The sequence below is a fragment of the Eriocheir sinensis genome, chromosome 14 (assembly GCF_024679095.1).
Source record: "Eriocheir sinensis breed Jianghai 21 chromosome 14, ASM2467909v1, whole genome shotgun sequence".
Taxonomy (NCBI): Eukaryota; Metazoa; Arthropoda; class Malacostraca; order Decapoda; family Varunidae; genus Eriocheir; species Eriocheir sinensis.
The window spans coordinates 14,182,753-14,247,752 of record NC_066522.1 but is presented as its reverse complement, the minus strand read 5'-3'; the positions used below and the strand labels follow the sequence as shown (position 1 = coordinate 14,247,752).

At 43.7% G+C, this 65,000-nt stretch overlaps 1 protein-coding gene and 2 long non-coding RNA genes across 7 annotated transcripts in view; 2 read left to right on the top strand and 1 right to left on the bottom strand.

Annotated features, from left to right (window-relative positions):
• Positions 1–24,055: 24,055 nt before the first annotated feature.
• LOC126998523 (uncharacterized) lies at positions 24,056–27,506 on the bottom strand. The gene is made up of 3 exons (XR_007752914.1): positions 26,152–27,506; positions 25,631–25,710; positions 24,056–24,159 (listed from the first exon to the last, which is right to left on the bottom strand). It is a non-coding gene; the product is annotated as an uncharacterized LOC126998523 (long non-coding RNA).
• Positions 27,507–29,703: 2,197 nt separating this feature from the next.
• Positions 29,704–34,239, top strand: LOC126998522 (uncharacterized). 5 transcript variants are annotated; one of them, XR_007752912.1, is made up of 3 exons: positions 29,704–29,862; positions 30,824–33,663; positions 33,909–34,045. XR_007752912.1 is itself a non-coding variant. In XM_050860271.1 (3 exons), exons 2-3 carry the CDS (start codon positions 30,878–30,880, stop codon positions 33,947–33,949), a joined length of 2,823 nt encoding a protein of 940 aa, XP_050716228.1. In that variant the 5' UTR covers positions 29,704–29,862; positions 30,824–30,877; the 3' UTR covers positions 33,950–34,239. The 5 variants fall into 5 exon arrangements, 3 of the variants coding, with proteins under 3 accessions (XP_050716228.1, XP_050716226.1, XP_050716227.1); XR_007752913.1 differs by having other exon boundaries at positions 33,850–33,970; XM_050860271.1 differs by having other exon boundaries at positions 30,824–33,600; positions 33,850–34,239.
• A 1,769-nt stretch (positions 34,240–36,008) lies between these two features.
• LOC126998521 (uncharacterized) overlaps positions 36,009–65,000 on the top strand; it is a 100,957-nt gene continuing 71,965 nt past the window's right edge. The window contains exons 1-3 of the long non-coding RNA XR_007752911.1: positions 36,009–36,073; positions 39,456–39,543; positions 63,785–63,925. This is a non-coding gene — a long non-coding RNA (uncharacterized LOC126998521). The remainder of the gene's footprint in view (positions 36,074–39,455; positions 39,544–63,784; positions 63,926–65,000) is intronic.

Below are 65,000 nucleotides of genomic sequence, written 5' to 3'. Positions count from 1 at the left end.
CGATGATGATTGGGAGGAGGAGGAGGAGGAAGAGGAGGAGAAGGAGGAGAAGGAGGAAGTGGAGGAGGTGGAGGAGAAGGAGGAGGAGGAGGAGGAAGAGGAGGAGGGAAGATAAGAATGAATTGGAGTTAGGGAGGGAAAGGAAGGGGTAGAACAGGACATTTTAAGGAGGAGGAGGAGGAGGAAGAGGAGGAGGAGGAGGAGGAGGAGGAGGAGGAGGGAAGGGTCAGCCACAACAACCCCCATCATCATCATCATCTGCTGACCTTTGACCCCGCCCACCTGCCGCCTCTCTCTCTCTCTCTCTCTCTCTCTCTCTCTCTCTCTCTCTCTCTCTCTCTCTCTCTCTCTCTCTCTCTCTCTCTCTCATTCAAGCTTTCCCTTACTCTTTCTCCTCCTCCCCCTCCACTTCTTTTCTTCCCGTTCTCCAGTCCGCCAAAATCTTCCTCCCCGACACCCCCCGACACTTCTTCCTTCACCTTGTCATATCCTTTTCTTCTCTTTCAAGCTTCCTCCACTTCCCCGGTTCCTCCTCCTCCTCCTACTACCACTACACTTCTACATGCTATTCACTTCTCTCATTCCCTTCTTCATTCATACCCGAAACTCCTTCCAAACTCCTCCTCCTCCCCCCCTCCACTTCTCCACTTCTCATCGTCCTTCTTCTTCTCTTCCTCCTACACTCGTCACGTCCTACACTCCTCTTCCTCTCTCTTTCCCTCCTTCCTTCCCCACTATATCCTGCACTCCCCAACTCTTCCACTTCTCCAATCCTCCTCCTTCTCCTCCTCCTGCTCCTGCTCCTCCGCGCCGTGGCCCCGGGCAGGCACACAGCAGGTGAGGGTTCCGGAGTGACGCTCGTTTTTGCGCCAAGACTTCCGGTCATTAGCGGGGGATTCCTTGGGCAGGTGACCCTCGCCTCGGGGCACGCGAGGGAGGGGGGAAGGGGGGAAGGGGAGGAACGAGAGATAGGGGAAAAGAGAGAGAGAGAGAGAGAGAGAGAGAGAGAGAGAGAGAGAGAGAGAGAGAGAGAGAGAGAGAGAGAGAGAGAGAGAGAGAGAGAGAGAGAGAGAGAGAGAGAGAGAGAGAGAGAGAGAGAGAATGTTTTACTTTATTATGTCAATTCTCATTTCTGTCCATTCTCTCTATCTCTCTTCTCTTGCGCCTCTTTTCTCCTCCTCCTCCTCCTCCTCCTCCTCCTTAGGCCTACCGAGCGCTACATAATCACGGTAATTGGTGTTAAATGATGAACGGCCTACTCAAAGGGGGGGAGGAGGGGAGGGAGGGAGAAGGAGGGAGGGAAGGAGGGTGGGAGGGTAGGAAATAAAGAGGGAAGGGAGGGAGAGATGGAATTGTAAACTTAAAAGAGGCTGCGGCGGTATAAGGGAAGAGGAGAGGGAGGAAGAAATGGTGGAGAGAGAGAGAGAGAGAGAGAGAGAGAGAGAGAGAGAGAGAGAGAGAGAGAGAGAGAGAGAGAGAGAGAGAGAGAGAGAGAGAGAGAGAGAGAGAGAGAGAGAGAGAGAGAGAGAGAGAGAGAGAGAGAGAGAGAGAAAAGGTAGGTTAGGGACAAGAAGGGAAGGGATAGAGGAGAGAGCAAGACGAAATGGGAAATAAGGAGAGTAGAGGTGAAGAAAGGGACGAGGGAAAGAAGGAGGAGATAAAGATAGATAGTGGAGGGAGAAAGAGAGAGAAGAGAGAGGGGTAGATTAGAGACTAGAAGGGAAGGGATAGAGAGAGTTAGATAATGGAAAGACGAATGGGGAATCAAGGAGAGTAGAAGTGAAGAAAGGGACGTGGGAAAGAAGAAGGAGGAGATAAAGATTATTTTGCGCAAGATAAAGATTGAGGGAAAGAGAAGAAGAAAGGCTGGATGGAGAAGACGAATGGGTGAGAGAATTGCTGGATGGAGAAATAGAAAGAAAAAAAGGAGATAATTCAAATATGGAAAGATGAAGAAAAGGAAGAGGATAGAAAAAAAGGAAAATTAAGGAAAAGAAACAGCGGGAAGGGACAGGTAAGAAATGACTCAAGGGAATACAGAAAAAGAACGTACTAGGGAAGGAATAGGAATGGAGGAAAAGTGAGAGAGAAAGAATAGAGGGGAAGAAAGAATTGTGGGGTGGAGGGATGGAGGAAAAAATAAGAGAAACAAAAAGAGAACTGTAGAAAAGAGAGCCGGAGGAAAAAGAGGGAAGGCAGAAAAGGGAGGAGGGAAAGAGGAAAGAGAAAAACGGAACGAAAGAAGGGGAGAGGGAGAGGAAATAGAAAGGAGGTGAAAAATGAGGAAAAACAAGGTTGAAGTAAAAACAAAGTGAAAAGGAGATAAGGAAAGAGGAAACTTCAGTAGAGGGAATGAGGGAAAAAAGGTGAAACAGAGGAGAAAGGGCAAAGGATGTGGTTGTTAGATGGAAAGGTAAAATCAATTATCTACCTACCTATTAGAAGTTGTAGTTATTTATAGTCAGTAAGTGATGGCAGTAATTAATTTATGATGAGGAAGGAAACAATGTCGGATAATATGTTTTGTGAAATGAGGATGGAAGGAAGAGAGATGAGAAGGAAGGTGAAAATGAGGTGAAGAGATGAATTTCAGATACGGGCAAGTGAAAGTGACGAAACATGAGCAGAGCGAGGGACGAAGAAGAAAAAAGAAAGAAGTGAGGACGAAGGGCAGATAAATAAAGAGATAAACAGAAAGTGAGATAAAGAGACATATGATGAAAATGAAGTGATGGGAAATTATTGGTGATTGAAGTAAATAAAAAAAGTAAAAAGTAAAAATGAGTTAAAGGTTAAGAAAAGGAAAAGATACAGGAAGATAAAATAGAGGAAGATAAATGCGATGGACGAAGGGCAGATAAATAAAGAGAAAAAACAGAAAGTGAGATAAAGAGACAAATGATGAAAATGAAGTGATGGGAAATTATTGGTGATTGAAGTGAATAAAAAGTAAAAAGTAAAAATGAGTTAAAGGTTAAGAAAATGAAAAGATACAGGAAGATAAAATAGAGGAAAATAAATGCGATGCGGACCAAGTAATGAAAAATGAGAAGACATAAAGAAAAGAGGTTGAGATAAAGAGATGAAAGATAAGAAACTAATAAAAGGGAAATTATTAGATGTAAGAAAATATTAAGATAGAGAAAGATATATAAAATAAAAAATGAGGCAAAAAATCTACAACAAGAGATGAAAGCGAAGGAATGAAAAATAATGACCAAAAGATGAGATATATAGAAGATATGATAATTAAGAAGAAACTGAAGTAAAGGTAAGCGGAGAGATATAGGGTGATTAGAGGAATTAGAAAAATGAAGAATAAAGCAACAAAATAGAAAGTGAGGAGACGGAGGCATAAAAAATAGGATTGAGGGAAGAGAAAGAGTAGAGAGAAGGAGATAATAGGAGAATAAGGTCAAGAGATAATTATATGAAGACAAAGGAAAGATGAATGAGAGTATAGAAAAAAAGGGATGGGGGTGAGGAGTGGTAGTAGTAGTAGTAGTAATAGTAGTAGTAGTAGTAGTAGTAGTAGTAGTAGCGGTTGTGGTGGAGATAGTATAGTGGTGATTGCCGCGGGTGGAGGAAGTTGGACCATGTGGTGATGGTAAGGGTGGTGGTGGTGGTGGTGGCTGTGGTGGTGGGGTGACTGTGGTGGTGGTGGTGGTGGTGGTGCCCCAGGCGACTAATTGTTTCCCCCCTTTATGCCCTCCCTCCCCCCCTCCCTCGACATGGTGCCCGGGGTCATGTGGCGCCCGGAGGCTTGCCCCGCCCCGCCCCGCCTCGCCCCACCCCGCCTCCTGGAGAACCTCACCCTTTCTCCATTCATTGAGAGAGAGAGAGAGAGAGAGAGAGAGAGAGAGAGAGAGAGAGAGAGAGAGAGAGAGAGAGAGAGAGAGAGAGAGAGAGAGAGAGAGAGAGAGAGAGAGAGAGAGAGAGAGTGTTTGTGCTTCGTTAAAATGACTGGTTGACTGATTGAGTTAATTAAGTAATGATGAATGATTAGATAAATAATAAAATTCAAAAGTATGTATATAGGCGGATAAATATTTTGGTGAATCAAAGATGAATGCTCGTATGAATGAATGAATGAATGATTGAATGAATGAATGAAAAATTAGAGAATAGATGAATGAATGATTGAATGAATGAATGAAAAATGAGATAATGGATAAATGAATGAATGAGTGAACGAATGAATGAATGAATAAACGAATGAATGGATGAATGAATGAGTGAATGATTAATGAATGAATGGATGAATGGGTGAATGAATGAATGAATGAATGAGTGAATGAATGAATGAATGAATGAATGAATGGATGAATGAATGAATGATTAAATGAATGAATGAATGAATGAATGAATGAGCGAATGAATGAATGATTAAATGAATGAATTTATGAATGAATGAATGAATGAATGAACGAATGAATGGGTGAATGAATGAATGAACGAATGAATGAATGAATGAACGAATGAATGAATGAATGACCGAACGAGTGAAAGAAAGAGCTACTACTACTACTACTACCACCTTGATATTGTGTGCAAACTTTTCCATCTGTTTGCCTCTATGTATGTTAATTCCATCCATCTCCTTCACCGCCATTTTACACTCTAAACGAGTCTGGCCTAAGTGGATGCTGTTTTCTCTCATCCATCCTCACAGGAGAGACTCACGTGTACTAGGGCGGAACATACACAACTAATTAAGACTATCTGTTTTGTCTCCTGTGTTTACGTATCATCTGCTGGGTAGTCTTTGTGTCCCCAGAGTGTGCTGTCGCTATATGTAGACAGATAAAACATACCCACACTCCCTGGCAACACTATCCCCGAAATATCTACGCCCGAACCAACGTTTTCCAAGTCTCATCACATACAATAATTATTTTTTTATATGTGCACCTCTTTCTTACCCTCAATCACTTGAACCTTACTCCAACATGTGTGTCTTTCCTGTTCAGGTATATTTCCCTTAACACCTCAGTCTGAACCAATACAAGTTCATCTCTTCCCTGTAGGTCTACATATACACACTGCCCATTAGCAGTGTTTAGTCTAATGTGCCTGTGTTTATACCCATCTTTCTTTCCCTTATTAAATCTTGAACCCAACACAGGAAAGCTACCCTCTCAACCGCATACTTGATGACATACTCATCCGTAGTGGCCTAGTGCCCGAGGATGCGCCTTCACCCAAGGATAACCAGCCAAAGGAAAGATATTATTTGTTATATCCTTTTCACCATCTCATTGCATTTAATTTTCTATCAACAACACTATCACCTCCATATAGGCCTTCCATCACATTTTAAACCTTGTTATAGTTTGTCGGTACCCTGTTATAGCTAGGCCACCATTGGTAAAGGCCCTTGCTCCCCCCTTAGAGGGAGGGAGCAATCTTTGAACAACCTTCCACGTACAACTCCTTCACCTCCCTCCACTTGCACAGAGCCATTTGTATCCTCGTAAAAGGTCTGGAGTCCTTCAAGTATATATGCTCTCCCACACCATAATGTATTCTCAGGACATTCTATAGATACTTTTACTATTATTATTGTTATACACAGTGCAATTGATAGAGTCAGAGGAATACGCTACAATTGCAATAAAATCTATAAAAATCATAATAGTCTGTAGCCCTGACGCACCTCAGGCACAAAGAATTAAGGGTGATGGGAATGAAACAGAAGATAGATAACTAAAATGAATAAGTTCTGGCCAACCCACAGGATCAAGCAATGAAAAAAATAGTTAAGAAGTTTTTTTTGACATATTTAACCGACATCATACAGCGCAGGAACTTCAAACTATCAAGAAAACACTAATGCAGCACGGCGTCACAATTTAGTATCCAATTCCGACAGACATGAAACAGGATCTCGTACTAACAGAAGTGTCCATAATCTGGCTGAACCAAATTCCTGAAATCTACGTAATCGCTCCTCAGTATATTTTATGGCAGTATGAGAGAGAGAGAGAGAGAGAGAGAGAGAGAGAGAGAGAGAGAGAGAGAGAGAGAGAGAGAGAGAGAGAGAGAGAGAGAGAGAGAGAGAGAGAGAGAGATTGTTTACACTCGCAGTATCCGGCCAAGACCTTCACACACGTTCTATACTTTCCCATCTGGGCCAACTTGTGCGTCTGACTGATCGGAAGAAAATACTAAGTGGTGAAGGGTCCGCAGCTGAACATTAATCATTATTTTACTTTTATTCTTGAGTTTTTGCCAACTACGAAAAAAAAAATCCCATGTGTAGGTCCCGAATTTAATCACAGTAGATAATGAAAAACACACACACACACACACACACACACACACACACACACACATACAAGGCAGCCTAGGTTCATGTAGTATTTATTTTTCTAGTATATCTATCTTTATCTCTATCTGTCTATATGTCTATCTATCTATCTATCAGTCTATCTGTCTACCAACCCACCTACCCACCTACCTTTTTATCTAGCTATCAATAAATGGACAGATAGATATAGATATAGATATTGCAGCACAGGAGGCATGCTGGCCATGGAAAACCAAACCAAAAAAAAAAAAAAAAAAAAGCAGCAACTCCCAAACACTACGTTGCATAACATGAAGACCCCAATATATATTAGTTTTCCCTCTTGAAAAAAAAAGTCGTACCCTCAACAAGTGTTAGGCCAGTGGTTCCCAAACTTTCCCAGGCTGGCGCCCCCTTGGCTGCCAGGAGAGTTCCTAGCGTCTCCTCCACCGCACGCTCCGACTTCGAACTACGTAATAAAATAAAGCCAAGCTCTCGTTTAAATCTCTTATTTTAACTTTATTATCTGTAAGGCATACGAGTTCCTTTACCTTAGCCTTAGTGTTTGTGACATAGATTTTGCCATTCGGATTTTGTAACATACAAAAAGTTATTAATTACTCCTAATGCCACCCTGCAGCCCCCTTTTTTCTTACCGCCCACCCAGACCTATCCACCGCCCTTTTTGGAAACCACTGTGTTAGATGACGCCTTTGTAGCGTACTTGAAAAAATACGAACACAAGTATCCGTTCATTAGAAATTACAGTCATCAATTTGTTCTTAAAATACGCAGATAAAGTTAGTCAATGAATCCTTGCCAAGTAACAGCGCATGGAGTGTTTGTGCTCTTCTCCCAACAAATTTTTTTTTTAACCTGTGTTTTGAGTGCCTTCATACGTCTTGCCCGCTGCCCCGCCCCGTGCCCCCCGCCCCTCGCTCCGTCATAACGCGGCCTCCGTCACCCATAATGCCAGTCAGGGCCAGCTGGTGCTCAGTCTGGGCTGTGACGTATTGGCGGAAACATCACTCTCGATCCCTCTCCTGCAGGTGTGTGTGTGTGTGTGTGTGTGTGAGAGAGAGAGAGAGAGAGAGAGAGAGAGAGAGAGAGAGAGAGAGAGAGAGAGAGAGAGAGAGAGAGAGAGAGAGAGAGAGAGAGAGAGAGAGAGAGAGAGAGAGAGAGAGAGAGAGCGGAAGTCTTGAAAATTTTGCAGCACTAAGATAAAATGATGTGCAAGAAAGTATATTGAAACTAGGATGAATACAATGCAAAAAAAAAAAAAGTGCAGTATATTGAGGAGATAAGTGAAGACGCGTGTTGATATGAGGTAAAATGTGATGTGCGACGCGGGTTCCTTAGAGCTTCCGTGTACGAGACGTGAAACTGGTGCGAGTAGGGAAATGATAGAGATGAAGCAGTTGAGTGTTGTTATTCATTAGAGTTACGTATACACCACAAGGGAAAAGGGTGTATACTTAATCAAACTTCTCTCCTGGGTGATAGATGGTGAAGAAGACATCAAACCCTGTATCTAAAGTCAGAATTACAAAACGTATACCTGCTTAGACTTCTCTCCTGGCTAAAAGGTAGTAACGAAGACATTAAACCTTGTATCTGAAGCCTGAGTTACAGAATTTAAACTTGATCAGGCTTCTCTCCTGACAAAAAGTAGTAAAGAAGACATCGAATCTCGTACCTAAAGTTAAAGTTACAGAAGATATACCCGATCAAACTTCTCTCCTGACTATAAAAGGCAGTAGTAAAGACAACAAACTCTGTACCTTCAGTCAAGAGTTCACAAAAGAGTTAAACATTTCCACCAATAGTAGGTACCCTGAGGAAAGCCGGTCTATCAACTCTATCAATACATCCCTGGAGCGAGAAGTTGGTGGCGAGGAGAAACAAGAGGGAAGGATGTGGTAATGTGTCCCTTGACTTTAATTGAGAATGAACGCACTGGGATGAAGGACGGATGTTAAGAGACTCATTCTATTGCATGAGTGAAGAATATGCAGCGGGGAATGAATATTGCGAGAAGTGGAAAAGATGTGTTGTATAAATTTAGTAGAGTTGAGGTGGAGACAAACTGAGACTATTTCCTTTTCTGCACAGATGTTGCTTTGATTGCTGAATATTGATACTGATGGAAGGGACAGGGAAGGTGAGCATGATAAAGATGGATGCTGATGAGAAAGACAATGGGAAAGGATAGGGAGGGGAGAAGAAGGAGGATGAAGATGTGTTTGTGGGATTTAAGGGGAAATAGATGAAGTAATAAAAATAGGGAGGGCAACTGATGAAAAGAATGACGCGCAGTAGTAAGTTCCTCATAAAGTTAATTGTTTCCTTAATCATACTCTCTCTCTCTCTCTCTCTCTCTCTCTCTCTCTCTCTCTCTCTCTCTCAGGAATGTAAAGAGTGTCCTGCCGCCACTTCTCAAGACTCCTCCCTCCTCCCCGCCTCGCCTGACACGAGCCAGAGCCGCCTGCAGACACCTTATCCCCAGACGCGGCGCCGAGCAGAAAGTTTTTGCGATAAACCTTTCCTCTTTCCGCCCCCGTCGAAGATTAGACACATATACATTCGTCAAGGTAAACCAGTACCCGCACATGACACAAATAAACAAGAAAGGTAAACAATAAACTTAAACGTCAAGCCGAGATGATGGGTAGTAGATAACGCTCTATAAGTAATGAAATAAATAATAGATTTGACAAGGCAGTGACATTGTTTAGAACTGAAGTCATTCACCCCCTTCACACACACACACACACACACGCACACATACACACACACACACACAAGACGGAAGACGAAGACAAAAATAATCTCATCGCCAGAGCAGGGGCGATAAAAGGGAATAGCAGAGGAAAGATAAGGAGCGCCTTCCTTGAGGGGGAGACCAGTCCACGGCCCGCCGACCTCTCCGCGCCTACATCATGGAGGTCGGGACGCCAGACTTGTTCTCCGTCACCACCATGTTCTCCGAGGCCGATGAGGAAATGTGAGTATGCGAAGGTGATGGTGATGATAATGATGTAGGTGAGTAGGTAGAAAGAAAAGTGGGAAAGTAGGAAGAAAAGAGGGTGGCTAGGAAAAATTAATTAATTAGATTAAATTAAACGTCATTTCATTAAACCATTTACTAAATTTCATATCGTTTATATTAACACACACACACACACACACACACACACACACACACACACACACACACACACACACACACACTTGCCTCTGTATCTGTCCACTTATCCAGTCATAACCACTTCATGAAAAAAAAGTGTAAAGGAATGTCAAACTATATTATCACACAGTCGTTTAGTTAAAAAGTTTCTCGGTCTCGACGCGCTGAACACTTTTACTTTATGGTGCCTCTCAGCCGGTGACTCTCAACGTTAAAATTGTGTAGTCAACATGAATGCCAAACTAACTATTTACACGTCTTAAATTCAGATCGCTTTTTAATTTAATTGTTTTTAATCGATTGTTTAAATATTATTTTAATTTCATTTATGTGTTTGCAAACCAACTCTTAAAATGTGTTGCAGGTGGGGCAGTTTATGAACCTAAACAGTAGGGCGAAGGTTCTAAATTTCGTGCTGGTGAAGCATATATAAATAGCACGGGCTGACCTTGAAGCAATATGGAAGGTGCACATTGTTTTTACGTTATGAATGGCCTGTCAACAGGCATGAAGTGCATTGCATTTCTAGGATTAGTTCAATAACGTCAGACCTCATTACTTAAGTAACAACAGAAAGAGGACGGACATGTCGACGAGGGAGAACCTAGGTTATGCTTAATTAATGCAGAATAGATGTAAAGTTATAAGACAAACTGGTAAGAGAAAAGGAAAAAAAAACTACCCCCTAAGTGGCCAAGTAGTTCATGGAAATATGTTAACCCTCCCCAACGTCAATTGTATACACTACCCCAAATATTTGATTTGAGCAGAACGCGCGACCCGGATGTTTGCACGCTTGCCGCGGCCCACGCCACGCACAGCCCCGCCAGCACTGAGTGACGCCTCAGATCTCCCCTCATGCTAGTGATCTATTAAATATTTTACTATCGATGTCTATTGTGTTATGAATGGATGTTTTTTTCATATATCTCCCCAAGTCAGGTGCACATGCTTGAAAATACACGTGCGTGCGTGCTATGACACATACGGTCATTCTTTACCGTGTTATTCTGAGTATTCAAGGTGGCAGTTCGAGGGCCTTGCCAACGAGCCGTAAAAAGATTCTCTCTCTCTCTCTCTCTCTCTCTCTCTCTCTCTCTCTCAGCTGATAACAATTTTATTCCCATCGTCTATGAGCGTCTCGTGTCCAGCCTTACGACTCATGAGTGACTGGGTATTAAATTTTCTGAGAACGAAGCTGAGATTTTGCTGCACTTCAAACACTGAATAGAACAGAATCATTCAAATGAGTAAGACGTGTAATTAATGCAAAGATGAGACATGTAGCTATGCAAGGATAAAATTATAATAATATATATTGTTACGCCAAGGCTTAGCTTAGTTTAAATTGTAATTGGCGCCACGTGACGTAATGAGGGTTCCCTGCGGCCCCGTTGAGGGGGCGGGCTGGAGAGGGACGCCATGCGGCGAGGAAGAGTGGAGACGGAGAGAAGACAAAGGACGCGCTCGCCTGTGCTCTGTGCCTTAGGACTTAATCGCCTGTGATTTGTGCCTTGACTGCCTCCCCCTTGGACTTATAAGGATTGTACAACGTTCTATTGCTTAGTAAACCCCAAGAAAGTCCGCCCTGTATTTAATTGTGCCTCGCTGTGTGCTCTGTGGGTGTGTGCGAGTGTGTCCGCCGGAGTGTCTTTGTGTCTGCTGTCCGCCTCGTGGGAGCACTGTGTTTTCCATAGCGAGCCCAGTTTAAGTAATTGGGAGAGCACCTGTCTGCCTGTGTGAGGGGTAGACAAGTGGAGCACAACAGTGGTGTCAGGAGTGGGATGGAAATTGTGCTGTGAGTGGACGGGCAGACAAAGAGTGACGCCTCGGGCACAATGGAGCTCGGCGAGCACGGTGCGGCTGGCGGAGCGAGTGGTGGGGGTAGTGGTGACCTTGAGGCTGATGAAGACGCTAAGCCTGGCCAGCTGGAGTTAATTGCCTCAATGTTGGCTGGCTTGAGGCAAGAAATAACGCTTCAAGGTCAAAAGCAGGCACAGCAGGCCGCACGCACAGACCAGCTGGCCCGTGAGCAGGCTGGCCAGGCACAGGCCAGCAGGCTTGAGGAGCAGGCCCGTGAGCAGGCCGAGCGCTCCGAGGCACAGGCCAGCAGGCTTGAGGAGCAGGCCCGTGAGCAGGCCGAGCGCTCCGAGGCACAGGCCAGCAGGCTTGAGGAGCAGGCCCGTGAGCAGGCCGAGCGCTCCGAGGCACAGGCCAGCAGGCTTGAGGAGCAGGCCCGTGAGCAGGCCGAGCGCTCCGAGGCACAGGCCAGCAGGCTTGAGGAGGCACTACAAGCAAGTTTGGCTTCTGTGCGGCAGGAGGCACGGCAGTATACCGATCAGGCCTGCGAGGAGGTCCGGGGTGAGCTACAGAGGGGCCTAGAGGCACTGAGAGGTGAGGTGCGGGAGGTAAGGTTTGAGGCGAGGCAGGCTGCCGTGTGTGCTGCCCCAGAGGAAGTGCAGAGTGAGCCTTTGTGTGATTGGGGGCAGTGTCAAGCCTCGCTGAGGCCACGCAGTGCATTCTCTGAGCCTCCGGGCCTGGCGTGTCCGGCCAGGGTCACAGTCGGGGTTCAGCGGCTGGCGTGGGCTGCGGCAGGGCGAGCGGCGGCCCCGCCACTGTTGCCAAACAGCCCGCCACCCTCGCCTCCTCACCTAAACCCTACCCTGCCTCCTTTCTTGCCCCGAGTGCCTGCCTTCTACCCTGCTCGTTCGTTTCCTTCCCACGACCACCGCAGGCGTAAGCCGGCTGAGTATGACGGCAAGGTAGCTTGGGAGGCCTACGTTGCTCAGTTCGTCATGCTCGCAACAGCTCAAGGGTGGACTGAGGAAGAAAAGGCGCTGCAGCTGGCAACGGCGCTGCGGGGCCCGGCACTCGAGATTCTCAGCCACCTTCCAGCCACCAAGCAAGCTTCCTTTACCAGCCTGTCGGAAGCCTTGCAGCGCCGCTTTGGGCACAGTCACCAGGCTGAGGTGTACAGGGCTCAGCTGAAGAAGAGGGCGAGGCAGAAGGGCGAAACGCTGTCACAACTGGCGCAAGATGTGGAGGCCCTTGTGAGGCGGGCTTATCCGGCTGCTGGTGAAGACATGACGACCGTCCTCGCCCGTGACGCCTTCGTAGATGCTCTGCAGGACCACCAGCTGCAGATCTACGTAAAGCAAGCCCACCCTGGTGACCTGCAGGTGGCTTTGGCGAGGGCCATGGAGTTCGAGGCGTTTCTCAAGACGTCAAGCCGCCTCGCTGACTACGCCAAGCCTCGGAACGACGTGCGAGGCCGGAAGGCGAAGTTCGAGCGTAAGGCGGCGTCGAGGGAGACGAGCCCCGAGTTTGGTGGCCGTTGGGGCTGCGGTGAGAAGGGCCACAGACGCGACCGGTGTCCGAGGGAGCGAAAGACGCGTTCCTCGACCGGCCGAAGTCTGGGGCTTCCAGACTTGCTGCAAGGACTGCGGCAAGTCTGATCCGCTCCAGCGCCTGCCCCAAGCCGAAGCAAGTGGCGCAGGCGGGAAACAGCAGCGGGATGGACAAGGGGCGACTACCCAGCCTGCCAAGGTCGACACGCCCCACTTGTGTAAGATGCCGCCATACCACTAGTTCGGTGCAGGTGGAGGCAACGTAGACGGTAAGTCTTGCCGCCTGACAGTCGACACCGGGGCTGAAAAGACCCTGGTGCGCCCCGAGTTGCTGGACGCTGAGCGGCTCCCAGACGCCCCGCAGAGATTGTGCGGCGTGACGGGGCATTGCGTGGCACTCCAGGGGCCTGTAGTGGCTCGTGTCGGCGTGGGCGGCGCAGAAGAGCGGCTGCCAGTGTACGCCGCCGACCTGGATGAAGAGGGCTTGCTCGGTTTTGACTACCTGGTGCAGACTGGCGCATGTATCGACTTTGGACGGAAGCGGATGAGGGTGCACGGACAAGAGGTGCCCTGGCTTCCGGAAGTCGGTTGTGCCGAGGTAGTGACGGCCGAGCGACTGCACCTTGCCCCCAGGACGGAGCGACGAGTCCAGTGTCGACTGTCGAGGGTGATGCACGACGCGGAAGGCATAGTAGAACCCTCAGAAAACCTGCACCTGACTGACGGTGTGGCAGTCGGGAGGAGCCTCGTGGAGCGGGGAGGAGTTAGTGACAGTACTCGTTGCTAACTTCTCTGACGAGGCTCGGCGACCCGCTGGTGCCAGACTAGGCACATGTGAAGAGGTGGAGCGAACTGAACAGCCGTCGAAGAGTGCGTCTACGCCTGCGGAGGGAGTGCTGCCTGACTTCCTTGAAGACCTGGCGCTCAGGGGCTCCGCTAACCTGACGCAGGCGGAGAGGGTGCGCCACACCTTGACGCAGTACTCAGACGTGTTCAGCCGGGGCGACTTGGACTTGGGCCGCACGTCGCTGGTGAAACACAGCATCAACACTGGAACCAGCGCGCCCATCAAGTGTCCCCCTCGACGTATCGCACCTGCCCGACGAGAGGAGATGCAGCGCACCGTCAACGACCTGGCAAATCAGGGGGTGATCGAGAAGTCCGACAGTCCGTGGTCTTCAGCGGTAGTCCTGGTTAAAAAGAAGGACGGCACACAACGCTTCTGTGTGGACTACCGGGCACTGAATGACGTGACTGTGAAGGATTCCTACCCCCTGCCGAGGATCGACGACACCTTGGACGCGCTGGTAGGGGCGAGGTGGTTCTCCACGCTCGACCTGAAGTCGGGCTACCACCAGGTGGAGATGGCCGAAGAGGACAAGCCGAAGACAGCCTTTTCCTTCGGGCAGGGCTTGTGGCAGTTTAATGTCATGCCCTTCGGCCTCTGCAACGCCCCTGGCTGTTTTGAACGTCTGATGGAGCGGGTGCTGGACGGCCTGCAGTGGAGGACGGCCCTCATCTACCTCGACGACGTCATCGTCTACGGAGGCACCTTCGAGGAGGAGCTGGGGAGGCTGGAGGAGGTCCTGCAACGCCTGAGGAAGGCTAACCTCAAGCTCAGCCCCAAGAAGTGCTCCCTCTTCCAGTACGAGGTGCCGTTCCTGGGGCATGTCGTCAGCAAGGACGGCGTGCGCACAGACCCGCAGAAAGTGGCAGCAGTAGCAGACTGGCCTCGGCCCACTAACGTAGCTGAGGTCAGGAGCTACTTGGGTCTGTGCACCTACTACCGTCGCTTCGTGCAGGACTTCGCCACCATCGCGGCGCTACACCGCCTCACTCGTAAAGGAGTGCCTTTCGAGTGGGACGAGGCGTGCCAGGCTGCGTTCGACGGCCTGAAGAGGGCCCTAGTGGAGGCGCCGGTCCTGCCGTACCCCAACCCGAAGCTCCCTTACCTGCTTGACACCGACGCCAGTGCGGAGGGCATCGGGCTGTCTTGTCGCAGGTGAAGGATGGAAGGGAGCACGTGGTGGCCTACTACAGCGCCAAGTTCAGTAGGCCTGAACGCAACTACTGCGTGACCAGGAAGGAGCTGCTGGCAGTAGTAAAAAGTCTCGAGCACTTCCAGCCGTACCTCTACGGCGCTGAGTTCACCGTCCGGACCGACCACGCTGCCCTGCAGTGGTTGAAAACACTGAAGGCGCCGGAGGGTCAGCTGGCGAGGTGGTTGGGAAGGCTCGAGCAGTTCAACTACCGGATTGTTCACCGCCCGGGTCGTGTGCACAGCAACGCCGATAGTTTGAGCCGGCGCCCGTGTGAGGCAGGTTGCTCTCACTGTGCTAGCAAGGACCCCGACCCTGTGACTCGACGCCCGTGTGAGGCAGGTAGCTCACATTCCGTCCCTGAAGGACCTGACGCCGTGAGTCAGAGCCCGTGTGAGGCAAGCTACTCACACCAGGCGCGTCGGGACCCTGACCCTGTTTGCCGACGCTTAACAGTGCCTGCCAACGCCACTGAAGGCAACGACCGGTGGCGTGAGGCACAGAGCGCAGACCCCGCTCTTGCTCCTGTAGTGCGTTGGCTCAGGGCCAGCGGGGAGCGACCCCGGTGGGAGGAAGTGTCGGCGGAGAGTCCTGCCACTAAATGCCTCGTCGACCAGTGGGAGACGCTGCGGTTGGACCGGTGGGGAGTGCTAGTAAAGCGCTGGGAGGTGTTAGGCGGAGTGGGCAGAGACGCCTGGGTAGTGGTGGTACCCGTGCAAAGCGTGCTGAGGTGTTACGGGAGTTGCACGCCGGTGTTACTAGTGGCCACTTGGGCGAGAAAAGACCTTAAACGTCTCCGCCAGCGCTTCTACTGGGTCGGTATGCGGAACGACGTTTCCGAGTGGTGTCGGGCCTGTGACGTTTGTAGTGCGAAAAAGGGCCCCACACGCCGGAATCGGGCTCCGCTTCAGTTGTACAGCGTGGGGGCGCCAATGGAGCGGGTTGCTGTAGATATTGCTGGCCCGCTGCCCATGACGCCCCGGGGCAATCGTTTCGTATGCGTCATGATGGACTACTTCACGAAGTGGCCTGAGGCGTATGCGCTCCCGAACCACGAGGCTGAAACAGTGGCGAGTGTCCTAGTAAACGAGTGCTTCACCCGGTTCGGTGTGCCGTCAGAACTGCACTCAGACCAGGGCCGTGAGTTCGAGTCCCGTGTGTTCCGTGAGTGCTGCGACTTGCTGGGAGTGCGGAAGACCCGAACGACGCCACTCCACCCGCAGTCGGACGGGATGGTGGAGCGGTTCAACCGGACACTCGCACAGCAGTTGGCCAAGTATTGCGGGGCAAACCAGGAGGACTGGGACGTCAAGTTGCCCGCAATGCTGATGGCGTACCGGTCCGCTGTGCACGAGGCCACTGACTATACACCCGCACGTCTTATGTTTGGCCGCGAGCTCAGACTCCCCGTGGATCTGGCGACGGGCGGCCGCCGGACGTGGGCCTGCCGACTGTCACCTCTGGCTTCGCTGCCGCGCTGCAGGAGAACCTGGTCGAGGTCCATCACCAGGTGCGCGGCAAGCTCAGAGTGGCAGGCCAGGCGATGAAGGACTACTACGATCGCCGCATGCGGGACGTGAAGTATGCGGTGGGTGACAGAGTGTGGCTGCATAACCCTCGCCGGAAGAAAGGGTTATCACCGAAGCTGCAGAGTCCTGGGAGGGGCCCTACACGGTGATTGCAGTCCTGTCCGCTGTCACCTACCGCATCAGGAGGGGCCGCAAACGCTCCTCTGTCGTCCACGTTGACCGGCTCTGGCGCTACCATGGGCCGGGCCGTTACTCCTGGGGTACTGGCGCTGAGGAGGACCCTGACTACCCCAGTAGTGACGAGGAGGACCGGGCAGAACTTGACCCGGTGGACGTCGAGGTCGCGGATGATGTGGAGGAGGAGGCAGGTGGAGACGCCGACCTGGAGGCCGGCTCTGCTGGTGACCTGGACCAGCCCGCTGCCTCTCCCTCGCCCTCACCTCCACCGCGACGACCAAGACGTGAGAGGAGGAGGCCAGGATGGCTTACAGATTTTGATACAGAATGATTTGTTTAGTTCCCCAGTTATGTTTTATTTGTTTTGTTAAGTTGGCGAGGCGGGTCGCCTGCGCTTAAGGGGGGGGTAGTGTTACGCCAAGGCTTAGCTTAGTTTAAATTGTAATTGGCGCCACGTGACGTAATGAGGGTTCCCTGCGGCCCCGTTGAGGGGGCGGGCTGGAGAGGGACGCCATGCGGCGAGGAAGAGTGGAGACGGAGAGAAGACAAAGGACGCGCTCGCCTGTGCTCTGTGCCTTAGGACTTAATCGCCTGTGATTTGTGCCTTGACTGCCTCCCCCTTGGACTTATAAGGATTGTACAACGTTCTATTGCTTAGTAAACCCCAAGAAAGTCCGCCCTGTATTTAATTGTGCCTCGCTGTGTGCTCTGTGGGTGTGTGCGAGTGTGTCCGCCGGAGTGTCTTTGTGTCTGCTGTCCGCCTCGTGGGAGCACTGTGTTTTCCATAGCGAGCCCAGTTTAAGTAATTGGGAGAGCACCTGTCTGCCTGTGTGAGGGGTAGACAAGTGGAGCACAACAATATTTAGGCTACATCTTTCTCCTAGGGGCATTACAGTATTTCAAGATACCCATATTTTATGCTTGGTGTTGTGTTTGTTATATATTTGAATCTTCGGTGAAATGACACTGTTTTTCTTTCCTGATATGAATGTGGATTTTCCTCATACAAAGCTAATTTCTTGTAAAATCTAAACAATCAGTGGAGCTCAAATTCCTAGTTAGTGCTATATGTTGCATCAGTGGTTTATCCATTGAAACATATCATAAATTTCATAATTCAGAAAAGCTGAAATCCACTACACAATAACAACATTTTGACCTGACACAACCACCACACTAAATAATCTTTTAATAATGCACCAGCTTCATTTCCCTCTGCCAGAGACCAGTGGAGGGCCAGCAACCAAAGTCTGCAGAAGGAAATAGAGGAGCTCCAGAGGATGGTGCGCTCTCTAACTAGAAATGCCAACGAAATTCAGCAAGAGTGCAACAAACCTCGCCTGGCGTCCCTCAGGGTGGACCCCTCTGTGGTGAGCCTCAAGCTACTATGGCTATGTAAATGTCCATCACAAAAGCAGCTCTATTTCAATCTCACAGGCATATTAACGTCATCACTACTATCGAATATGGGTACAAGAATCACTCTAGAATTACTGATAGTCTAGGTTACCAGAAAGGCAATACCGGTCTAAATAACTAAGAAAGCATTTACAGGGTAACATAAGGCCTAGTAATCAACAGACCATGAATAAACAAACAGAAAGTGATCATGACTGGTGAATGAATTTGAAGGAGACATAAGAATGGCAAAAACATTACAACTTAGAAAATAAAGCAAAATACATTAACTGAGCCACCAATGGGTTGCAAAATAAAACTGTTAGTCAAATTACACGCATAGAATTTAAGCTTCTTAAGAACTTAAGACAGCACATTTCTTAAAAAAATAGTATAATTTAACATTAAGAAAATATTCACATCATGATTCAAATAAAGCAGAGTATGAACACGCTTCATATGTACAGTAATGGGTACCTAATATAATCATACCAAACATTACTACACTTACTGTATGAAAGAATCATGCAACCAGATTAGTCCTCTAACTGTGGTGAGAGAAGACTCAAATATGGAAAAAAAAGTTTTGAATGAATGGGGAAAGAATTTTACGAAAGGGCGGACAGAAGAGCGACTAAGAAGTGCTGTGATACCCAATTAATAAAAAAATAATGAAGGAACATACTTTGAAGGTAAAACTAAAATACTTCTCTCGGCACTACTTTACAAGTTACATACAAATCATTCACGTGTCAAAAAAACAAAACAGGTGATGCCTCAGTGAGTAAACATGCTGGCAGCTGAGATCGCAGCACACCCAGTAACCCAATAGCCATGTGGTCCTCCTGTCAACATGCCAGTGCCTGTTGTTCTAGCACCCCCACAGAGCGCACTGCAGCCAAATGACCCATCCAAAAATAGCTCTCCACCATGCCTCAGCGTTGAAACCATGTGCAAGTGTTGCTGACAAAAGAGGCCAAAACATTGTGTGTATTCAGAAGCCATTGGAATGGTGTTTCTTTCAGAAACTGCTTTTTCTTGAATGGTAACCTAAAGTAGTATGATGTCATGGAAGACACTGACCTGTGTGTGTCAATCCTAAATTAATTATGTACAAGAATATCCAGTCAGTTACTGTCATCTTTATTTGCAGTGGGGTGTCAAGAAATTCTGACTTACATAACTAATAAAGGGCACAGTATGTCAATATGGCTATGCAGGCCAAACTGAAATCTTTCAGAGAATGAATCTACCAGTTATGTACCCTGGAGGTTAACACTGTGTATCAAATTTACCTGTAAGCAACTGTAACTGTCCATCAAAATTTTAGAATGGATAATGTTTATAAGTGGAGTGACAACTGACATTTAAGTGTGTTTTGCAGCAGGATGTGACATGTCAGCACAACAGTCAGTTGGAGAAAATGGAGCTAAGCTGTACCATTTCTCAATCTAACTGCTGGGTGTCAGTACACTGAAGTGATGAATGCAAGGTCTTGGTTTTATACTGTGCCATTTTTATTGACTGCAAAGGTGATTACTTACCCTATAATGAACACCACTGAGTGCTGGGGATCAAACCCAGGCCATCTGACTAAAGGTCAGGGCAGGATTTTTTTATTGCGTTATTGCACTTTTCCAAAAGTTATCACTTACATCGTAAGCGATCGATGAACAGCATGTACATAAAGCCTTACATGCTGTGCACCACCCTTGCTTCAATTGCAATTTCAGTAAAGTTTTACACTGGATGAGGGGAGGGATGGTAATATGGTCAATGCAAGCATGGAAAAAGGGAACTCAGCCACCACAGTTTAAAACAGATTTACATATCCGACAGATTTGTCAGCAGCATCATGGGTCTTGCACATATGAACAAATGAAAAAATACACAAATAGGTTTCAGATTTTCTCTGGGAAAGAGGAAGGACAGATTTTGTCACTGGCATCATGTAGTATTGGTATACAACTTAAGGATGGTCTTAAGTGACCACAGAATAAAAACCAACATATTCCAGGAGTGAACTAAAAGCAAGGAAACAAGTTTCCATCCTTTTGAGCTTTTACGCTGTCTGAAAACTGAAAACTGAGACTTTCCTTTCCAAATTTCAGTGACATTTGATTATGTGGATTAAAACTTAGTGGCTACTTCATTTCACATGCTTACTTAGTGGATAGTACATATAGTTTTCCCTTGAAAATAAGTTTCCTAATTATCAATGTACTGATAATAATTATCAAGAAATATTATATGATAAGTGTTTTCCTTACTGGAATCACTGTTCACTTTTGTTGTTGCTTTACAGAAGCTTCGTGTAGGGAACACCCGGGACAAGGCATCTCTATGGGAAGAGAAGAAAAAAGCCCAGCTCTAAGTGGACATGAATGGTACTTGTGCTACACTTAAGGATGTGAGAATATTAGACTAAGTTTTTCCTTACTGAAATTAATAAACTATTTTTACAACAATAAATTTTGGGATATGCCTCCCCACCCAACCATATGTTTAACCTTTCCTGTTAACCTATAGTTCATTGCAAATAAGAATTACAATGGGCCATCACTACACTTTTTCCTCAATATAGACTGGCTGAAGTGGCAGCCAGTCATGGCACTGGAATATTTCATTCTACTCTGTCACACAGACATCAGGGGCACATTTGGTTGACTTGTTGGCCATGCAACTCCATGCAGGTGGGGGGGTTAGCCAAACTGAACGGTGAATCAACTGAGTGCAACAAAAATGGCTACTAACAACAACAGGTCCCTCACAATATTCCCTCGGCAGCTCTTACTGGTGATCACTTACCAGAAACAGCAATCACATTTGAACGGAACATTCGTAGAAGGTAAAAAGATACAACAGAAATGACTGACAACACTTAGATAAGTACAATGACTCCCTTGTTCATTAACACTGTTGCCCCACCTGAACAACACCTCTGCACAACAACTAGGGCTGTTTGGCTAAGGCCGCAATCTTGACGCAACTCGTTAGCTCCATTGTGTAACGTTGCACAATGTTACATGGCTAATGGATCAATGGAATGCAGGGGAGTATCACTTGCAGGTTCTCTGACATGTCTTGAGATGTTTATATTCATTACACCAATGTCATCTTGGTACCAAAGCATTTTCTCTCATTTATGCTTTCAATGGCTGCATTGTCAATATTTCTCAACAGTTTCCATCTGTGTGGTTGGCTGGAGATCAACAAGGGCCACTCAAGGAGGTGAATATTAGGAGGTAACCATTTCTGTGTATCATTTGAGGTGGAGAAGCCAATAATGGGCTAAGCAGGCAAGAAGCAGAAATAGAGCAAGGAATAATGATATAATGTACTGATTAACATAATACAGTTAAATCCCCTGTAACTGCCAAGCGTGGGGATTCACAGGGGCCGGAAAAGCCGAAATTCTGGATATTTGGTGTAGGTATATTCCAAAAGTTCATCATGAACATTCATTCAACCAAACATGCATGCACAGGTATTATACAATCAGAAATGTATCTCCTGACTACAAGTATGTATGTATATACCTACTGTGATTGTATGCGTCAGTGGTGGTATGATACGTTTGCTATTTCTGGCTGTGTGTGTTGTGAATACGTGGATTGTTTGTACATTGTGAGTACATATGAGCATCAGTGTAATGCAAGTGGTGGACTTAGGACTATAACTTGATAAGATAATAAATTAACCATGTTAGTTGAAAAATGTTTTGTTTACCACAATAAATACTTAGCAGTGATATATAGTTAAACATAGTCTAATCCCCTTCTTTTAGAAAACTGCAGGGAAGATTTTTTTAATGTTACCACAAGAAATCAAGCAGAGAGTAAGAACTTGAGCAGGTCATTAAGTTGCTTATGGGTAATTATAGGCTTCAATAAATAAAATTACAAAAATAATCAAATGAATATCATGATGTATTTTGTCACATGTCATGAGGATACACTAGAATTTAAAAAATCTGAGTAAATTTATATTACTTATTGTTACTCTCCTCCTATTACTACATAGATAAATACAAAAATACTTCTAATACTACATGCTGCACCTCTATAATAAATTTACACAGTTTAACTGTGAATCAAATACATTTCCTTTAAACAACTGTGCGGGATATAGTAAGCAATGATTTATTTTCTTATAAAAAAGAACAAGGTTCTTTTCATTATATACAATGCACTCACTATGTGTGTGCAAGTCATCAAAACCCACTGCCTCTTACTCTATGATGTCAATGAGTTTAACAAAGGTAATGCAAGAGATTAATTTAAATTTTCTCTATTATGAATATACTGAAATTAGAATAATGCTGGAAGATATTTTTTCATGATTTTCATTATAACAAATAATTTCATAACTGACCACTACAAACTTCTTTCCTTCAATCAATCAATTACATACATCGAGATGAGGGATATATGTCATTATTGACAGACAAACAAAAACAAGTATGTGCTCCAAAGGAATGACTTGTGAATGACCCCCCTGAAAGGACAGATAACAATGACAACATCAGTCAGAACAAAATCACTCAGTCCATGAAGACTTGGCCAGCACTTTTCAGTCAAGTCACTACCTACCCATCCATTTTTTTCTTTAACTTTAATTTCATCAATCTTCATCCTCTCAACCATATAGGTGTGGCAACAGTTGAGAAATACAACTGGCAGTCAGATAATAATGGTGTACAAACAATCTCCAATAAGCTTGTCTTTGAAAGATATCTCAGTTCCTCAACTGTACTGAGTAAGAAAAAATGTATTAGTTCATAAAGAAAAGAAGACATTAAATAATGGAGTGGAAGACATTGAAAATCACATTGAAAAGGAGCATACATTATACAAAGATTCATTACACTACTTTTTCATTACTATAAGATAGGTAATCAAAATCAAAATGAAGGAGATTGTGGCACACCAGCGGAGCTCTAGTCTCCTTGGATATAAATTTAATAACTTTCTATAATACAGGATTTTTGTATGTGCTTCTCCTTAGGTGAAAACTTTCATGCTGAAATCCCACATCAATATAAATGTTGTGTGATTCTGGACCACACCAAGTGCTACCATAAAACACAATACGTTTGTATACCAATAAAGTTTGTGTAAAATTTGAATAACTGAAAATCATAAGTTACATAAAACTTTTCAGTTGAGCAAAATTTAAGAGTAGGTACAATGAATGAGTACTCATGGGTAAGAAAATAATCCTTTCCTACTTTTGACATAAGCACCATCATTAAGAGCAAATACCTACACTTATGGATAGTATAAATCTTTAAATATGACAATGCTATGAACATGTTAATGCCTTTCATTAAGTTTTCATCCTGAAGTGCAGTGAACTGATGTTATTTTTTGTGCACTTCAAACAGGACACTTTTATTAACCCGCCCACTTTGGCTAACTTGACCAAGAGTCGTTGAGAAACAGCTAAATATGGAATGAATATGAGGGTAGCAAAATAGCATGGGGTGAGCATTAACATGTTCTTGTCATACCCATGCAACTGCTAGTATTTTTGGGGCACTCAAAAATCATATGGGTATTTTTGGTTACTAAATGCCCATTTTTGACAGCTGGCATCCAGGCCTGATGCCCCTGCTGTCTACTGGTCATGGAGTGACCATCCGATTGCCATATGTCACCATGGTCTCCAATTTACTCAAATTTGGGGTCATGCACGTTGGACAATACTGGCCGTACTGACCCAGTGACATTAAACACGTTTGGACAGAAATGGCCATACAAAAGCGCACTGGTTAAAACTTTCAGTGGAAGAAATATTCATTCCAGATATTTATTGAAAAGCCAACCTGCATTTGAACTGTTTAACTAGTAACTTACTGGAAAAATGAATGTCATAAAATCTCTGCTTTGATTTTAATAGTCAAATGCAGATCACAAAGATACATTTCACATTTCACAACACAGTTAGTCTATACTTAAAACTATGTACTAGATAATGCTTTTGAAATAAGGTACCAAAATAGAATAAGAAACAACACAACAAAACCAGCTGTGTAACACATAACCTTGCGGTTTTGGCGACCAGATGAAAGGAGATTCTTGACCCTATTGATGCTGCCTGACAGCAGCCCGTCACTACTGGAGAAGTCATTGCCGATCCCATCAAGAAGTCTGTTGTGTTCATAAGCTTCATTCTCAATGTCAAGAGCGAGCTGATGGAAATATGAATGGAAAATATTATACCAGATTCTTAAACATGATAGTCATACTCAATCAACAATGTTAATAAGAATATAAGAAACATAGCACAATAGCTGATATATGTAATAGTTAGAATATGAAAACAAAATGTAATGACCTTAATCAACAATGTTAATAAGAGCATAAGAAACATAGCACAACAACTATAAATGCAATAGTTAGAATATGAGAACAAAATGTAGTAAGTGACCTTAATTTGTAATCATCTCATATACATTGTTGTGTATATGATAATCAAGGAAAGAATGTGGGAGGCGGTGGCTGAGTGGTTAGCGTGCTGGCGCCGCGTCTGGGAGATCCAGGAATGACGCGGGTTCAAATCCTGGCCGCCACACAACTGGGATTTTTCAGTCACCGCCGAGTGGCCTAAGGCTATCCACATGCTGCCCTGAAGACCACCTATCAACCTGGACTCAAGATTACCTCTCCAAAGAGAGGCTCAAAGATGAGCTCCGGGGGGCAGTATGAGCCAAAACAAGATGGCGCCACTATAAACACTTGCCTGCGCCACAACAGGCTGGGCCGACCATCAGGCCCCCACCAGTGAAAAAGCCTAACAGCGCAATAGGCTGCGACGTAAAAAAAATAAATAAATAAATAAAAATAATAATAATAATCAAAAGAAATAAGTAATTTAGTGACACAGTTCAGGAAGCTTACTTATTTCTGTCATGTTTAAGATGCAGTTTACCTCGTATATCTGGTAAGGAAATGCTGGCCACAGTACCTACATAAGAACAATGAATATGATGGCCAATTTGTTTTGTGGGAATATTAGCCTCCAATCAGACAGCTACTTAGTAAAGAGATAAAGTAATGGAACACATGGAGAAACAAAAGTACTGTGGGCACTGACAATGACAAGAGGCCTCTTTTGCTTTTGAATCAATAGGATGTCTTGGTAGAGAATTTCTAATGACATGTCTCACATAACAACATACTGTACTGACTGGTGTGCAAGGCAAGCAGTGTATCATATGACCCCAAAATTTCCATTTCTAATGAGGGCTTAGAAGTACACATATGTATTTTCAATATGTAAACCCCAAATCTGGAGTTATTGGGAGCTTGCTGCCCAAGTAACCCCAGTGCTTTATTGCCACTGAAAAGTGAACTGATACTATTAACAACTTGCTAAACAACTCAGCCCTTGGTTTAATTTTACCTTCAAGCAGCTTGCTTTGTGGTTTTCCTGGGCAGTAATTGTGCAATTACCACTTCTGTCCTTTATCTTATAATGATATTTACCTTGTTAAGTTTACTTTACTGTCTTGGCTGGGATCAAATCTTGGCCAACAGATTCATAAGCTAGGCATGCTAACCCCTATACCAGAGCACATATTAAATAGTCTAATAATTTCAGCAGTTACATAATCTCAAGAAACAATAATCTACATATTACAAAATTTTTCATGAACTTACTCCTCGAAGAGCTGAAACTTTGCCTGCAAGTGCATAGGCTCGCTGTTGATTACGAGAGTCAAGCTCCTGCTCTTCCGCACCTGAAAACCATGACAACATCAATTATAAACTACTGAAATACAATAAAAGTAAACATGCTCAACTTCACTGCTCACTAATGGTGTACTTGAGGTACATATGTTTAATGAGAATAATGACCTCACCAGATCAAACAATACAAAACATCTTTGTTTGATTGAACTCACCTTCCACCACACTCTCCTCTATAAGGGATACTGATGACCTTTACAGCACAGTCTACCCTACTTACAAACACGTTCAGTTCTGAGCGGTTCTCCGTAAGTCCTTTTGTTCATAAGTAAAGTAGTAATGTAGCATATTTATGTGTCAACATCGAGTAACATGTAAGTGTACACAGTGTAAATATATATGCGAAAACAGGAAAAATACATACTGTGCACTGGCAAACATGTGGAATAAATGAAGTATTATAATAACTTGAATAAGATCAATAATCTTACCTTGAAAAATTGTCAAAGCTGGTGTACATAGGCTGACTTTAAGTGGCGAAGCGAAACTAATCGATGACACTCACCACTTTTCATCTCACTCTACTTTCTTTATTATGTCCATTTTTGTTTCCATTGTGATGGCCTGGCACTTCTTAACACTACCACTTGCATCACCACTGCTTTTGTGCTTAACACCAGACATATTGGGGTGCAATAATCACAAATTAATTTGTGAAGAGCACAAGGACACATACAAGAGATGCTGCTAGAGTAACACACTATTGCTTATATCTCGGCGCATCCTGCATAACACTGCAACCTACATGCGATGGACCACAAACTAAGCCTTACGCCCCAAATTTCAACCACTGCAAATTGTTTGTATCATCGAAAGCTCGCAGCACAAATGTTCGTCTTTAGGGAAGTCTCCGTGTCATATCCTAATTATGAGGATAAACCAAAACCTTCACTTTCTGGGATAGATATTTACCCATTAGGAAGTGTTAACTGATGGATTCTACTTGCAATACATGTTATCTAAAATATAAAAATATATTTATCTTTATACTTGTAGTATTCTTGCATTTAATTTAAATTCAGAACACTTGAATCATACTTTGGACTTTCAATATTTACAGTTTAACATTAGATATACTGTGTGGTGGTGAAAATGGGGTGCAAACAAAAACTCATACGGCAGAACCTCACCGCATTCACTCACCGATTAAATGGAAAGGGGAGCAAAAGCTCATCGAATTAAATTAGGTTAGTTTACTTTTGTTTTATTTTGGTGAGTTTTTGTCCTCCTTTGCATTTAATTGGTGAGTTTATGTTCATTGAATTTGTCCTCTGAATTTTTGTCCGATAATTGGTGAAAACTCTCAGTACAGGACTTTTGCATAATTTTACACATTGGTCAGTGACTGATATAATGCTGTAATGATATGTGGTTGTATTAACTTATGATCCAGGGTAAGTCAGGATTCGTCTAATATGGGATAAGGTCTACTGGTGATGTGCATCTGACAATATTGTGGCTTTTTAGTTGAATATTTCTTCCTGTTTTAATGTTATTAGTAATTCACCTTTCAAATTCTAGTATTATTTTAAGTGTTGCACTCGTTTTTGGTTGATTGCTCCACATATTCTCGACACACGACGCAATTAACATTTCCTGGTGCTCGCTTTGGGTCTTGCCTCGCAAAATTTTCGCGTGCAAATTTTCCTCACCCTGAAGACACCTCACAGCTGTCTTGGGGAATCGCACAGCAGCATCTTTTAAACTTCATTATCTTATTCAACGGTTGAAAGCTGAGAAATTATCCTGCCCTCCAGAGTTACATGATTATTAACATGGAAAATTGCCTCACCTCCCCAACTAGCCATGTTGGCAGCGACACGTCAGTGTGTGTTTGCCTCCGCCGCTCGGGGCTACTAACCCGTGACGCCCCGTGACGCGGTGAGGGACGACCACTGTGTCCTTGTGGCGGATGGTGTGCCCCTCGTGTGCCCTCCAAATGCCCTGTAACCCGACTGCGCAGGTTAATAAAACTGTTTATCCGAGACAGGGCGCGAGATGTGCTAGACTGCTTCTGAATGCCAGCAGGAATGAAAACCCTAGAGTAGTTTTTGGTGTACAGGCTCCCTTGGCGAGAGGTCTAATGTAGGCTATTCCCTTGTAAGCTGATCCAAACTGTAGGCTGTGCAGTTCAGTCAATATTATGTTCCCAGTATTGCCGCTACGCAGGTTGCAGGCCGACAAATATTCGAATCTTTAAGTAATTTGTGGTCCCCGGCTGAGACATGTACGGGCCCACTAATGACTTGAGAGGCGTGTCGATGCCGTTGGTACCAAGAGCTCATAGGGTTGTTCCTGTACCAGACAACCCTGTGTGGAGGAGACCAAGGGGACGCCCACGTAACTCATGGGTGAGGCAAGTTGATCGATTCTGCCGGGAGGGGCTTGGGATGGATGAAGTCGTTGCGTGGGGGCTGGCTCGGAGGGACCGTCAGGGGTATAGGCGGTGAGTGAGTGTAGCGATGTGCCCGGGCGTATGCTCCCCATATAGTTAGTTAGCAGTGCTGTCATTTCTCTGGGTGAACCACGACCAGTGACGCATCCATGGGTCTTATTCTCTTTATCATATCAATGACCAATGTTATTCTAGCTTAAATGCCTACGCTGACCATGGTAGTGTATTGAAATCACTAGGGAAGTATATGCACCATGTCATCGGCTGTAGTGGGTAGTTCTTAATGTATAAAATAGACAGATCGCTATGCTGAGGCGTGGAATGTAATGTAATACCCATTTAAGTCCTAGATAATTGTACAGTGGTATGCTTTTCCTCTGTATATAGCTCCCATTTTGTGAGTGAATAGATGGGTTATACTAAATATGAGCTACAACTATTTCTAATCCCAGGAATATTATGAATAATTCGGTACATCAAGCTTATTATCTTTCTTTCCGTTCTGGTGCTTTAGTGTGTTAAATTTGTTGGATCTTGAAAGAGCGCAGTAAAAATATGTTGTTTGCGAGCATTCCTTTGTTATAACCACGAGACTTTCTTTGCTGGTATATTGATCTCATGTCTTCTTTTATTAACGATGAAAGGAAATATGTTACATTTTTATCAATTTAATCATGTGCTTAATATCTCGTCCGTTTCAAAGTCTACACAGAAAACTAATTCATTTTTGATCAAAACTGAAAATATAATATATTTTTTGTCATTTAAAATATGCCTTCGAGGGATAATTTAGCTAACAAGTTATATTCGCTTAGAGCACCCAACTTTCTTTGACATGTAATACAAGAGAAAAACTTACGGCAGACGAGAGCGTGCATGGGCGTCTGTTAATTAAGTGGGATCGTTAATTAAGGAGATTGACCCCTCATAATAGCTTTTGCTCTAAGATGAAATTTGATATAATTTGTAAGTAGTCTTGAATTGGTTAATACTGTCCAAAGTACGCTGAACTAAGTGGATGAACACACGTAAATTTTAAAGATTCAGTCTGGTACGTTAGCATATTTAAATTGATAAATATAGGCTACAACGTTAGGGCTAACACTGTACCTGAAAGTCATTGGAGAAATCTGGTAAGGGACGAGAGGCCTATAATGTGTCTACGCCTGATGCACCAGTCAGCTTTATCGTCATTTGCGGTTGAATATTAATCTCTGCGATATAAAACTTAAATAAGAGAATGAACTATAAAACAATATAAAAAATAAATGGGCTAGGGTTAGGCGAGGAGGGAAGCAGTAGACAGACTTTAGAGCGTGCACCATAAGGGCATCGAGGAGAGTGTATGGGAAAGTTCAGATTTGGGAGCCGCAACACAGCACGGCTTGGGGCATTTCCTTCAATTTCAACATGCTACACCGAGCTTCACCCCTACAATAAATACATACGACTTCATTTCTAGTCTATGTATATACCAAATAGATAAAACGCAACACACTAGAGGTTAAAAAAAATGTTGTATGATGCGATAGTGGGGGAGGACTTTTCCACTCGTGTTGTTTTAATCTGCCGTAGTTGTCCTATCAGCTTGGAGCCATTGAGAGCAACGTCTATCTTATCGTCGGCAGCAGCAGCGGAGGGCCGGCGGCTGGCGCGCTGGTCTGCATGACAGTCACGGCCAGCAAGCAACGACGGGCCACCCAGCGACGGGGCTTGACCTTACTTTCTGAGCCTGCATAAAGAAAAGGTAAGTATTTTTACCTCATATTGGAGCCACATTAAGAACATTTCGAGGGTTTGTAAGTATACGAGCGAGATCCATGCGAGTATGAGCGAGATGGGAGATACGTAGATTTATATGGAAGTTTCTAGGCTATGTCGAGAGAATGGACTGGAGAGGATGGAGAAGTGCTCTTATTGTTAATTGTGTTGTCGTAGCAAATAATATGAAGCAGTTAGTTTGGACATATTTTATCGTGAAACCACATCTCGTACCGCAACATATGATTATTCACAAAAATACTGAAAATACAAAAAAAGGATTAGGAAATGTTCAACGGTGGTCTTGCACAACTACCATATTTTCATTATTAAACACAGACAGTTAAGATTACGAAAAAAAAATCCATATGTTCTTCAGGGACTATATATTGCTCTATCAAAACATCAACTTAGTCTATATATTTACTTACATGCGACTGTAGACGAAAATAAAGCTATCAGTGAACAAATACAAAGAGCTGACTGCACGGGGCGCCTTAATACAGAAAAGAGATACCGGAATGTAGGACAGCATACGGAGATGGTTCTAGGGTTGAAGGAAAGAAAAGGAGAATTTCTTGAATTCGGACCGAGTAAATGCACTGAACTTCCTCGTCAGATAAAGGTCACTCACTGATGAGCTACTGAGATAACACATATAGGAAAACCGTAAAGTACTACGCGCAATCTGGCGAAGAGAAGCAGCGAGACAAGACGTTCCTTGAGGCCCCAGAACCTGCAGTGTAATGAAGGAAGGAAATTTGTTTCTCTGGATCAGACTTCCATTACCGGGAAGGGTCTGACAGCAGGGTGTATAGGATACACACACACACACACACACACACACACACACACACACACACACACACACGGGAGAAAGATTGATGGAAATCTTATCTTGAATTATTTTTATTATTATCTCCTCAGACTATCTTCTGTCTTTCCAGAGTGAGACCACGGGCGGACGGGTGAGCAAGCAGCATTACATTACCAGCAGCGCAATGGAGGCTGCAAACAGAAGGGGAAGGGATCTGCATCTCTTGAGAACGCGGACATCCTCCACCATCCAGCCTCCACCCTCCGCCATCGCCCTCGCCTCCACCCACCATGACCCAAGCACTTTGCACAAGTGTGTGAGGGTGGTCTGTCGGAGGGCCATACGCGAGGTGGTGAGAGAACTTTACTCCGATGAACGGATGAACACTTCCTTTGGGACCATGCCGGTGGCTGAGCGGTGTAAGCGAAATGACTCCTTACCTATCCTGAGCCCCGTGCACCGCCCCCTCTTGCACTGCAACATTATGGAAAACGACTTCGATGTGTGCTTTGGATACGAAGTGCTGACAAAAGTGTGCGTAGGATTATACTTGAGGCTGAGTGAGAAATGTAGGGCAGGCATTAGAAAACTGTGCGAGCTGGTGACGGAGGTGGTGCTGGGGCATGCCGAGGGCTGGGTGGACGCCGCCCCTCTGCTTCGCTCGTTCCGCCTGGCTCTGGAGGCTGTGTACAAAGGGATCAGTCAAGCTTTCCACGAGGAGTTTTATGATAGGCTGCATGTGACAGAGCATGAGATAGACAACATTCTGGCCAGCGAGGAGCACGTTAACGAGGAGTGTGTGCTGAGCGAGGATGATATTGAAAAGTATCGAACTCTGAGGATGGCAGTGAAAGGCTATCAAGAGTTAGAAGAACAGTACCAGGCCCTGTGGAACCTCAATCCATTTGCCTGGGAAGAGAGAGAAAGACACAATGAGCTGATAAAATCTGATCCCTCATACTTCCATCTGGCAAACATTTTTACTGAACCAGACATAAAGATTGGCGAAGAAACGGTTCCTTTGAAAAACCTACTGTCCCGAGCAGAGGCGAAGCAGAAAGAACAGGGTGGTGCCCCTGCTGCGTTGCTTCTGCACGGCTTGGCTGGGTCCGGCAAGACGGCAGTGTGTCGGTATCTCATCTACCGGTGGCTGAAGGGCGGGACAGGAATGGACTGCCTCGCAAGAACCGCTCTAGTGCTACTCATAGATGTTCGCCGCATTCGGTCGAGTCGCCTGAAAGAGTTTCTGCTGGACCAGCTGCTGCCTCTAACGTGTGCAGGACTGGACGCAGACCACATTATCTCAACCTTGAAGGAGCTTAACGTCCTCTTCCTCATTGATGGCTACGACGAGACTAGCCGGGTTTCCTCTGATCTTGTAGAGGAGATTTTCGCCAAGTTCCCTGACAAACGAATCCTCCTGACCACGCGGCCGGAGCTGTACAGGGACGTGGTGTGTCTCGCCCGGCGTCACAACAAAGAACTCGTCTCCCTCCAGATCCGTGGCTTCGATGATCAGAAGCGAGAGGAGTTTTCGGGGAAGATATTTAGATTTTTCAATACAGATGAGATCACATTCGACCAAGAGTGGAAAGAGTATTTGATGTACAGTCGTGGACAGAGTGAAATCTTGCACCAGTACATGAACATGCCCCTCGCGTGTGCCCTGCTGGTGTTCCTGTGGACCCATGGCTTGGAAACACTGACGGCAACGACGGGTCTCTATCAGGAGATATATTACATGCTCCAGGTTAAATTGGCAGAACGTTTAAGCAAAGATTTCATTGGTGTTAGTGACTTGCCGGTCATTCTAGACAGACTTCTGATCTGCCTTGGTGAGCAGGCGTGGGCCATGCTCAGGCAGGGGAGTGCTGTGGCCTCAGAGGAGATCTGTGAAAGGCTCGAGGCAGAGTGTAAAGGGAAAGGGATAAAAGCTGTGGAGCTTCTTTCTGGTTTCCACTTGTGTCATCTGGACGAAGACCTAGAGGTGTGGAAGCTGAAGGTGGCCTTTCAGCACCCGATTCACGCGAGGTATCTGGCCGCCACCTACCTTGCGGACTGCATACAGAAAAACAGAATGACCGTGGCGAGTATTGGAGGCCAAGTGGACGAATGTCCCAAGCTGGAGGAGCTCCTTACCTTCCTGACCGGCCGTCTGGCTGCCATGAACATCTTGACAGTGTCGGCGGTAAATGATATATTTAACATTATGAAGAAAGTGCGTGTCGAGCCGACGAATTTCAACTTTTGGTGGAGTATGTTTTCCGAAAGTCAAAATCACCCACAAATCGGTACAATTATTGGAGAGCAAAAACTGCCACACAAAGTCTGGCAGCTGAACCAAAATAACGTCACATCGGCGCTGCAGCTGCTGAGTCTGACGCCCGCCAGGATCAGAGGCCTGACCATTGATATATCAAGCATCATGGAGCCACATGATATTCCGGGCTTCCTCGATTCTTTGGAAGGTGCCGGCCAGCACATCAGGAAACGGCAAAGGAAACTCATTAAGGTTGAACTTTACCTTTGGCGCCATACATCTTGCGGTCACGATAATACCTCTGGTGACTTTATAAAGGCCTTGTACCACTGGGGCAACTTGACTAGCTTTGCAGGAGGCATAGGGAAACAGGCTGAAGTGGAGGACCTATTGACGGGCTTCACAAATCTTAAAACGATTCGAGTGAGAATTTCAACCTCGGGAGCTTTGAGAGCACTCAGCAACAGCCTGAAGAAGATCCACAGAAGCGTGAAAAGCCTGATCGTGACGCTGACCTTGCCGCCTGACTGCCTGCCGGAGGAGCTGTCTGAGCTGAAGCACAACGGGACACTGGAGATCCACCTCGTGGGCATGACGGACGCGCGGCGGGAGTGGCTGGTCAACGTCGTAAGGACCGTGAGCGGCAGGTGAGCTGAGGGCCTGGTCCGGGCGAGTCTCTTGTACTATTTATCAGACCTACCGAAATACAGGTAAAATACTTACTAGGTTAGCCATATGAAATAGTCTCTCTCTCTTCATTTATATCTATTATGAACAGTGTGAGAGAAGGGGAGATGGGCTTTAAAAAAAAAAAATGTTTGTGTATCACTCAGCGCATGAATGCTCCCAGACTCATCAGCAATGTCCATGATGTCCATGTGCATATTTTGTCAAAGGATGTCGGGTAGGGGAGGCAGAGCGACTGTGCCGGCCGTGACCACCTTCTCCCTGCCAGGTCTGGGTGCTGGAGGCTGCGGCTGGCGGAGTGCCGGATGAACTACGACGCGCTGGAGTGGGTGGTGCGGGAGCTGCAGGGCCACGTGCGCCACAAGGTGGACATTGAGTCTGTGACCTGAGCGGCGGCGCCCTGGCCATGAAGAGGCCGCCGTGAGCTGGTGCCAGGGACACCGTGCGAGCCTTGATGGCGCCACCTGACATGATTTGCTGGTGTCCCGGCTAGCAAAAAAGACTATCCTGCATTTGGTGAAACAGTGCACGATGCTAAATAAATGGCAGCGTCTCAACAAACTTTGTAATACTTTTTGAGAATAATGTTTAGAAAAATCTGTAATGAAATTTCATTCTCCTTTCTATCATATTCCATATTTAAAATCAAAGTACTAAAAACATGACTTCCATGTTTAAATAAATGCAGACTAAGTCATCACTACATCTTCATGATCGGTTTAGTCCCTAACAGTGACATGCTGAGATGGAAGTTATTTCCCCATTCGAGGCAAGCCACGCCTCGAGCTAATCAGTGAACAGCGGTGGCGTGATTGTGGGAAAAGAAACATCGAGTCCATCTCTTGATAATGACAATATCTTATCTCCTCTGGACATAACAAGGCACAACCAGACACGTCAGGCTGACTGGCTGTTATCTGTTACTACAATGCCATGCTCTTATCGCAGAAAACAAAAGCAATTATAGCCACGAATCTGATCACTTACATTAATATAAAATTTGACACAATAAAAGATAATTATGTCCTTGCTCACACTGTCTGTAAGTATGTCTTTTAAACAGACCACCATAAAAAACATAGTGGTTGTTCGAGCTGTTGATGGGACTGGTGGATAGGAGAAGGGTTGTTGATGGGGCTGCATAGAGGAAGGGTTGGTGATGGGACTGGTGGATAGGAAAAGGGTTGGTGACAGGACTGGTGAATAGGGGAAGGGTTGGTGATGGGACTGGTGGATAGGGAAAGGGTTGGTGACAGGACTGGTGAATAGGGGAAGGGTTGGTGATGGGACTGATGGATAAGGGAAGGGTTGTTGATGGGACTGGTGGATAGAAAAAGGGTTGGTGACAGGACTGGTGAATAGGGGAAGGGTTGGTGATGGGACTGGTGGATAGGGAAAGGGTTGGTGACAGGACTGGTGAATAGGGGAAGGGTTGGTGATGGGACTGGTGGATAGGGGAAGGGTTGTTGATGGGACTGATGGATAGGGGAAGGGTTGTTGATGGGACTGGTGAATAGGGGACGGGTTGGTGATGGGACTGGTTGATAGGGGACGGGTTGGTGATGGGACTGGTTGATAGGGGACGGGTTGGTGATGGGACTGGTGAATAGGGGACGGGTTGGTGATGGGACTAGTTGATAGGGGACGGGTTGGTGATGGGACTGGTGGATAGGGGAAGGGTTGGTGATGGGACTGGTGGATAGGGGAAGAAAGAGTTGGTGATTGGTCTGGTGGATAAGAGAAGGGTTGGTTACATTTTGTTGGTTTCTTTTGTTTCATTTCGTTAGGTGATATTTCGTTGATGTCTTTTCGATATTTTTTTTTCTTTTCTTAGGATATGACCTTGAATATCATGGGTACTGGTTATTGAATATTTGCACCTACCTACAATGCATGGAGTTAGAGAACGGAGGCGTAGACAGAGTTACATATTGGTACCGTTGAGCTCCCGGATATTTAATTGTTATCACTCACGGAGGAGCTGCCAGATACAAAGTGGGGTAGTATTCAATAGAAACTTAACACCAATAGCTCAAACAGAATGTGCAGGATACGCACTACAATTGTGTGGTGTAGTTTTATATAAGAGTAATAGTAATTTGAATCGTGTTGTAAAAGTGAAGCCCGTTTAATAGTATTCGATCGTTTAGGTAAATATGAATAAAATAATGAGATATGATAAATAGTGAAGCACTTGAACATGATACGGTAAAAAATGTTACTATTCTAGATAACAGTTTTATTCAGTTATATGGATTATGGAGGCTCTACAGAAAACATGGGATCAAGAAATGAGAACAAACAAAACTTTTTTCACTAAACGATCGAGTGCGCATGCGTCAGTTTACTTCCTGAGTGCGTGAGGAGTGTATGACGTCAAGTTCTCTCCGTGCACCAGGAGGTAGGAGAACGCCACTCTGCTTTCTGACTTCCGTAAGTATGAATTCCCTTGTTCGGAGTCTAGTAGGCTCTTTAGTATGAGTCAAGAAGAATATACACTGTTTATAGTCGACTGGGCACGAATAACGAAAACAACAAACGTAATCCTTAGTAATAAAATGAATGCTGAGATAGAGATACAGTTGTTTTCTTTTTCATTTTGTTGGGTTATGATGTGTTTTGTGTTTTTTGCCCATATCTTTATCATTTATTGTTGATTATAATAATGTTAGGCTAATTTTGTGGAGGAGTCACATTTTTTTGCTCCCATTTTATTTTAGATTGTGATAATATTGTCAGGCGATGATAGTTATAGATATGATAATATTCTGTGAGTTTCTTTCGCTTCTGTTTTTTTTCTCTCACTAGTTACGCTATTTTGATATGGTTCTAAGTTATTTCGCGATTTTATTATTTTTTTTCTCGTTAGGCTGTGATATTTTCTTGGTTTCTTTTCGCTGTTTTTTTTTCTCTCATTTTGTTACGCTTTTTTTTCTGATTTATTTTTTCTTTTGCTAATGTGGGTTGTGATGTATTTTGTGAGTTTCTTTTAGCTGGTTTATTCTCTCTTTGCTAGGCTATTTGATCATATTCTGTCGATTCATTTTTGTCACTTTGTTTTGTTTCTATCTGTCCCTATTTTTCTCATCTTTATTAGGCTATGATAGAGCTTATTCTGTACGTTTCTTTTCACTATAGTTTATTTTCTCTTATACTATTAGGCTGTTCGATATATTTTCTAGGTTACATTTCTCAAGTTCATTCTTATTCTTATTATGTTAGTCTGGTATTATTTATTTCATTTTCACCATTTTTTATTCTCATTTCATTAGCCAATGTTTTGTTTGTTTCTTTTAGCTAGTTTACTTTTTATAATTTTGTAGGGTTCGTTTTGTCTCGTTTGTTTTCTCTCGTTTTGTTTGGCTATTCATTTTTGACATGATATTAGTTTTCATTTGTCTTTCTGTTCCTATTTTCTCCTTTTTAGTAGGCTATGATATATATTTTATTAATCTTTTTTTCGCTAGTTTATTTTCTCGTTTTGTTAGGCTATTTCATAATATATTCTGTCGATTAATTTTTACCGCATTGTTTTTGTTTTCATGTTTAACCCTCCGATAAACATTTAATTTTCACCAGTTTCACATAGTTACATGTTATGGGTATATAATTATTTCCTCACCTGCTCTAATATAACAGTTCTTTTTTATTCCACCACATTTCTTTTAATTGTCCTTTTCATTTATTCGTGAAGCATCGCGTATGCCGACTCTAGCGTCTATTACCTTCTCATGTTGTCATATTTTTGTTATGCTATATCATATTCGGTCAGTTTCTTCTCGTCACTTTATATTTCATAACTTAAAAAAAAAAACTTTCCGTAACCTGTGTGTGTTGCTATGTGGCATCTTAGACTTCTCATTTTCAAGTTTTTTCTTATAATGAAATGCTATGAATAAGCATTTCCTCCGTTTCTTTTGCTTACGACAGTTTTTTACTATATATTTTTTTGTTGTTGGAACTCTTTACATAAATTTAGTTTCTCTACAGTCAGTATTTTCAACGTGGTGTGGTGTTGCTCGACAAGAAATAGTAGTTGTGGTAGTAGTAGTAGTTGTAGTATAAGTGTGTGTGTATGTGTGTGTTTGAGTAAGTGTACACATGAAAACAAGGGAGGGACTTGTAAAAAAATTAAAGTGGGAGAAACAATACCTTGGCGCGTGATTCAGTGCATGGGAAGTGACGGACACGGAACGGATGGCGGCAGGTGTGATGAATGACGCACTTCCCGGAGATGTAAGGGAAGAGTACATCACGGTGTGTGCGTGTGTGTGTGTGTGTGTGTGTGTGGTGGTGGGGTGGGGTGGGGGGGGGGACTACACTTTTAACATTCTTTTCATTTCTTGTCGGATATTTTTGCCGAAGGTCACGTGATGTAAACATGGATGTATTTCTGAGGTGTACGCACGCAAGAATGATGGATGAATATTGTGGGGTGTTGAGGTAATGATACGCGGTAGGGAGGGAATTAACGCTTACCCAATAAAGTTGCTTGGGAATGAAGCCCCGTTTATTGATATTCGTGTGGGAGACTTAGCGGAAGTTTTATGAAGGCTTCAGGAGGGACGCACAGCTAAGTCAATACAAAGGAGCGCAAAGCATTATGGTTATCGAGAAGGGGGACAGTGACAGCGAGATACAGGTGAGGAGGATATCAATACGGGAAAGAGGGTTACCTGTTTCCATTAATAACTTAGATGAAAGTGGCGACTGGTTATTGAACTCTAAACAATAAACCTCAGAGTCAAGAGAGGGAGGAGGAGAGAAGAAAGTCTCACTATACTAAATGTAATATATGAGCTTGAGGTAGAGGAAGAGTTTGCCTCGAAGGGTTAGAGGTCTTAGGAGAAGAGGTAAGGAGAGGCACGTCAGGGAAGCTACTAAAGAGGTCATTCCAATGCTAACGATCATCGACCTGCTTAGCGGCCCTGGAGGAGAGAGCCGCCCAAAGTGTGCCTCCGGATTAGCTCTCTCCGAACGATGCATGATTGACTGGTGTCGCTCACAGCGGTGGTCCGGGGAGATTAGCGGAGCTCAGATGGCTGGTTTAGTTCAAGGTTTAATGGCGGGGGTAGTGGGGAGGGAGGGTCTGAAAACGTCTGTATTCTCCTTTCCTTCATTTTTCAAGCTTTTGATCTATTTTCTTATTCTTTAACAATGCTGCCGCTTAACCTCAAAACTCACTTGGATGTTAGCAAACGTCTATATTCTTCTATTCTACACTTTCTAAGCTCTTGACCATTTTCTCCTTTAACAATACAGCCGCTTAACCATTAAAACCCACTTAGATGTCAGCAAACGTCTGTATTCTCCTGTCCTTTATATTCCTAACTTTGTAAACTGTATTCTCTTTCTTTAACAATACTGACGATTAACCCCAAAACTCGCCTCCCTCAAAACCACGAAGTTCATTGAGTAACCAAAATAAACTAATAGGGTCTGAATATAACTTTAAGAAATAATATGACAATTTGAAAATACAAAATACCGTGACTATTATAATTTTTTTCTTATGGTAAAGTAGACGCGCTCCTCCATATACCTACACATCATTACTTTGTTGACATCATTAATTTATCATATTGTCGACATCATTATTGTTTTATGTTATTGACCTTTTCGTTATATATATATATATATATATATATATATATATATATATATATATATATATATATATATATATATATATATATATATATATATATATCTCTCTCTCTCTGCTCTCTCTTTTACAGTATTATCATATCAAAGTGTTGACCTCAGTAGATAAACATATTTTCAAATTGAAACGGAGTAACCTTCCCCTCCACAGCAAATCCACGAGGACGTGATTCTGCAGTTTCGTTGTTCCCCCGGGAGCACCGCATCGCCTGGAGGACGCTGGCTATTACCTCAGAACAGTAAGAGAATTCCAAGGACGTTAGTTGTTTTACACAAATTGCCGACATGAAATATAAATGCAAATTGATATAATTTTATTTCAACTTTTTTGTCATTAGATATACATGTTTTTCTCATCGGCATCGGAACCGCGGAAATGAATGTAATGTATCACACAACGTTATTACGCAGAATTTTATGTAGAATTCCGCGGACATCACGCAATTAATATTTAAATTTTCTGATGCGAGATATTTGCAAGCCTCAAAGAGGCTTGAAATTATCCGGAGATCTCTTTGTAACGTCGAGTCATAATTTATTGCAAATATAACGCTGCACATTACGAGGTGGATTCAGCCATAATCTGTGATATAAAGCGTCCTTCAGCTATGCATGACCTGAGTATTGAGCGTATAGGATGCATATTTAACAATGTATAGCGAATATTCGAAGCCCTAATTATCTCTGTGCTGTCTGTGGTTCTGTTCCTCCAAGAATAGATCAGCGCTATAGGCTGTTCCGGCGCGTCTGTCAAAAAAGGGCTGACGCTATGGCAAACACTCTCTTCCTTGACCTCTGACCCCTTTATCGTGACAGTATGAAGTGAGCAGCTGCCGCACTTCTTTGCCCAACATCGTTAATACACTAATGCGATGAGGAAACAGATAATTTTATTGCATTCTGTATCCCCTGTAAGCGAAGGGTGTTACATTTCATTCCGGTGAAACACATAATATCTTGTCCTGCATGGAATCTAGAGCTCTCAGGGGTCTTGTACATACGTGTGTGTCCTCCCTCCCCCTTCCTCCTCTCCCTCTGAAGTGGGAGAAACCAGTTTTTAGTATTATCATTATTTCTATCAGTATTATTATTTATTTTTGTGAGACATTTTTCAAACACACACACACACACACACACACACACACACACACACACACACACACACACACACAAGGCGTTGACAGATGCATGCAAAATCTCCGTACATAATCAGTTCCAGAATTGCTCCACTTCCCTGAATAAAGCAGGCAAAGGCACTGATTGCTGTGAGCCGTAACAAGACACTAATTCCCGCCCGCCGCACCATCCTTCCTCCTTTAGACCATAAGAGTAAAAAAATAATAGTGGACGGAACACGCTACACTTTTATATATAACACCAACCTACAGTAGTTTTCTTCACACATAATTAAAAAGTATTTAGAATAGAGGAAATAAATCTGGGCTCTTCTCGGTTTTTGATAGTTTCAGTTGCCTTTACCTACACTCCATTAAAAGACTACTTCAAAATACGTAAAACAAACTGTGCACTCTAAAAGTCAGTACCGCCCGAGCTCGTTTAACACATCATAAAACAAACAAACAAACGGTTCCATAACAGATGACAGCAACCCGTGCGTTCATATTTAATGCCTTTCAAATTTCCTTCACACTAAAATATCGTTAAAAAAAAATCACAGCCCAGAACAGTAGGAGGGAATGGTCTTGCATTTTTAGACTTTTAAGACCATTTTAGAACTCCATCGCTTCCTAAAACAGTAAGAAAAATAATGGGAAGAAAAAGGTAAACTCGATAATTTGATAGGTTACCGCTCTAATTTCCTTCACACCTCATTAAAACAACTGCAAATAAACCTAATTGCAGAGGCGAACACACGATCACCTTAATATAAACAGAGCCATCAGGGTGCAGTAATGGCGCTCACGCTGAAGTGCTAATAGCCTAATTACAATACTGATTCCCTTACAAACGATGGGATTCCGTTCAAGAGCACCAGACTCATTGAAAGAGGGGCTGGATGTTACCTATTTCTGTCGTGTGTGACTTATTTCTCTTTTGGGTGCCTCTCTGAAACCCATTTTGCTATACACAATTCTTTACTACCTCCACGAATACCTGCACTTTCTACACTTGCTTTGATGTATGTATTCCAGGTTCACCTCGCGTTACACCATCCCTCACTACCACCACTAACACAACCATTATCATTAACATTTCAAGTCCCCCTCGCGATAGACAATCCATTACCACCACCACTAACAACTATTATCATTAACACCTGCTTTGATTTACGTATTTCAAGTCCTCCTCGTGTTACACCATCCCTCACTACCACCACTAACACAACCATTATCATTAACACCTGCTTTGATTTATGTATTTCAAGTCCTCTTCGCGTTAGACAATCCTTTACCACCACCACTAACACCTTCAGTTTCTACACTTGCTTTGGTTTATGTATTTCAGGCCACCCTAGCGTCATACAGTCCCTCACCACAACCAGCAACACCTCCACTACCTCCAACATTTGCTCTGATGTATTTAAGTTCCCCCTCGCGTTGTGCAGTCCCTCACCACAACGACTAACACCTCCACCACCTCCATCACTTCCATCTGACTGATTTCTCTCTGGTTTCCATCTCAGGGTGAAATTGTGCTACACGTTCTCACACACACCACCACCACCACCACCACCTGTATTGTCAGACTGGGAGATATTACACCTCTCGTAGTACCCTTGGCAGACTCCATGCGCTTTTCATTCATATAAGATTTCCTACGCCACCACCACCACTACCATCGCCACCATAACAACAACAATCAGCTATGCAGCGTTCATCCGTACCATTCCAGTTTTCAGTTCAGTGCTCGGAATGTGTGAGTACAAGCATATTTCCAAGGATCGGTTAGCAGTGCTCTAGTGGGGGAATAGTGGACAAGAGTGTTCATTAGTTGGGTGACGGATGTAGTGGACTTAATTTCCCAGCTGCTACTCCAGGTGTCTCTCTCTCTCTCTCTCTCTCTCTCTCTCTCTCTCTCTCTCTCTCTCTCTCTCTCTCTCTCTCTCTCTCCAAACACACCTCGACGGAACAGTTCAACGTGACGTAACATTATCGAGGACTTGCATCCGTTCCTGTATAACATTAGAGAGATTGCCAGTATTACCTATGCCAGGAGTTTGTCTTACATTTATCAAGAACCAGGAGTTGGCTTATTACTGCCCCGTGAAAGTTAATGCTATTTTTGCCTCGTGTTGTTGTTTTTGAGGATGTATAGAAATTAACGGAAAGAGAGAGAGAGAGAGTGCAGTTTCCATTGTCATCCTTTCGAAGTGTCAGACGTCTTCAGGTATACACAGGGAGACAAGAGTACAGATTCCATCCTCACCTTACCGTTTGAAGTGTCAGCTGCTCCAAGGTGTAAAAAAGGAGGCAAGAGTACAGTTTATATCATCCTTTCGTAAGTACTGTCAGCCGTTTCAGTGTATAAAAAGGAAGATGAGAGTACAGCGTCTATTTTTAACCTCTCGTTGTGTCAGTCGTTCCAAGGTATACCGTATAACAGGGGCGTCAGGGTTCACCTTCCCTCGTTAGCCCCAGGCGTAGAACGAGCCGTGAATTAGGTCGCCGACTATTATGGGTGATTGATTTTGATGGTGGGTTGCTGCATGGGTTAAGTTGCTTGTTCCTGCCTCTATGTGTGTGTCCTTGATGGCTTCCCCTTTAAAGCCTCTCTCTCTCTTCCTCTCTCTTTCTCTCTATCTCTCGTGTGGGGGACGCATCGTGACAAGAAACGACAATTCCGCTGATAGGTAAAGTAAAAAGAGGAAGGAAATAAAAAAAGGAGTATAAAAAGTTGTGATGAGTGGTGTGGGTGGCGCTTTCACTTCTATTTTTTTTTGTTTGTTTGTTTCGTTTGGTAATGGATATGTCTATTTTTTTTTATCACAAGTGGAAGTTTAGGAATGTGTATGCAAGGTGTATTTATGTCTGTATGTCTGTATATATATGTATGAGTGCGTGTTTATATACTTACTCTTCTGTGTAAATATAGATTCTCACTGTCTGTCCGTCTCTCTGTCTCTCTGTCTGTCTGTCTGTCTCTCTCTCTCTCTCTCTCTCTCTCTCTCTCTCTCTCTCTCTCTCTCTCTCTCTCTCTCTCTCTCTCTCTCTCTCTCTCTCCTTCAAGCTAGATGTTTATAAGCAGCTGGCATACTGTTATTGGCCTTTTTTTCCCATCCTCTTAAGGGTCCACGGCAGTTTACTCGCCTCCTCAATATTTCTCAGATACTTTCCCGCCAAAACGATCGCCGGTGAAGTAACGTAAAAATGTAAATGCGAACCTTCAAGCCAATCGTGAGTTTAGCGCGAGGGGGTGGGGGGTGGGGAGTGAGAAGGGGAGGCTTTGGGGATGAGGATGGGGGCGGGTCGGGGGGTGGGGAAGTGCCTGCCCCCTGGTACTCATAACCGTGGGAAATGGCTCCTACGCTATACCTTTACGGGCACGCGGGTGAGGACGAGATGATTTTTCGATACGCCGGCCGGGACGCTGCATGGATGGCGGGGCGGGGCGGCAATTATGAAGCAGAGCCCGTACCTATTCTTAAATGTATCGGCACCTTAGTTCGCCCGTTTGAAAAGACAATGCTGGGCTTCTCATGGACTGTTTTGTAATCCCAGTGTTAGCTTTACACGACCTCTGCATGCACCCTGAACTGGAAAATCCTCCATGAAACCCGGTTAATCGTTTCTGTGGCCTTAGAAAATAGTCGTAACGGGAGCCGGAGACGTTTAAGAATATGGACCAAGGACCTGCACGTGTAGAGCGACTTGGCGCCTCCACCAGTAGTCTAAGAAGAAAACAGTCATCCCACTCCTGGTTCCAATTTTGTATCAGTTCGCGCTTGAGTCCAGTCCAGTATAGTCGTTGGGATTTTAGACTTTGTAACGGCTCCTGACTTATGCTGTTTTGTCTTATCTTCATATTATTGTTTCTTGTTTTCCACTCGAATGCTTAAGCTGCTTGGTCCTTATTTTCTTTTAGTATTTTTGATCGTCTTACGGTTTCCCTTGCAAGGATTCTAACTCTGGGCTCCTTGTTTCCGCTGCCTTTAAAACTTGCAATCTATTTGTCGTACTTGAGTTATTTCTTTATCCTAGTTTTCTCTATGGGAAGTCAGGAGCCTGCCCGTCCATCTATGTTGCTTGGGCGAGGTGCTGGACGGTATACCTCAAGGAGAGTCTGAGAGTCTCCTTGTTATATCCTGTTCGGAGGAGGAAGCTTGATCCGCTCTTGCAGTCCAATCTACACAGGAACCTTGATTGGATTTGCTTGGCGTCCATCCACTTGACTCCCTTTCTCTTTGTGTTGCGCATTCTCTCTTCCTTTCTCTTCCCTTTTTGTTTCGTAGGCTAAACACCTGCATTCCATTCCTTTACTTGGCTCACCCACTCTCCCTCTCTCTCATCTTTTTTCCTCTCCCTTCGTTCTCTTTCCCTCGCCCCCCTTCCCTTTGTCTCTTTCGTACCCTTTCCTTTGGCTCGCGTTATCTTCCTTGGTCTGTTTCTCTCTGTCTCAACACTTTTCAATGCTCTTTTTTTCCTATACGGTTCAACACTTCCCTCCTCTATTCCACTTTTCTTCTGGCACAACACTTCCCGTCTTCCTCTCTCCCTTTTTTCCATAGCTCAACACCCTCCTTTGTCTCCTTTCCCGGGTTCAACACCTCTCGCCTTTGTCCCTATTTACTTTGTCTCAGCACCTTCCCTCCTTTGTCCCCTTCGTATCCTTGTTCCTCACTCTGCTCTTCGTCATTGTATCGTATGTTATTTTTCTGACCGTCCCGCGCTTCAGTATCTTTCGTCTTTGTCCCTATTTGCTTAGTCTCTCGCCCCCTTTCTTATTCTTGGTCCTCACACCGTTCTTCATCAATGTATCGTCTCATTATTTTTTTTATCGTCCCGCGCTTCATTCTTTCAGTGGCCTCACCCTAACTTTATGTAGCTGCCCTCTAGTCTTCATCCTCTCTGCACATAATAATTCCTTTTTCTTTTGACCCCTCTCTTATCAATTTGGTCTTCACACCGTTCTTCATCAATGTAACGTTCATTTTTTCTCCTTTACCGTCCCGCGTATCATTTTTTTCAGTGACCTCACCCTAAGTGTATGTTCTGTACGTAGCTTGCATTACTTACCTCTCATTCTCATCTCCTCTGAGCACAGTTCCTATTTCCTTCCTCTCCCTCCTATCACACACACACACACACACACTCACACAAGCACCACCCACGCGCACTCCAGCCTGTCCCTCGGTACCCTTCACCACATATATCACGCTCCTCTGCCCTTTTAAGATAGTGATATTCTAACCTTCCTGTTTTAGCGAATGAACGAGTGAGTCTTTATATATTTGCACCTCCTTTTGTTATATTCTGTTCATCCACCTGCATGTTCGGCTTGAGACCTCACGGCATGGACCTCTACGATCAATTTAGGCATGTTACCTTGATCTATATATGCCTTCCACCTATATCTTCTTCACCCACCCCGTCTATTTTGGTCCCTCATGACATGCACGTAGGTGATTATTTTCCCCTTCCTTACCATGGCTCTCCCTGCCCCCTGCTCTCATCTTTCCCCGCACAGCCACACTCTTTCCCCCTTCTTCCCCCGTCCCCAAATCTCCCCGGTCCGTGTCCATGCAGAAGCAAAATGAGTATGTCGCGGTGAACTCTACTGCTACTACATGCCCGCAGCCTCCCTATTCCCACATGCTCCCTTCCCATCTTCCCACCCCTCCTCACCTGAGCCCCACCGCACTAAACGATGCCTCCCACAATTTTTCCCTCTCACCTCCTGCGTTATCAAAAATCCTTAAAATATCCTTTGCATTTTCACGGATCTCTCCTTCCCTATATGCCACTGTATATTTTCATCTCTCTCTTTGAACTCAATGTACGGGTTTGCTTCCTTCATTCTTTGCCTTTCCTCCTAAATAAGTTATGAAAATTTGTTAAACTATTCTTTGCATTTTCACGGATCTCGTTTTTTCCTATATGCTACTGTTTTTTTTTATCTCTTTCTTCATTCATTTGGCTTCCTTCATTCCTTTGCCTTTCCTGCTACATCAAGAATCCTAAAACCATCCTTTGCATTTTCACGAATCTCTCCTTCCCTGTATACCACTGTCTTTATCCCTTTCTCTCTTTTAAAGCTCAATGTACAAGTTTGTTTCCTTTATCCTTTTGTCTCCTCGGAACTTCCCTGTGGTGGTGGTGGTGGTGGTTCCCGTGTGTGTGAGGGGAAGGGTGAAAGAGGAGCTAGGAAGAGGGAAAGAGAGGGAGTGAGGAAGCGCGGGAGGATTCATATTTCTTTTTCGATAAGGCGGAGTAGCTGACGAGCATATCTTCCCTGTGCGTGCGGGGCGTCGTAATGGCCCACAACCCGGCGGAGAGATGAGCGCTGGAGGGTGATGGTGGTGGGGAGGACTCTGAGGCTGTGGAGATGTGGGAGGGTGAGGTGGAGAATGTAGTAGTAGCCTGGTGGTGAAGGAGGAGGTGGTGGATGACTGTGTGGGTGAGGGATTATGATTGAATACAGAAAAATGATGTGGTGAAGGTGGTGATGGTGGTGGTGAAGGGGTTATGGTCAGAGCAAGGGAAAGGACATCAGTAGGGGTCTGGAGGTCATGCAGGTGAAGGTGGTGTTATGGTGAGGTAGTTGGGTGGTGCTGGCGTAGGGTGTGAAGCTGAGTTGGGAATTGTGTTTGGATCAGAGCAAAGGAAAGGACAGGCATGGAAGAGGACAGGCAGGCAGAGAATGTGTTTGTATCTGGAGGTAATGGAGGTGGAGGTGGTGATGGTGAGGTAGTTGGGTGGTTGTGGTGAAGGGTTGTGTGAGTGTGAAGTTGAGGAGGGACGTATGTGTGTGGGTCAGAGCAAGGAAAGGGGTCTGGAGGTAATGGTGTTGATGGTGGTATGGTAGTGAGATAGCGAGGTAGTAGTGGTGGTGGTGGTGGGCTGTGTGGGTCTGAATCTGAGGAGGGACTTGTGTGTAGGTCAGGACGAGGGACAGGCATGGAAGGGGACAGGCAGGCAGAGAATGTGTTTGCATCAGTCTTCCCCAAAACTTGCATCACAACGACCCTTCTTTTGCCCGCGTTTGCCGGAGATGAGATCCTGAGGGCCTTGGATGCAAGTTTTGTTTTGTGTTTCTTATTTTTCATTTTTTCCGTGATTTATATATTCTCTGCTCTCTCTCCATCGTCGCTCTGCTTTGTTCGTGTCCTTACCATATTTATTTACCTTTCCAATTTTGTTTTGTACGTGTGGTTGTGTGTGCATGGGAACGCGCAAATGTGTTTGAAGAGAGAGAGAGAGAGAGAGAGAGAGAGAGAGAGAGAGAGAGAGAGAGAGAGAGAGAGAGAGAGAGAGAGAGAGAGAGAGAGAGAGAGAGAGAGAGAGAGAGAGAGAGAGAGAGAGAGACCATATACATATTTCTGCATTTATTTATCTATCAGTAATTTATAAACCTTCATTTGTTTTTATTTATCTTTTTGCTCGTCCAGTCATTTGCACGCAATGGTATGTATGTAGATCACTGAACAAAATATTGCAGTGTTGTTGTTGCTTGTTACGTTTTTTTTTATCCGTTGGCTGGAACAGAAATGCTTTATTAGCACGCAAAAAACACACTAACAACAATGCCATCATAATCACCACTACCACCATTAATAGCAACAATAACAGCAATTACAACAACTGCAATAACCACCTATTCACAATAATTGTTCGCTGTATTGTTCGGTACTTTGATTGATCTTTTTTAACTTCTATTTATGTTCACACACACACACACACACGCCGAGGCAGGGAGGTGCGTGAGAGGAGGCCGTAAAGGTGTGCCCCAATACCTGTGACAGCGCTGATGAGACAGTCAAAGGAGTTCAACCTATCTCTCTTAAAGACAAGGGCCGCCAGCTGCTCATGCGGAAAGCGTAACTGATGCTTCTTGGGTATGTCGGTCTCGAAGTGCTGAATAGGAAACAATGGGAAAGGGGAAAGTCCAGTGATATGAAGGTGTAGTGTTCAGAGGTTGTTTGACGCTTTGATAGGTACGGGGAATTGGATAAATCGATGGATAGATAGGTAGATGGGAAGGTAAGTAGCTGCTCATCAAGTGACTAATTGGTGCATTTGGGGAGAGAGAGAGAGAGAGAGAGAGAGAGAGAGAGAGAGAGAGAGAGAGAGAGAGAGAGAGAGAGAGAGAGAGAGAGAGAGAGAGAGAGAGAACGGGTAAGAAGAGTGAGCAGAGGAAGACAAGAATAAGGAAGAAGAGGAAAAAGAGGTCGATGAGTGCATTGAGTAAATATTAATAACCTAAAGCTATCATTATCCTCCCCGTCATGTATGCAAAATTACTATGCTACTGTACTAACTGTTCCTGTTTTTGAACCTAATTAAAGCGCTCCGATCCCTGTATTTGAACCTAATTAAAGCGCTCCTATCCCTAGTAGTGCTGGCAGAGAGAGAGAGAGAGAGAGAGAGAGAGAGAGAGAGAGAGAGAGAGAGAGAGAGAGAGAGAGAGAGAGAGAGAGACGAACTCGACTCCACACCGCCACACACTGATTTGTAGGAGCCATCCCTTAGACAGCAGCGATTACGTTTCATTTGACAAAAAACATGCCGCTGTAAATATAATTTTTCCTCGCTCTAAGTATAACGAGCGCCATTTTTCAGCCAAACGACTTTTAATTGCGACGGATGCCTATGTGAATGAGCGTGACATATTTGGACGCGGCTAAAACCTACTAGAGCTGTTTATGCATATGGTGGTGATGGTGGTGGCGGCGGCGGGGGCGGTGGTGTGTGTGTGTGTGTGGGGGGGGGGAATGGCAGCACTTAGGATGATGGTGGATGTGGTGGGTGATGGGTGTTGATGATACCGGTGGTGGTTGTACTGAACCGGTGATTAATACGATGGTGATGGTGGTGCTTTAGGTATGTTAGGTGTGGTAATGGTGGTGTAGTAGATGAGGGGAGTGGTAGTGATTCCTGGTAGTGTTGTTGGTGGTGAGCTCGGCGGTGGTGGTGGTGGTGGTGATGGTGTGTATTTCCGCAAACAGGTGACCTTCATTCCCTTTAATACGCGCATTACACCTTTATGGCGGACATTTATTCAAATTTGTCTTACATTTGTGTATTGTTGTTGTGCGTGTGGGCGTGCGAGTGCCTTTGAATGTGTGTGTGTGTGTGTGTGTGTGTGTGTGTGTGTGTGTGTGTGTGTGTGCAGGTAGGTGTGATTGGACCAGGTGATATGTGTCTGCGTCGCGTCCGTGGGATATCCTGCAAGTTTGAGGTGGTGCCGGCGGGTGCAAAATATCGTGTCTCATCCGGGGTCTGAAAGGGTCGTGACCACAAGTTTGAGCTGACTCGTCTTGAAGGAAGAGCTTACTGAGGGGAAACATTAAAGTTTGACATGCGGCCGGAGAGTTCGCGGCCAGAGAGGCAGGGCGGCAGGGATGGGGTGACGGGGATCAAGTAAGCACCCTGTGTGAAGGGAAACGGGGAGAATTTCCGTTCCTCTTTTTTTGACATTTGGTGTTGGGAAGAGATAGTTTGCTGCAAGGAATAGCAATTACTGGGATTCTAGGGATTAGACATTACGTTCATTTTTTGGGGGGGGCTTTTTTGGTGACCAGGGACGGCTTACCTCAATAAATGGCCGTTACTGGCATGTTGCCTCTCTTTCTATCTTCTATCGATATTTTCATGCTGACTGCTCTTCTGAACTTGCTAACTGCATGCCTCCTCCCCACCCGCGGCCCCGCTGCACTCGACTTTCTACTTTAGCTCATCCCTATAGTGTCCAAACACCTTTTGCTATAGGGTTAACCAGCATCTTTACTCTTTCATCCCTTACACTGGTAAACTCTGGAACAGACTTCCTTCGTCTGCATATCCTCCTGCCTATGAGTTGCCTCCTTCGAGAAGAGTGTATCAAGACACCTCTCTTTTGGCCGCTCTTTACTTTTGTCTGTTGTGGGAGCGGTGATTTGCGTTTTTTTCTACACTTTTTGTTACCCTTGAGCCGTCTCCTTTGTTGAAAAAAAAAAAAAAACTTTCTCAAGGATTTTAGTTCTCAGTGGGGGCCAAGGACGTTTGCTCCAAGGACAAGCCGTTACTGACATTCGAGGAATTAGATTTAACTTTCCTCGTGGATTTTGGTCCTTTGGGATACGGTTTGAACATAAGAACATAAGAACATAAGAACGTAAGGAGTCTGCAAGTGGCCGGTAGGCAAGGTAGCTCCTGTGAACCTAACCCCACCTAACATCACTATCCATAAATTTATCTAATCGCTTTTTGAATGTATCTGTCGTTTTGGTACTCACCTCATGACTGCCGAGCCTGTTCCGTCAGATTTGAAAGGACCAGTTTAATTTCGGTAATGTTCCCCTGCTGAGCTCTCCCTCCCTCCCTCCCTCCTTCCCAAAATATGCTTGTGTCTCTCTCTCTCTCTCTCTCTCTCTCTCTCTCTCTCTCTCTCTCTCTCTCTCTCTCTCTCTCTCTCTCTCTCTCTCTCTCTCTCTCTCTCTCTCTCTCTCTCTCTCTCTCTCTCTCTCTCTCTCTCTCTCTCTCTCTCTCTCTCTCTCTCTCTCTCTCTCTCTCTCTCTCGGCGAAAGCGAAAGTATGTGAAAGTCACCGAAAACGTGTTAGGATTTTTTTTTTGGGGGGGGGGGGCGGGTTAGGAGAAAAGATGGGAGTGGGAGGGGGATGGCAGTCCATTACTACCAGTCTATGGATTAGGGCTTGTTTTAGGTGGGTTACCAGGACAGTTTACTCCAAGGAATAGCCGATACTGACATTAAATTTTTAAGGATTAGATTTTACCTTCCTCATGGATTTTAGGGCACTTTGTGGTAGGAATGGACGGTTTACTAACTTTATATCAAGAAATGGCTATTACTGACATTAGGATTAGAGCTTAGGGATTAGGCTTTTCCTTCCTCAGGCTTTCCCGGGCGTCCATTTATCGTCCAGCCCGCAATAAAGGATGAAAAGCTGGGGGTGAGCAGCGACACTCCGGTATGAACGCCAACCGAGGCACACGAATTCCTTAGATATTTAGTAAACTCCGGCGCCTGAGATAGTGGATGATGCGATGGACGGGAGGAAATCGTGCGAAAAAAATCTGGGAAAAAGGGAAAAAACGAGACTATACTTTATTAAATCTATCGCGTATAGGTACAGTGTTTACATTAATCTTGCACGTGTTTAGGATTTAATGAAGGAATGTCCGCCTGAGTGCTGTTGCCGTAGTCGTTGGCTCGTAAGTTTGTCACGCTGCTTGCCGCCCTCAGAATCAATATTCCTCTGCTTTCACTTGAGTGGATTATCAAAGTTTTAATTAATACGGTGTACTGTGCTGGTTCGTTTGAGGATCAGTGGACTTTTTCTCGGCAAAGTTTATTAATATGCGTGATTAACTCCTGAGAGGCGTGGCGTGAGAGGGAGGACAAAATCAAACTTGCTGTGATAAAGAAAACGGCCCGTGCAGGACTTGTGAGGTGTACGTCTTACTCAGCCCTTGGCCTGCCGCTGCTGCGATCCGTGGACTGTCCTTGTAAATAGCACCGGCTAGAGTGACTAGACCAAGGGCAGGACTGGCGGGCTAACCGCGGCCTGGTTGGGTTTTCTGTACATTATCGATGGAACTTCCCCTTTTCCAGGTAATGAAACCTCGACCTGGATGAAATCATTACGTTCAGGATATAATAATTGTTTTATTTGAAATAATAACGTTCTAGAAAAAAGTAATAACGTCGCGGATAAAGTAACCACATTCCAAAGAAATTAATCAAGATCCGGATTGAATAAGTACGACGGGGAATTACACACCGATCGGTCCTCCCCTTTAATTAAGGAGTAGCTACCTGGGGAGGTGGGGTGCGCTGTGAGGGCATTCGGGTACTGAACATTCCATGCAACCCATTTGCCGCACCTTCTGTCAATATAAAGGTAGACAGACAGATAGATAGATAGATAGATTGGTGTATATATATATATATATATATATATATATATATATATATATATATATATATATATATATATATATATATATATTTGTACCTTTATATTGACAGGTGCTGTAAATAGGTGGCATGGAATGTTAGAGAGAGAGAGAGAGAGAGAGAGAGAGAGAGAGAGAGAGAGAGAGAGAGAGAGAGAGAGAGAGAGAGAGAGAGAGAGAGAGAGAGAGAGAGAGAGAGAGAGAGAGAGAGAGAGAGAGAGAGAGAGAGAGAGAGAGCATTATACAGTATTATCCGGTTGGTGACTAGTAAGGATTACATTTAGCACTGATTTCGACTTACCTTCCACTTGAAAGAGTTAAATTGATTACTTGAGAATGGCTCTAGGAACGGACTCATTTCAATTAATATTAAACTGTTAATAGGGTGGACACACACACACACACACACACACACACACACACACACACACATTTGGTTGGTCAGCATGACGAGACATGATATAATTATTAACTGAGAGTTTAGGAACTAGAGAATTGTGTCCTACTTAGATATGCCTTGAAAATCACACACACTGGACATGGATTTCGTGAGCCACTTTGCGTTTTCCTTCTACAGGAAAATTTCGTAAAATAAATGAGAAATAGGCTGAAAGTAATATAAGTTTCACAAGTATTGGTTTAGCCTACTTTTACTACAGGTGTAGGAAGACAAGTTAGTTCTTACTTTGTCATGATAGGATTTAGAGAATTTCGCAGTATACGCGTATGACGTTAATCAATATGACAAGTATCAGAACTCAGCAGCCAGCCGAGTTATAACGCAGTTTCATAACGTTAATATCCCGCTTGTCGTTCGGGGCAACGCTCGTCCAGGAAATCAAAGGCATGGGAGGCGCGTCCCCAGACCTTCCCCTCTGTGCCGCCTGGGATGAAGCCACTTTGTTGAACACTCACTTCCCTCCGTACTGGCCCTTGGGATACATCACAAGCTCCTCCCCTCTGCTATAGTCTTCCTCTTATCAATAAATTAATACGCGTCTTGTATATAGGGAGTGTTGATTCTTGTTCGTCTAGTAATATGAGAAAAAAACGAATATGTAAACACCTGTTTACACATTCATCTTACTGAACGATTTTGTTAATATAATAGGCAGTTCGAGGAGGAGAATGAGGGGAGGAGGAAGCATGCTGCTTTCTCTGTGGGCTCGGAAAGCAAGAGTTAATAGTATTCGGTGCCAGTCACAACTAAAAAAGTAATATCTTGGTTACCTCCAAGAGCCTTATCAACCAAAGCCATGGCTCCCCAACGTGACCTATGGTTATCAAGAGAATACTGGAGAGGCTGTTTGGGTTTAACGTAACACATGATACGACGCTGAGGATGAAATACGAAAAGGTGTTGCAAATATTGAAATTGTACTTCGCGTTATTTTGATTAAAATATAGGCCTACGTATATAATACAAATACACAAATCTGCATTTTGTATTTCAGAACATTTGACTAACAAAATGATGATTACGTACTATGCTTTCTGTTTTTTTTTTTTTTTTTTTTCCAGAGGTCTCGGCCTAGTAAGTCCGTTAACTGTGAAAGGTCCTGCAAGCTTGATATATAAGTGCTCTTGGTTCCCCTTAACCATAATGCATGAAAGTCTAGATAAATTAGTAAAGAGGTACTGAAGCACTGCATCATTTAGTGGCGCGGCCATGCGAGGGTTACAACACTCTTCTTGTGTGAGCCAGATCTTCGAGGAATATCAATACAGAATGAACATAGCGGACATGTTAATCATATAAAAGTGAGGCGATGCATTAGCCAAAGAGGCTCATATTTCATAAACGTTTTATCTTTATTGAGGCACATACTGGTCACCTTAGCGAAGGAAAATGTCCGTTAATACTGCTCATGCTCTTTTTTTTTGTCATCAAGAAAAAAAAGAACATTTGTTTGACGGATCAGTGGTGTCTTACCGACGTGGGCCTTGGGATCGGCTGGGTCCGTGGATGCTTGCTCCCTCAGTTGTGTATTATGTGGCGCCATAATGTTTTGCCCATGCCGGCGAGACACACACTTTGTACTTGTGTTTGCAATCATCATCATTCCTACAAGCAGCTTCAACTTTTTCACACGTGTTTTTCTGTATCTTTGTGCAACTCGTGTGTCTGTCTGTCCGTCTTCATGTCTGCTGCCTCATCTCGGGAACCTCATGGCGACTGACTACAAAGAAATGGGCATGTGTAAGGCGGTTCATTTCCAATGCTTGTACTTTAACCATTGTGTCTGGTTTGGGAATTATGGTTGGTCATTTTAGGTTGTTATTTTTAGATGGTTTATTGTTTTCCACTTGGCTTCTGGGTAAATATACTTCTGTCGCACCAAGGAAGCGTTATTCAACTGGTATGTTCATGCAACTCTGTCACAAAGCCTCACGCAGATCACATTATGTTGTGTATCGAAACTTGCTTGGTGGACGGAATGGTTGTCGGGGTCTTCCAATCCATTCCTAAAATAAACATTAATGGAGATGCTGCTCGTTAGAAGTAATGGCGCAAGGTTATCACTCTTTCAGACCGTCATAAATAATAAAATAACGAGGAAAACGAAGTGAATCCCTCCTGCTGACATGGCTGCCGGGGGAATCGGTGAATGGAGTGATTGGCACGATGGGCCGGCCACTCATCGAACGGCTTTTGATGTGATTACTCTGTGATATGAAAACATGGGAACACGTAAACTACAGTGAAATATTGAAAACACTTGTATTGAAACTGTAAATGAAAGCATCGTGTGTATCCCTGACATGTGATCACGAAACTGCCGGGCCACGTGTATGACCAGGCCGGGGGTCATGGCCCTGGCACGCTCCCTCCCTGCCCTGATGCACCCTATCACTGGGGCGGCCTCATGGATTCGGCGTGGGTGCTCATTTTTCAGACAAGCGGAGTCCAGATCGAAAAATAAAAGTTATAGCTTGATATTTATTGCCGATTGTTGAAAGACGAGATTAAATAGATAGATAGATGGATGGAAATATAGATAGATTGGTAGATAGATAAAGATGGAGAGAGAGAGAGAGAGAGAGAGAGAGAGAGAGAGAGAGAGAGAGAGAGAGAGAGAGAGAGAGAGAGAGAGAGAGAGAGAGAGAGAGAGAGAGACACGAATAGCCAGAATGAGTCATACATACAGGGCAGATATGAATACATTTGTTATAATAAACTTAACACACCCCACAGTGGCTGACTGGTAGCGGAGGAGCTTGTGTAAGGCGATCTAGATTCCATGATTCTCTGAAGTATGTATGAGAATTTCGATTGTGCACATTCAGTTCTGTTCGTTCGGCGGATATTTTGAACCCAATACTCGGCTTTACTCTGCTTCTGACTCAATATGCTTGTGTCCGGCCAAGCGGGCGTCATATGACCGACATGTTTTGTAGGCAGATCAACTGACTCTAATCGGTTCGTCAATCGGTCAGTCGTTGAGGGCATCGCCAGGTGGCCTCCTATCAACAGCTATTGCTTGAAATTGTTGCCTTGTGAAGCAGTGCAGCTCTACGTAGAGAGGCAATGTGTGTGTGTGTGTGTGTGTGTGTGTGTGTGTGTGTGTGTGTGTGTGTGTGTGTGTGTGTGTGTTTAGTTTCCGATTCTATGGCTGATATCATAAATTTCAAGTTTTAATAAGAGGATTTATATTTGGAATTATCCTCAGCCTTTCTTTAAGTTGCCTCAAACTATTTTCACTTCATATATATATATATATATATATATATATATATATATATATATATATATATATATATATATATATATATATATATATATATATATATATATATATATATGCCTGCAAAAGGGTTACATGAAAACGTCACTGGCGGTGGAACTTTGATGTCGGGGGACGAACTCTTTGCCACTGGATCAGGAATCGAGTCTTCTTCCAGTGTGCCATCATCTTTTTTCTGATCCTGATTATGGAACGGTCACAGTTTTGGGAGTCAAGACAGGAGTAGATATGACTGGTGTGCAAAACTTGATTAAATTATGCAAGCGATTTTGGTGTTTTCTCTTCACTAGCCTGCCGTGAACTCACCTCGGCGGAGAGAGAAAAATACTGCATTGTGTTCCGGCTGAAGTGACGTATTCCTCTGAAAACTTGATAAACTTTATTGTATTCCCGGATCAATTAGCCGGTGCACGTGGAGGTTATCTGCATTTGTGAAGCCGGAGTTGAAGGTAAAAGATGGACTACTGGATGCTGCCGTGTGTGGACGGCTGAATCATTATTCCAATTAAGGTCATACATAATGCCAAACAACATGTCATTGGTCTTTCTTCGGCTCTTGTTGAGTAACCGGCGAGATGGTAGGCATGATGGTAAACTTGATACCACAGCAGCTTTTAAGGATGAACTACTGGTATCTGTTAATAATGATGGATAATAAGGCTGTTTTTTGGTTACGAGGTGGCTGAATTTTATTTGACTTGATTAGGGAAAATAAATCAAGGACATAGAGGAAAAGGGACTGAACTAAGGTGTCTGACTATCATCCAGCAGACTATAAAGTTGAAATATAGAAAGTTGCCCCTAATTTAGTGGTAGAACACACAAGGATGGAGTTCCTGAAAGAGTTAAATCCTGCTAATGATGATATTGTAAAGTGGAGGTGAGAGTGAGACGAATCGATTTAAATGCTTCTTTATCTTTATCCCACGGGCCGAATGAAAGGTGGATCAGTATATTTATGCTTTCCTATCCTTTATCTCCCCGTCCTGGTGAAAGGTGCTGTCCTATTCACTATTTCCCTATCTCGCTTGCTTTCTGAATCGCCTATACTCGGCCCTCAGGTCAGTCTATTTATCTATGAGCACTATAATGTTGGTGATGATGACGTACATAAGAGCAACAGTTTTCACGTCCTCCCTTCCTGTGTTTGTGTGTTCCCTGTCTGGTCCGTTTAGGTCATGTGTTAGAGTCTAATTAATATATATCGCTTCGACAAGACTCACTAGTTTTGCTGAGTGCTTTTGTGATTTGTGTAAATGGAGTCTAAGTTACTTAATTAGAGTGTTACGTTTGCTCATTGCCTCTTTTTGTTCATTATTGTATCTTGAATCGTTGCATCAATCGTTGATCTGGAGTGTTTTATGAACACGTTTCAACTTACTGCAATGCTTTACCGTTGTGCTGAAAGCGAATAGTTTAATAGATAAGTTATTAACCATAGGTACTCCGTAGCTTAACAGGTATTTTAGAGCAAATATTGCTTCATATTTCAGGCAGACAAACGGAAAGGTAAGCTAGTCTAAATGTGTTTTTCAGATTTTCATAGTTTTATGAAAATAAAAAGCCAAAAATTTAAGATGAGAACGAAAAAAATCTTGGAAAAGTGACTGTTACATAAAAATAAAGGAATAAAAATGAGTTTGAAATGAAAGAATATAAAGCAGCGGGAGGGGAAGCCAGTGTATAAATAAACGGGCAACTGGTCCTTCTGCAGGGCACGTGGAATCCTGTGCTTTATGATTTCCAGATAAAAGTTGGTGAAATACAATTTGAACGTAAATTACTTACTGATCTATCCAAATAATATATGCAAGTTTATACTTCAACTCACTCTAACCTTGTTTTTAGCATTACTGTTTGCGGGTGGCGATGCGATATACTGAGCAGTAAATAATCACAGGACACACGTTTCTGGTATTTTTTTATCTACTATTATTATTTTTTACCGGACGAGCAAATCAACAGACCAAGCATGATTCCTGAATGTAAAGTTGATTAATTTATTCGTCAGTGAAGACTTTTTCATTCCAACATTTTTTATTTCATTAATTTTGTTTCATTATTTTTTAGGACATTATTATTATTATTATTATTATTATTATTATTATTATTATTATTATTATTATTATTATTATTATTATTATTATTATTATTATTATTTCACAATTTTTATTTTTTTTACCGAATTCAGCTTTTCAGATGAGTTAGCCCTCCTTTGTTCCTTGAATACAAAAGCAGCTGTCTTTCATGGCACTTCTATTGAAAGCGTCAGGTTAGCAATTCCGGGAGCAAACAAGTCTGACCGATCCGTCTCAGGTCACATGAGTGCTCCGCTGTGAGGCTTGGGGACGGCTGGGAGGTAGGAGGCGAGAGCGGGTCCCCCTGCAGCAGAACCCCCGTGTGCGCGAGTTCTGCTTGCATGAGAGAAAACTGCCACTGTTGTTATATATTCATATCAGTATTTTCACTGTATACACAAATCTGTTCGAAGGTCAATTATAAAGGAAATTAACCACGCTTGTTTCGCCGAATCTCTGTTCCGTTTCCCATGCAGCTTGTTTTAATTTATACAGCAGATAAATAATTTCCGTATGATTTGCGTGTTGGTAAGTTTTATGACAGATATTTGCATTCATATTGACGCATGCATAAATGTATAGAGTGTGTGTCTGACTTTCTATGCAAAGAGGTGAATGCCCCTCTCGCTCCTATTGGCAAAGCTGGGGCATGCACACACACACACACACACACACACACACACACACACACACACACACACACACACACACACACACACACACACACATTACCTCCTCTTTTTCCCGTTTTTCATCTCCACGACGAGGAGGCTTCTCTTTTCATGAATAACTATTTTACCAGCATCTTGTTAAACGTTCCATCAAATCCATTATTATACAAGGAATTCTCCCTAGAGATCTCTACGCCACATTCCTCCATTATATTATTATCAATGCCTCAAGATGGAGTCCCTCGGTCTTGAAACTCCCCACGTCTCTACCATTCTTCAGTCCATCCATCCCAACTCTAAAGGAACAGGCCCATAGCCATTATCCCATACCCAGCCACGACTGTAAAGGTTTTGTGTTTACCCGGGCTTACGCTTATACTGTCCCCTTCACTGACCTCCAACAGTCTGGCCATATCAAAATTATTCCTCCTCCACCACACACTGTCTTGTCAGCCTCCAGGCACATTAAAAAGTAACGATTGTTGTCTTTACTTCCGTGGATTTCTCTTGCGTATTTGATCTGGTCAACCACACAATCATATGTGATGAAACAGTGAAGCTCTGCTGTGATCTTACCTTGTGGCGTGGGTTGCAAATTTTCTGAATGGACGTAGTCAGGCGATCTGTTATCGTTCAGCGACCTCCACCCCCCTGGCCCTGACCTATGACGTCCCTCAAGAAACTTAAATCGATCCACTTTGTCTCCTCCGGACTAACTTCCTGCCGTTCTAACCTCCCCTACTCCACACTCAGTGCAGCCAGGCAACCAAACGTCCCAGTCAGAGGCAGTACTGATATTATAGCAGCTTAGTGCTTAGTTGAATCACTAACATGTTTTTCCCACGCTTATGTTATTGTGCTGAATTTTCTTTTCTTCTGTTTTTAGTGACCTTAATGTAGCTTTCTCCCTCTCACCTACGGTACCTATTTTCCTAGCCACTGCGCCGCTTTGACCTCAATAAACTTTACATTATTATAATTATTATTATTATTATTATTATTATTATTATTATTATTATATACAGAAAAAAATAAGCAAAACTATTCCCATACACACTGACAAAACACACACACACACACACACACACACACACACACACACACAACGACCCTCCTCCCACTTATCCGCTCCTACCCTCCAAGCCCGCACTCACCTCTCACTCCCCACACACAGACACACGACCCTCCCGCCCCCACACAAACTCGTGCCGCCTGTCAGTGTTGAAAAAGAAGTCAAGTCATTGATCTGAATGCTGAAATAACACACCGGCGTGACTGCTCCGATACTAACTGGATTACGCTGGACTCGCTCTGCGCGGCCCTGACACAAATACGGCTGTTCCTCAGAGGCTCGGCGCCGGGTTTTAAATTTGGTCTCGCTCTGAAATCAACTTCTTTGTCCGCTGCGTCCCTCCTCCTTCTTTCTCCCAGATCGACCTGAATTATCGACGACGTATAGACTTGGTTTCTTTCTCGTCGGGGCGATACTTGTCGTTATCGGTAAACTAATGAGTGAAGTTTTGTTTGTTCCCGCGGATATCGGCGCCACGCAGCAGATAAAAGAAAATATAAAACTGGATCCGTTGTTGGGAATTATTTGGTACTGACACTGATATTATTCTCGATGCTATAGTTGTTTTCTTTGTAGATTTTGTTGCCGCTGGACATGCAAGGATGTACCCAGACACACACACACACACACACACACACACACACACACACACACACACACACACACACACACACACATAGACACACCTACACACACACAGACAAAACAAAACTGACTTTCTTTCTCTGTTTCTCTCTTTCATTTCAGTGTTTTATGTCTGCTTCTTTGCCTTGCTAGTAAATATTGCATCATCCGGCATAATGTGCACGAGAAGTTCCTCTAAATGCGCCCACCTAACGTAGTTTTCTTTTTCTTTCTTTTTTTCTACCAAGTGCAACTCTGGACAGAAATGAGGTGACAGCAGCTGGATACAGAATACAGACCTTGTCGCAGATTATAAATAAGCCCGTCTTCTCGTGTAATAAGTCATATGAAGAAAGGGAAGGAGAAGAAAAATCATCTAAGAACATCTGCTTTCTAATTAGTTTGTTGTCTTTGCTGAGAGACCGATCACTCAGCAGGATCTTACATTGTCTGTGAATTCTGCTGTTACTTGTAATTACGAAAACGTGTTATTTCTTAGCTCTTTATTAAGGTTACACAGCTAACAATATGATGCATTGATAGACGGTTTTATATATATATATATATATATATATATATATATATATATATATATATATATATATATATATATATATATAAATATATATATATATGCCATCTCCCCTTCATCATATATGAATTCGGGAAACATATACTGATCAAGTCTCTGGAAATTCAGAGGTGCACAAAGAGGAATGAATATATCATTGCTTTCAATTAAACTGAGTATGAAATGAAATTCAAATGGAAAACACAATAAAGCAATTAAAAACAAGAAATAGTAATGGTGAGGACATATGTGCAGGAGAGAGGACAGCTGAGCCAAAAAGAGTGACAGGCCGGAAAATGAATAATATGAAAGGACAAAGGGAAGGCTGTTCACCGGACGTTATGATGAAGATAGGAAATATGTGAAACGATTACATCGAGACTGGAAACGAGAGGCGCCAGACAGAAACGAATGGAATTGTTTGGGAGAGACTCACGTATGTTTTGCATCTGAATGATGCAGGCTGATGACATATATATATATATATATATATATATATATATATATATATATATATATATATATATATATATATATATATATATATATATATATATATCAGTTATTCCTTAATAGAAATGGGATGATAAATAACAGATAGATAAATAGGTAAGTAGATAGGTAGATAGATGTGTGTGTATATATATATATATATATATATATATATATATATATATATATATATATATATATATATATATATATATATATATATATATATGTGTGTGTGTGTGTGTATATATATATATATATATATATATATATATATATATATATATATATATATATATATATATATATATATATATATGCAGAGGAACGGACACAGGTAGATATATTGCACAGTGTTAACAGATTGATAGATAGATTTATGAAATTATATATGCTTCAAGATGCAAATACACATAAATAAACAAATAGAGCTATTTCATTAGCTAAAGACATATTAACAGACAGGTATATCGATCATCTCCCTAGCGAGCAGACTTGAATAGCCCTGCCAGGTGGTCCTTTCAGCCAGTGTTCGCCTCACAGCAGCATCAGCCGCGGGCCTCCTTGGGAATACTGTGCATACCCGTCCGAGTCAGCGCAGGTATTCACTCCCGCTGTTGTGCCGCTGTTGAGGCGTGCAGCCAACCGCCAACACGACAGTAACACCACTACAACGATGGACATGATGTTAGTCAAGAATAGAGTGAAAAATGATAATAACTATAATAACAATAATAATAATATTAATAATAGTGATGATAATTAAAATAATATACTACTACTACTACTACTACTACTACTACTACTACTACTAGGAATGATGATGATCGTAACAATAAAAGTAATAATAATAGAAAAAATGGAAACAAACTAATATGTTTTAATAATTTACTAAATCCTCTTTTTACCTTAGAAGCAACAGCCTTCACTCCCAGCCGCCGAAACAAATATTTGTTTAGAGAAGTGACGAGCGTTGGCAATAAAGCATAAACGATCAGCTGTCGCGCACTAAGAACACACACTGATGGAAAAAAATGGTCAACGGAAAACCCTGTCAGCACACCCGACAGTAACGTAACAGAGTAACGCCTTCCCGATCGTAAGGCGCAGGCGTCAGTCTGGAGGAGCCTCGGGCCTGGCCGGTGCTGGCTGAGTCTTCTTGGCGGCGGTACTCGCGGCTAAATCAGCGGGAGGGCAAACACAGACAGCTTCAAGTTGTTCCAATTAATGCAGATGTCGGCGAGTTGGTGATAGTTATCGCGCTAATACTACGTCGTGCCCGTGAAGGGAGCGAGTCCTGTTAATTGGTGTGCTTTGTATACACTTATCCGAGCCCGTTATCGGCTAAGTGCCGGATGAAATTCTACGTAATGAGTGTTAATAGGACGTTATGGACGATGATGGCGCTTTATTGCATTACCGCACCACATCGCGGACACACTGATCGCTGCCCTCACTTTTATCTTCATGTGGTGTTCGGTTTCTACAACGTTTTGGCTTATACATAATTTGTAAATGTATATATATATATATATATATATATATATATATATATATATATATATATATATATATATATACACACACACACACACACACACACACACACACACACACACACACACACACACACACACACACACACACACACACACACACACATACATACATACATACATACATACATACATATATATATATATATATATATATATATATATATATATATATATATATATATAGATAGATAGATAGATAGATAGATAGATAGATAGATAGATAGATAGATAGATAGATAGATATAGATATAGATAGATAGATAGATAGATATATATATATATATATATATATATATATATATATATATATATATATATATATATATATATATATATATATATATATAAACCCTTCCTCAGCCGTAATAGATAGATGCGGTGTTATTTAAAGTAAATCTTTTAGTTGTGGATAAACCCTTATTTCTAAATAGCAGCAGCATTATGGTACAATTTTTTTTTTATTCCTTCAGTCACGTCGAGAAGGATCTCTGGAAAAATCATGGTTCTTGGTAAAAACTTACTGTACAGCAAACTGGGAAAATCAGTGAAAAATTGCAGAATAACTTTTTTCTTGATGCTGCCAACTTTTCCAGGAGCTGCGGGATGACCGTCTCCGGAGACAGGAAGGCGCTGGGCTCTGCGTCTGAGGGCCACGAATTTCTAGAGGATGGAAAAGTGTCCATGAAAACTTAGCTGCTGTAGCTGTTAGAGCCCTGCGTGACGCCCTTCATACTGTGAGTATAGCAGTGTGTGGTAGGGGCACCAGGTGGGAGAAGGTATTATTTTCTTTTTAGAGAGGGAAGGAATTTTTAAGATGGGGATTTAGCATCAATAAGCTCAGGAGCAGCTTAGCAGATGGTATGAGTGTATCAGGGGTACCAGAAAGTAAGGTAGGGCTGCTGTTTTCCTCTTTCCTTGTTTGAGAGGAGATAAATGTTTATGTGGGTCTTTAGCCCCCATATGCTCAGCGGCGGCTTAGCGGATTGTATGGCGGGAACAAATAGGCAGCAGTCGCTATTATCTTTGTATTTGAGAGGGAGGAGTGTTCGGGATGTGCGCTTAGCCCCCTACAGAGTGAGGGGAAGCTTAGCAAAAGGACACAGTGAGGGATACGGTGACCTTTTACTGGCTTTGGTGATATCAGGTGAGCCTAGTTAAGTCTCACAGGTTATTCCCGTGGAGTTATATTGAAAGTTCATTCTTTTCTCTTGCATGGACACAATTTATTTTACAATTTCAATAACGATGATTGTTGTTTGTGGGAGGCTTATTTTTCCAACTCAAACTACTCCCTCAAGTGGTTCATTTCAAAGTGGAATATTCGTAAAAATCAACGTAAGGTATTAATCAACGTAAGTGTCCTCCACCTTCTCGTCGTCCTTTTCTTCACCATCACTCTCATCATCATCATCACAATATTCATCACTATCATAATCATCAGTAGAGGGAACAGTAAGCTTAAAAAAAAAGGAAACTGTTATATGGAAACGTTTGTAGAGTGGCAAGGCCTTGAAAGTGGCCCCTTAGTCTTGCATTGGAGTCGTCTCACATTCTGGGTCGTATTTTAAAACATTTCGTCCCTCAAGTTCACATATTTGACAAGGCTTTCGTATGAGTTTTGGGCATTTCCAGGAGTAGTTTTTATGACCCTGGTGGTAGTTTGACCCTTCCTCTGTACCGTGAACCTAAAGAAACCCACTCTTGAGAACCCGATTGATCCCCTCTTTGACCTTCAGAAATAGGTGATGTGAGAAGCGAAAGTATCTTATATACCGGCCAGAGAAGGGTCGTATTACTAAACATATCGTC

Excerpts from the sequence above, each read along its gene's own strand:
- LOC126998522 (XM_050860269.1), top strand. The coding sequence starts at position 30,878 with ATGGAGGCTGCAAACAGAAGGGGAAGGGATCTGCATCTCTTGAGAACG. Across the intron at positions 33,601-33,908 it reads GTAAGGACCGTGAGCGGCAG|GTCTGGGTGCTGGAGGCTGC; the intron begins GTGAGCTGAGGG and ends TCTCCCTGCCAG.